Source organism: Camponotus vicinus, unplaced genomic scaffold (genome assembly GCF_025532165.1).
Source record: "Camponotus vicinus isolate PSW18456_S1 unplaced genomic scaffold, iyCamVici1.0 SCAF_6, whole genome shotgun sequence".
Classification (NCBI taxonomy): Eukaryota; Metazoa; Arthropoda; class Insecta; order Hymenoptera; family Formicidae; genus Camponotus; species Camponotus vicinus.
The window spans coordinates 19643329-19715417 of NW_028141978.1; the positions used below are offsets into that span (position 1 = coordinate 19643329).

Here is a 72089-nt window from a genome sequence, read left to right on the forward strand (position 1 = left end):
TTCCGCTTTAATATATCGAATATGTATAATAATAAATCCCTAATTTGATCACAGTAAAATAATAATAATAATAATAATAACATATATATTTAATAATAATAATAATAAATGCGTAGCTTTAATAATAATAATAAATCCACACTACATAATTTCAGCTTTTAACTTGCTTTAATTGTACACATTATATTTCGGCCTTCGTTACGGTCAATTCAATTAACTAACATCTATGTATCAATCAATTTATTAAAATTGCGATCGGTAATCTCCCGTATGATAAAAAGATTGACACAACCATTAAAACTCACCCTGTATATATACAGGGTGTTCGGGCAGATCGGGGCCAAATTTTAAAGAGTGATTCTTCATGATAAAATAAGATAAAAATCAAGAGTAAAAACATTTCGACGGAGGCTTCCTTTTTTAATTATAAACGTTTAAAGATTTGCATAAAAGGCACGGCAATCCGCCTGAGGCACGGCAATCCGCCGATCTCGGACGTGCGTAGGTTACGTCGCTAAAATCGTTACCAAAATATACCGTGACACGTAAGTACAGAAGCTTACCTCGTAGCAGTTGATGTAAAATCTGCGATATTCGACACGGCAATATTTTACTCCACACAAATCTGCTCACATAAATAATTAATAATGTTTCATAGGGTGCAATTGTTCTTCTGCGCGAATGTTCACACAAAAATTCACAAACACGAATATTCACCGAAAACACTCATTGCACTTTTTTGTCTGTATAATAACGTAGAAGAACATTATAATAAATATTCAAAATGCCCACCATTCTGTTGTACGCAGAGTTCGATTCTTCTGTAGAAATTTTGTCTTATTTTTCGGAAATCCATCATTACGTGTTGTATTATATTTTATGTAAATATAATCCTTTGTTGTAATTCTTCCAATGTTAACATCGGCATAGAATATACCGAAATTATTTATTATTTATTTCCAAAATTATTTCTTAAATATTCTCACACTATCATAGTATAATGTGGTGCACAAACCACATAATACATAAACCACATACTTTTGCACATTTGCAGCGATATATTTTCTAAAAATTCAGGTAACTAAAGAGTTAAGTACAAATAAAATTAAAATTTTGAAATAAATGTAAACATAAAGCAATATATTGCAAGAAAAATATATTTATGTAAAGAGAATAATGTATATAAAATGCTGATTGAAATCTAACTCGCATAGCAATTCGTAATTTATTGTTAGGCGTCATGTATCGTCAATAATTCTATTCTATCTTTTGTTTTAAATACATTCTTCTGTCTTTCCTTTGCGATTCAATGGTTTTTTTACAATCGCCAGAAACATTATAGATAGAGTACGGCGCAAAAAGTGTACGGCGACTAATCAGATTGTGTATGTATGTAAAAATATGCTATAATAATTTTGATACTGACTTGTATATACGTTCGTATACATTTTCATTCGTGTATATTATAATTCATTTTATTTTGAAAAATGAATTATACTTTTCAAGAACTTGCGGATATGCATTTATGTTACGGCCGAGCAAACGGTAATGCTACAGAAGCCCGACGTATTTATCAAGAAAAATATCTAAATAGAAATGTGCCAAATAGAAAAACATTCACAAGAATCGATCAGAGATTGCGGGATACTGGAATGTTAAAAGCTAGGAATTTCGGTGAATACAGTCAACGTGATCTGGACTTAGAAGAAAGAGTGTTGCGACACATTGAAAATCCTTGCACAAGTACAAGAAACATTGCACGAATAGAAGGAATTAGTAACAGCACTGTATGGACTATTTTAAAAGAGCAACAATTGCACCCGTATCATTATCAGCGAGTGCAAGAATTGGAAGCAAGAGATTTTGAAAGGAGATTTAATTTTTGCACGTGGATTTTGCCTAAAATTACAGAAGACTCAGATTTTATATCTAAAATATTATTCACTGATGAGGCAACTTTTAATAGATGCGGCATAGTGAATCTTCATAATAGTCACGTCTGGGCCGACGAAAATCCACATGCACTGGTAGAAACAAATTCTCAGCGACAATTTTCTACTAATATTTGGGCAGGAATTCTTGGTGATAAAATTATTGCTCCTGTTATTTTGCCTCGGTTGACAGGACAGGTATATATGGACTTCTTACAATTTCAGTTGCCTGAACTTCTAGAAGATATATCGCTACAAGTGCGCAGAGACATGTGGTTTATGCATGACGGTGCACCACCACATTATACTGGAATTGTGCGAGAATATTTAACGAATAATTTTGGAAATAAATGGATTGGTCGAGGAGGACCTATCCCTTGGCCTGCTCGCTCTCCTGATTTGAATCCCCTCGATTTCTTTTTTTGGGGTCATTTAAAAACTTTGGTATATTCTACGCCGGTGTTAACATTGGAAGAATTACAACAAAGGATTATATTTACATCAAATATAATACAACACGTAATGATGGATTTCCGAAAAATAAGACAAAATTTCTACAGAAGAATCGAACTCTGCGTACAACAGAATGGTGGGCATTTTGGACATTTATTATAATGTTCTTCTACGTTATTATACAGACAACAAAAGTGCAATGAGTATTTTCGGTGAATATTCGTGTTTGTGAGTTTTTGTGTGGACATTCGCGCGGAAGAACAATTGCCCTATCGCGGAAGAACAATACCCTATGAAATATTATTAATTATTTATGTGAGCAGATTTGTATGGAGTAAAATATTGCCGTGTCGAATATCGCAGATTTTACATCAGCTGCTACGAGGTAAGCTTCTGTACTTATGTGTCACGGTATATTTTGGTAACGATTTTAGCGACGTAACCTACGCACGTCCGAGATTGGCGGATTGCCATGCCTCAGGCGGATTGCCGTGCCTTTTATGCAAATCTTTAAACGTTTATAATTAAAAAAGGAAGCCTCCGTCGAAATGGTTTTACTCTTGATTTTTATCTTATTTTATCATGAAGAATCACTCTTTAAAATTTGGCCCCGATCTGCTCGAACACCCTGTATATATATATATATATATATCAAATTATACATGTAATTTTGAAATTAATCATAAGCTTTACCAAGTAAATTCGGAACTAAAAAAATTAAGACTAAAACGACTTACAAAAACTTGGCGTGCTCGAGTCAAATTATAATACACATAATTTTACAAATTTACAAATATACATAATTTTACAAAGTTTGCGAATTATATACATGTAATTAATTTCAATTATAGATTAATACGACCCGAGCACGCCAAGTTTTTGTCAGTCGTTTTGGTCTTAATTTTTTTAATTCCGAATTTACTTGGTAAAGCTTATGATTAATTTCAAAATTAAATATTTCATAATAATAAAAATGTGTAAATTGTCATACAATTCGGGTAAAATTTTTGTATATAACTTTTCTTAAATCCTTTAATTCCAGGTCTACTTAGTAAAACTTATGATCTTAAAACAAATCAATTAGTTTTTCTCTTTTAAATTCAAAATTGGCGATTAATACAGTCGATGTTATTGCAGTAAGTGTTAAATAGTTTCATGACTTACTATTTATAATTTAATATAAAACCCGCAATATATTAGTTATATTTCATTTTTTGTACAAATATTTATTTGGATCACACATAATAATGTATTTTTATATATAATACAAGGTATTGAACTTATTTTGAAAATCATTTTCATTTTGTCGAGAATCTATAATATATATATGCAAGATAGAATTTGTGATAAATTTATTTCAAATTACAAATCCTATCAATTGCCTCAATGTACTTGGCTAGTTAATTATTGATTTCATATTTAGTTTTGGTTTTCCTTTTAGGAAAATTATATATATTTTTTGAGGGAAAATTTTTATAAATTATTTTTATTGATATTTTTTTATTAAACGTTTTGTTGCATACAAGGTGGAATACTTTTTATGTACTTGGCGTACTTTTTTTACCTTTGTAAGGTTTTTTTAGAGGGATATATAATTCTTGCTATTTTTCAATGAACCAAGTTATTTGTAAAAGTGCATATTTTATATGAACTATTTTGCATACAAATTAATTTAAGAGCATACCCATATGGAAAATAATTGGTATTAGATATCTACTAAATATCCTTCATGGACACTAAGGATATCCATGAATATACGAAAAACAGTCGTTAGAGATGCTATAGATATCCAAATGTCCGCAATTCGAAGTTTCATAGATATCTACAGGATATGTAAATCAATATCCTGTAGATATTCGTACAACATTCAATGGATATTTATATAGATACATTTATTATTATTATAGATACATTTACTATTATATTATGTATTGATATTTATTTTTTGCATGGATATTTATTCTATCTTCTATGATACATATATGGCGGAATTCACCATAAAAAAAATTAACCGTCTGCGGTTAATTTTTGGAGTTCTGGGGCTTCTCTCACAAAAGAAGAGATATGGCTATAACAGTTTTCGAGCTAATTGCACTCTTTGACCGATAAGCCATGACTCGCGGGACCAGTGCCGCGGCCTTATATACTGTCTTAGATGGATCCCACTTTCGGGTTAGGCTTTTCCTTTTCGCCACCTAGCGGCAAGGCGTGAAACTTGTGGAAATATATGAATATCCATTGGATATCTTTGGTAGCTACTTGGTGGATATACAATCAGATAATAGTTTAATAAATATTTAATAATAATAAATAGATATTTAATATTAATAATAATATTTAATAATAATAAATAAATATTTAATATTAATAATAATATTTAATAATAATAAATAAATACTTAATATTAATAATACTATTTAATAATAATAAATAAATATTTAATATTAATAATAATATTTAAGAATATTTAATAATAATATTTAGTATTAATAATAAATAATATTTAACATTAATAGTAAAAGTATTAAACATTTATTTCTATTCTAATTAATTTTAAAACAAATATACGATGTATAAATATCATATGATAATAATATTATACGCTAAATTGTCGCGTCTTCAATCAAACACATGTTCACGTTCGATAGCGCTGTTAGTACCTTAACCTACCATAACCTACCATAACCAAAAACTGTTTGCTGTCGCCGGGTAAATATCGTCGCGTTGTCGCGTCGTTGCGTCGTGTAATAACGTATGTGCGCGTGTGTTTCTTTAATCGAGTGGTTTAATTGCCAACAGTGATTATTCGACAGTGATTGATAGTGATTAGTGATAGAGTCATTAGTAAATTTCTCGTCTTATCGAGTGAGTAAATGAATGTGATTATGTTGAAGTTTATAAAAGAATACAGTTTATAAAAAAAAAAGAACTTTCGATTAATTATTTAGTGTGGATCTCTGTCCTTTAGAACGTGATATCTACGTTCAATTTGAGTGAAAGTACGATCTATCGGAAAATTCATTTCTCAAGGAATTACAGCAATACATCGAACAAGGTAATAATAACTATTCTTTGGTGTTGTGTGAAAACAGATTTCGGGATGTCAAATAAACAGTGTTAGAGAAAATTCGCGAAAGAGAGGGGTTTTTAGCGGGTAGGGAGTACCGAGTTGATAATTCGACTTGGTACTCGAGTCCCACATAACTCACCGGACCGCCCGGTGAGTATGCATAAAATGCATTTTCCCCTCTCTCGTAAAGAAAAAAACCAATTTAAAAAAATAATAATTAAAGCGAAAACGTATAATAATAAAAAGTAAATAATAATTTAAGTAAGAATAATAATGACTTAAAGTGAGTAAGCAAATGAGAGAGAGAGAGAGAGAGAGGCAGAGAGAGAGAGAATGAGAATGTATGTATTCGCATGTGTGTGTATGTCTGTAGCGATCAGGTGATCGCAGCAGGCGCCCCGCGTAAGCACCCGCGTCTGACGGTGAATCGCGCCACCCTTGCCTGCCTCTTGTATCCGACCCGTCATAAGTTAATTACTTCTTTTAATAATTCAAAAACTAAGCGTCGAACGAAATTTTGCCAAAGGAAAAATCGTCTTAGAATTGACTCAAGAATGTATCATTTTAAGGACAATTAGGTTATTTTGAATCACCCTGTATATATATATATATATATATATATATATATATATATAAGATATAAGAAATAAGAAGATATAAGATATAAGAAATAAGAAGATATAAGATATAAGAAAGATATATATATATATATATAAGAAAAGGGGTGTACGTGTGGTCTAGGACACCCTGTATATATATATATATATATATATATATATACAGGGTGTCCTAGACCACACGTACACCCCTTTTCTTTCAAAAACTAAGCATTTTAGAGAAAAATGTTTCAGACAAAAGTTGTTTGGTTTCGAGGGGGCCATAAGATGGTACCATTGGTTTGACCTTGAAGAGTCATTTGAAGATCACGTGAAGGTCACTTCAATTTTTATATATATTATATATACAGGGTGTCGCAGACCACCCGTATCAGCCGAATATCTCAAAAACTGAGCGCGGCAGACAATAATATTTCACACAAAATTTGTAAGGTTTCAAGTAACGCATTACATGGCGATATCAGTATGACCTTGAAGAGTGTTATCAAGGTCACGTAAAGGTCACTTTGAATTCTGTAAACGGAAACCCCAATTTTTTATTGCATATTCTTGTAGCTTATCTCGAGAGCTTTCCAAAGCACTATAATAAAGTATTTCTTCATTGAATACTTTTCGAGTTATGAGGCTTGAAATAATTTCTTAATTTTATATAAACCATAAAATATCTAGTAAAATATTCATTTTACGATTATCTTACTTTAATACTTTTATGTACAAAATAATGAGAGTAATCAATTGGTGTAAAGAAAAAACATAGTTGTTTTTAAGAAAAAATATGTAATTTGCAATTAACAATTCCATATTTTTTCTTAAAAACAACTGTATGTTTTCTTTACACCAATTGATTCCTCTCATTATTTTGTACATAAAAGTATTAAGGTAAGATAATCGAAAAATGAATATTTTACAAGATATTTTATGATTTACGTAAAATTAAGAAATTATTTCAAGCCTCATAACTTAAAAAGTACTTAACGAAAAGGTACTTAATTATAGTGTTTTGGAAAGCTCTCAAGATAAGCTACAAGAATGTGCAAAAATATATAGGGTGTTCCATTTAAGAAAATTGAAGTAACCTTCATGTGACCTTCAAATGACTCTTCAAGGTCAAACCAATGGTACCATCTTATGGCCCTCTCGAAACCAAACAACTTTTGTCTGAAACATTTTTTTCTAAAATGCTTAGTTTTTGAAAGAAAAGGTGTACGGGTGGTCTAGGACACCCTGTATATACAGGGTGACCCATTTTAATTAACGCACGCAATTATTTCGGAAACAAAGCATTTTAGAGAAAAATGTTTCAGACAAAAGTTTTATGGTTTCGAGGGGGCCATAAGATGGTATCATTGGTTTGACACTGAAGAGTCATTTTAAGGTCACGTGAAGGTCACTTCAATTTTTTTAAATGGAACACCCTATATATTTTTGCACACTCTTGTAGCTTATCGCGAGAGCTTTCCAAAACACTATAATTAAGTACCTTTTTGTTAAGTACTTTTTGAGTTATGAGGCTTGAAATAATTTCTTAATTTTACATAAACCGTAAAATATCTTGTAAAATATTCATTTTTCGATTATCTTACTTTAATACTTTTACGTACAAAATAATGAGAGGAATCAATTGGTGTAAAGAAAACACATAGTTGTTTTTAAGAAAAAATATGGAATTGTTAATTGCAAATTACATATTTTTTCTTCAAAACAACTATGTGTTTTCTTTAGACCAATTGATTCCTCTCATTATTTTGTACGTAAAAGTATTAAGGTAAGATAATCGAAAAATGAATATTTTACAAGATATTTTACGGTTTATGTAAAATTAAGAAATTATTTCAAGCCTCATAACTTAAAAAGTACTTAACGAAAAGGTACTTAATTATAGTGTTTTGGAAAGCTCTCGAGATAACCTACAAGAATGTACAAAAATATATAGGGTGTTCCGTTTAAAAAAATTGAAGTGACCTTCACGTGACCTTCAAATGACTCTTCAAGGTCAAACCAATGGTACCATCTTATGGTCCCCTCGAAACTATAAAACTTTTGTCTGAAACATTTTTCTCTAAAATGCTTTGTTTCCGAAATAATTGCGTGCGTTAATTAAAATGGCTCACCCTGTATATACAGGGTGACCCATTTTAACTTAGGCAGCCAAATAACTCGAAAAATAAGCAAGATAGAGAAAAATGTTTTAGACAAAAGTTGTATGGTTTCGAGGGGGCCATAAGATGGTATCATTGGTTTGACCTTGAAGAGTCATTTGAAGGTCACGTGAAGGTCACTTCAATTTTTTTAAATGGAACATCCTATATATTTTTGTACATTCTTGTAGCTCATCTCGAGAGCTTTCCAAAACACTATAATTAAGTACATTTTCGTTAAGTACTTTTTGAGTTATGAGGCTTGAAATAATTTCTTAATTTTACATAAACCGTAAAATATCTTGTAAAATATTCATTTTTCGATTACCTTACCTTAATAGTTTTATGTACAAAATAATGAGAGGAATCAATTGGTGTAAAGAAAACACATAGTTGTTTCGAAGAAAAAATATGTAATTTGCAATTAACAATTCCATATTTTTTCTTAAAAACAACTATGTGTTTTCTTTACACCAATTGATGCCTCTCATTATTTTGTACATAAAAGTATTAAGGTAAGATAATCGAAAAATGAATATTTTACAAGATATTTTACGGTTTATGTAAAATTAAGAAATTATTTCAAGCATCATAACTCAAAAAGTACTTAACGGAAAGGTACTTAATTATAGTGTTTTGGAAAGCTCTCGAAATAAGCTACAAGAATGTACAAAAATATATAGGGTATTCCATTTAAAAAAATTGAAGTGACCTTCACGTGACCTTCAAATGACTCTTCAAGGTCAAACCAATGATACCCTCTTATGGCCCCCTCGAAACCATACAACTTTTGTCTAAAACATTTTTCTCTATCTTGCTTATTTTTCGAGTTATTTGGCTGCCTAAGTTAAAATGGGTCACCCTGTATACACAGGGTAATTCAAAACAACCTGATGTCTTTGAAATATGATATTCTTGAACGAATTTTAAGACTATTTTTCCTCTTGAAAAATTTTGTCCAAAGCATAATTTTTAAGTTATAATAGAAAATAGTTAGCTACTCACGAGTCCGATACAACGGGCAGGCAGGGACGGTGCAACGCGTCACGAGACAAATGCTCTCTCGTTTCCCCAGACAGTCAATTTTATTGCACAATATTTGATCCTTTGAAGTGTATTAAATTATTATTGCAGTTTCTACACAATATTTAACAATATTATTACCGTCTAGGAGGGTTATAACGTAACGCTTAAGAATATAATATTCAAACGCGAAATTACATAAAGTAACAAATAAACTGGAAATGGACGAATGAAAAACAAAATAATAATCGCAATTTGATTAAATATTCTTATCTTTAAGAAAACTGACGAATTTTATTTCTTTCTGGGGATCGTTTATCTTATAAATAACAGTTTCTAAATTTCACTTGACTTTACACAATAAAAATATTACTATTTTAATAATCTTTATTATTACTTGCAAATATTTACTTCCGCACAAATTAGGACATAAAATTACACGATAAATAGCGATTAGAAATCCCCAGTTCTCTCTTTCTCTCTCTCTCTCTCTCTCTCAATTATTTTATTCTTTATTTATTATTTTGCGTTTAAGAATGTTCAACGAAAAATAATTTTGTCGCTCTGAAAAGGGCGAATTTGCTTTGCATCGTTTTTATAAAAGATGTTCGAAGTGGCCTCCGTCCATCTCAACGCAGGCTCTCAGTCGTCTTAACATACTAATTTGGACATTCTCTAACATATTTTCGATCCCCAGAAAGAAATAAAATTCGTCAGTTTTCTTAAAGATAAGAATATTTAATCAAATTGCGATTACTATTTCATTTTTCATTCGTCCATTTCCAATTTATTTGTTACTTTATGTAATTTCGCGTTTGAATATTTTGTTCTTAAGCGTTACGTTATAACCCTCCTAGACGGTAATAATATTGTTAAATATTGTGTAAAAACTGCAATAATAATTTAATACACTTCAAAGGATCAAATATTGTGCAATAAAATTGACTGTCTGGGGAAACGGGAGAGCATTTGTCTCGTGACGCGTTGCGCCGTCCCTGCCTGCTTGTTGTATCGGATTCGTGAGTAGCCAACTATTTTCTATTATAACTCAAAAATTAAGCTTTGGACAAAATTTTTCAAGAGGAAAAATAGTCTTAGAATTCGTTCAAGAATATCATATTTCAAAGATATCAGGTTGTTTTGAATCACCCTGTATATTATATGAGTTATTATATGCAACAATAATAAGAGCATGAACGCTGACCAGTAAATATAAAGTAACACAATTATACATATAACATAAATGTTATAATTTCTCACTCAACAGTGTGTAACTATTACTTGGTGTTTACTGAGTGCTCAATGAGATGAGAAATAATAATATTGATGTTTTTTATTGTTACTTCATAATTTATTTATAATATTAAACTGCCGTACGAACCGCTATAGAACCGCCACAGAACTGTCACACGAACCACTATAGAATCGCTATACTTTGTAATAAAAATTCACGTAATAAAAAACACGTGCGTAACATCTTAAAAACTATCAAAAGTGCGGTTAACCGCGCATGTGCTGCTATATACGGTAGTATCAATTAATGATAATAAATAATGCCTGCCGGTAATAATGAAACAATAATGCTGGTAATAACATAGAACGCTACTAATCTTATCTATCGTCAAATGAGTGCACTGTACAAATACTGTAAATAGCAAATATTGCTATTTATTGTGTGAGTATATACATGTACGTACGTGTGGCGCAATATTCTTATATATTTATACATGGGTGTATATATGAGTATATATGTTGATGACAATAATGATGATGACGTTTTTTATATATGAAAAATTTTCACATTTTGACTTTATGTCATGATTTCTCCGTTTATAAGACACGCAGAACAAAAATAAAGATACTTTCATTATATGTATAATTCGATCCCAAGCTATCGATTAAGCCTAGTAAAAATTCGATTCGTTCAGCCGTTATTGAGGACTGATAATCTAAGGTCTCTCAACTGGCCGACTCACGTATACAGGGTGTAACTAATAAGCAAATAGCGTTATTCCTGATTAAAAATCGAGTCGAAAAGTCTTGAATCATTTTTTTCTATAATGCTTAATAAAGCGGTAATTATTGAGTAAAGTTGCGCCAATAAGCACCGACCTTTAGCCGGGCGCACATCAGTGAGCCGCGCGTCTGATTTATGTACTTTGTGTTAATTTTAATCAAAAGGTTATAGTTCTATCGCTAAATAAAAAACCGCTGAGAGATGCATATAATAAATTGTAATACTGCCCGCGAGATGTGAACGAAATTAAGTAATGTTTAACGCGATAATGAACAAGAGAGATACGTAAGGGGATCCTAAAGTCATCCGTTTTACCGACAAAACATGAATATTGATTATAAATGTAAATCTTTTTTTTTGGCTATTTAGATTGACAAATCCTTTTCCACAATTAAAATACTTGCAATAACGAACTGCGGGCGCTTAATTTCATGTTAAAATATCAAAGAAAAATTAAATAATTATTATTTTGTTACCGACTTTTTGTGTCAGATCTTAAGAATATTTATTTATTGTAAAAGTTCTGTAATTTGTCCGTTCAAAAGATATAGCGCCCTCAGTCGCGATAACATGAAAGAATAATATTGAACTGTTAGAAATGAACTCAGGAGCCTATATAAAAAGATTTGGATAAATTAATTTAGTATACATATGTGCATGAAGAATCGATGATGTCGATGATGTCGATGAGTAAAACAGAGTAATAGATTAGTTGCCGTATGGAAATGATAGACGGAGCTGCAATTTAACAGACAATATATTCTAGGTACCGAGAGCAGGCCGATTTTTGGACATGCGAGTACGTGCCTTCTGAAATTTTGAGCGGAAATCAGTACTTTATAGCTGTGTGAGGTGCTTCTACCACCTGAGATTTATCTACGTGATTCTTTTCGGTGTTTTTTTTTTTAGATTTCACCGCTCTCGGCTAGAGTGTGAGGAAATATTTAGTATTATAAGCGCGGGAATAATAGATAACCTTAATTCTCCTTCTCAAGGCGGGAGAGATAACTCTCTCCCGCCTTCAAACTTTATATTGACTCAATGTGTGAGTGAAAAAATGGAAAGTGAATTATCTGATATGCAAAATATAACGCATGATCAAGTGATGGAAATAATTTTGGATAAATCAAATCTTAAAAGGCAGTATTCAAGTACGTCAGAGGATTCCACTGCGTCTCCAATGTGGGACCAAATAAAGGATAAATCGGTGACATCAACTAAAAGTGACTCTAAAAAATCTAAGTCGAAGAAAAAAGTAATAGTAGATTCGTCACAGGAAGAGTGCCTTCAAAAAACATCCAGTCTGCAATTTTAAAATGATAATATGATAAACAAGAGAGGAAATACTCAAAATAAAGATCTCGACTCGGGAGACAACACAACACTCAATAATTTCTGGTATGACCGCTATAATAAAGGTCCGTTTACTGTTTTCGTCAGAAAAATAGTCGATAACAAATCTAGATCCACTTCTATAATTGAAGCCTCTAGGCAGTGATGCCAGAATGCCCACGCGAGCAACGAGCAACCGGTAGCGGAGGGGATGACGCGCGCAAACGTAAACTGCGTATCGTGAGAGCCGGAGCCTCGACTAGCTTCGGATAGTAGAGAAGGACAGAGATATTGTTTTCTGTCTCCTTCTCACTTTCCACAGTCGGCGACGAGGCAATGCTTCTTGTTCTCGTTGCCTCTGGCCTCTCGCTTTATTTAATACGCGTAACAGCGTTAAATGTTTCACAGCCTTTTTGTATTATTATATTATATATTATGTATGCGTTATGTATTAAATATACGTATCTTAAAATCGCTAATATATAATACATAATGCATACATAATATACAATATATATATAATACATAATAATTAATGAATGTGCCGATTGCGTCGTGCACGTTGCGATATATCGAAGTCGTTCCGCAAACGTAACAATATATTTGCAATAATAACGACAGCAAACATATACTGACCACTTATAGGTTTGCGTCGTGACAATAATATAAAAATAATATAAATAAACGGTGACTTTCCTCACCACCCATGGGGTATCACCAAAGGCGCGTTAGATTTTTTATTTTAGAGTGTGGACCTTCACCCGGAGTTCTACTGTACAACACTAAATAATATTATATTGTACTATATATAATATATCTACATATAATTATCTATATTACATTTATGCAGAAGTTATGCTTTTTAAAAAGATATTTTTTACACATTAATATTTTTTAAGTCTGGTGTCAATTAGCGACAAGAAATTTTTTAATATTACATAATATAACATAATATCTGAAAGAGAGAGGGAAAAAGAGGATAAAGGAGGATAAATAATTATTTAACACATTAAATTTAATTAAAGTAATAGTTCTTTATTACAGTGGGGCCACTGCGACCCCTCATAATTCGGCCTCGAAAATTGCCGCGATGTTAGCCTCCTCGATCACCTTGATCAGCCATTTGTCGCCGGGCATACCAGCGGGCACGTGATCGCCCGCCCGGTCTTCTTCTCTGTGTATCTGAAAAATAAACATTTACATAATTAATAATGCATTATAATATTCGTGCAAAATAAATAAATATCATTTAAATAATAAATAATATATACTATTTGAATGTTGCGACATTGGTGTTGTCATCGGCGCCGGCGTTGACGTCGGTGTCATCGTCGGTGACGGCGTCGACGTCGATGTCGACGGCGGCTGCTGCTGCTGCTCCGGCTGCTGCTGCTGCAGTTGCTGCTGCTGTAGCAAATACTGCAACTATTGTTGCAGGAGCTTCTGCTCCTGCACCACTTGTTGCAGTATTTGCTGCATATTTTCAATTTCATTTTCTCCTGTAAAAATAGAAAGTACATAAAATTAAAAAAGAAGATAAAAGTATAAATTAAAAATTCTTAATATTTTACTAATGAATAGAAATAATAATAATTTGATTTATTACTTACGAGACATGCTGGCGTGTCTAGTCTTATACGATATCGAAATACGTTTGTTGATGTACTCGTATTACAGCGAAATGAAGCACTATCGGCATTTATTCCAGTGATGCCAGATGACCGGCAACATAGTGGAGGGGGTAAGCACACAAGTGAAAATCGCGTGTACAGATACACGATACGTTCTGGCATTACCTTGTACCAAGGCTACCAGATTGCACACGCTGCGTCCAGCGGCGGCACGATTTGTATCCCCACCACTTTCGCGCACTAAGGCATAAGCTCTCATCCATGTACGCTCGACGTTCGGTCATCTTCGGTTTACAGAGGAAGACGGATAGATTAGCTTTTGTCCCCTTCTCTCCTGAGAGGTCTATTGTATCTTATCTATCTCTCTGAATACAATAGCTATGTGATCCTCGAAATCTCGAGCTGGCGAGTTGGTGATGCAAGTTGCATCGTTGCAAGTATCGCAGCGATACTTATCACACATAATATTTTCCTATTGATTTTTTTTTATAAAAGTTTATATGTTGTTTAAAAAAGAGAATATAACATATACAAAAACAAATTTTACATATTTTTATCTAAATTTTTATCTAACATATTTTCATCTCAATTTTTATCTAAATTTCTCCACTCTTGGCCAATATGTACGCTTTTTTATTAAAAAAAAATTTCTTTAAAAAAATAATTGTAATAAAATAATATTTAAATTTATTTTAATAGAATTGTATTTTGTTATTATTATTTTGTATTAATGTATGACGTACATCTTGTTGCTCAACGGAAACCGCGAGAAGGTGGTGGTCTCTTCCGTTAAAAAGGAAATGTAAAAAATTTAACAAATGAACAATAATAAAAATAAAATTAAAATAAAATAATAAAATAATGATAAATAATAAATAAAAATAAAAAATAAAATTATAATAAAATAATAAAATATAATCAATTTTCTAATTGATAAAAGGTCAAAAGATTATTTCACATTTCCTTACATACATACATATATATATATGTGTGTGTGTGTGTGTGTGTGTGTGTGTGTGTGTGTGTGTGTGTGTGTGTGTGTGTGTGTGTGTATATATCTTTACACACTTATTTCTTAAGTGTATATAAAAATTTTTACACACTTAAAAATCTTTACACACTTATTTTTTAAGTGTATATAAAAATTTATTTTAAAATTATTTATCGCAGGAAGGGCCTGCTACGTCAGCATCCGCATGGACTTTTAAATTGTTTTTATTGGCGGCATATAATTTATCCGCCGACATAAGAGATAAATGCTCTTCATTAATGAGCATATTTAAAGCTGTTTCTCCTCTAGTTTTTAATGCAGACTTAAACACACAAATAGCATTAACGGAAACCGTTGAAAAGCTATTACGTGTTTTCGTTTTTAAATTGTTCAAAAGAGAAAACATTCTCTCAGGATCGGCATTAGAATTCGGAAGCGTTCGAATAGTATTTATAATATTCGTTAAATTGGAATATTTAGGAACATTATTCGTGTGCCGACGTTGTAAAATTGCTTTCCACATATTGTCAAAATTTAATTTAGAAAAATTTTGTTTTTCTTCCACTGTAAGGTCTGATGCTAATGCAATCCATTCTTTTTTTAAAGCATCTTCATCAAAACCGCCGAGAGTTTTAGCTACGAGAGAAACATCATCAAATGATGTTTGTCTATTATTATCGAATAAACTTACAGATGGTTGAAAAACTTGTAACTTTAATAAAAATTCATTATTTATAGGTAACCTTTTACAAATTTCTTCTGCAGCACTCACATAAAATGTTAAACAGTTCTCTCGAACAATTTTAACTATGTTTATGTGATCTTTCAACGTTAATTCGTTCAGATATTCCTCACAATCTGATCCCAAAATAATTTCATTAATAGGTTTTTGATTTTCTTTTAATGAGAATATAATATTTGAAGAAAATGGTTTTAAATATTCTTCTTTTATAAAATTTCGACAGATTTGGGAAAGAAAGTTTTTAGATTTTGGCTGCAATAAATGGACTCTCGTTTCTGACGCTTGAAAGAATGCATTAAATGCGTTAAAAAAATTTAAAACATTTTAAAAAAAGAAAATAAGCTTTTATCTCTATGTTGTTCATCATAGATAATAAATATTTTCCAGAATTTGTTTTTTCACTCGCAACCATTTCAGTAAGAAAATATTTAATTGTATCCCAAGATTCAAGAAGTCGTTCGATGCATAAATAATGAGAAAGCCAGCGTGTGTCACATAATTTTAATATTTTGTGATTTGTTTCTTGGAAACATTCACAAAATTCGCGAAAAATAGCTGTTCGTTTTGGACTGCTATTTAAATATTTTGCAATTTTTTTTTAAAATTCATCGCAATATGCAGGCATTTTGGAACAAGCAGCATGCGCTGCTAATGCGGAGGAATGGCACGCGCATGAAAATGTTAAAACATGTGGGCATATTTCTTTCAATTTTCTTTAAACGATAAATGTTTCCCTGTCATGACGGAAGCATTGTCGCATAATAGGGCAACAATATTTAAAAATGGTATCTGTAATTTCCACATTTCACTTTTAAATGCATTGAACAACTTTTCTGCGCTTGAATCCTTGGCATCAATATTTATTAATTTAACTAATTGCGAGCGAACATCTAATGTCTCCGGATCAACGTATGGGACAAAAAAAGTCATTCATTTATTATTAGTGAGATCAGATATTTCATCAAAAATTTTGTGTTTTGAATAATATTGACAACACGATTAGTCTCAACCGGGCATACAACGTTTGTAATAATATTTGTACATTTTGTTCGGCCCATACTCATACTATTCAACACATTAGGATCTTTTCCTATATGTTGGAAAAAATTAAGAATTTCTTTTGCCGTTTGATAAGGAATATTTTTCTCGGCAATTAATGCGGCATATCTGATTTCCGCTGATTTCTTACGCTCATCAAAAGATAAAAGTGATTCATTAATTTGTATATTTGAATCCTCATTCGAAACTCTTGTTTCAATATAACTTTTTTCTTTATTTATATGAACATTAGATTCTGCGTGACGATAGATTTGCCATAAACCGCCAGCGATAGATTTATCACAAATCGAACAAAAAAATAAGCTTGCATCATGTGGCACTTCACGTAACCAACATTTAAATTGCTGAATTTCTAACCATTTTTGTTGAAATTTTGATTTACGCAATTTTTTTATTGGCGAATCAACATTATTATTATTATCAGTTAGCGTATTTACCTTAATATTATTTTTGTGACACGCAGAATCCGCATGTCTTGATAGTGTTGAATTGCACGAATAATTATAATTATTGCATATACTACAATAATAAAGACTATCGTCGGATGGTACTTTGCGTATCCAAGATTTATATCGATCATCACTAAGCCAAGCTTCTAAAAAATTTCGCTTACGTTTTTTGGTTAATTGATCACACATTTTGATTATCTATTCTTAACTTAATTTATTTTCTCGTCGGCACAATATCACCAATCTTTTGTCGATTGCTTTGAACTATCTTTTGACTGGGTCACGAACGTATTCGCAAGACAAGCACAGTCAACAGTCAACAATCAACAACTAGTCGATAACAGTCGACATGAGTCGAGAAAAAAACAATGTCAAACACATATAATATTTTAAATATACAGGGTTTGTCAAAAGTGTGGAAACCCCTAAATATCTCACAAACGGTGCATTTTAGAAAAAAATGTTTCAGGCAAAAGTTGTTTGGTATCAAAGGGGCCATAAGACGGTACCATTGGTTTGACCTTGAAGAGTTATTTGAAGGTCACGTGAAGGTCTCTTCAATTTTTTTAAATGGAACACCCTATATATTTTTGCACACTCTTGTAGCTTATCTCGAGAGCTTTCCAAAACACTATAATTAAGTACCTTTTCGTTAAGTACTTTTTGAGTTATGAGGCTTGAAATAATTTCTTAATTTTACATAAACCGTAAAATATCTTATAAAATATTCATTTTTCGATTATCTTACCTTAATACTTTTACGTACAAAATAATGAGAGGAATCAATTGGTGTAAAGAAAACACATAGTTGTTTTTAAGAAAAAATATGGAATTGTTAAATGCAAATCAAAGAGTACTTAACGAAAAGGTACACAATTATAGTGTTTTGGAAAGCTCTCGAGATAAGCTACAAGAGTGTGCAAAAATATATAGGGTGTTCCATTTAAAAAAATTGAAGTGACCTTCACGTGACCTTCAAATGATTCTTCAAGGTCAAACCAATGGTACCGTCTTATGGCCGCTTTGAAACCAAGCAACTTTTGCCTGAAACATTTTTTTCTAAAATGCACCGTTTGTGAGATATTTAGTGGTTTCCACACTTTTGACAAACCCTGTATATTTGGATATACAGAGTGTCCCAGATCACCCGTACATCCCTTTTAAAATGAAAATAAATGGCTTTTATCACAAATCGCGAACAATTTTTAAGTAAATCGGGTACGCTCTATCAAATGGTGATATTTTCAACTTCTGATTCCGACCGGAAATACGCCATCCGCATCGGAAGTCGAATTTTTTTAGAGGTACATGGTACTTTTTATTACAGATTCGAATTGTACATGAAAAAATAAGAAACTTTTGAATCAAACGTTTTTTCTGAAACGTATTTTTTTTTTAATATGTTTTAAATTTTTTTAACGCATTTAATGCATTCTTTCAAGCGTCAGAAACGAGAATCCATTTATTGCAGCCAAAATCTAAAAACTTTCTTTTCCAAATCTGTGGAAATTTTATAAAAGAAGAATATTTAAAACCATTTTCTTCAAATATTATATTCTCATTAAAAGAAAATCAAAAACCTATTAATGAAATTATTTTGGGATCAGAATGTCAGGAATATCTGAACGAATTAACGTTGAAAGATCACATAAACATAGTTAAAATTGTTCGAGAGAACTGTTTAACATTTTATGTGACTGCTGCAGAAGAAATTTGTAAAAGGTTACCTATAAATAATGAATTTTTATTAAAGTTACAAGTTTTTCAACCATCTGTAAGTTTATTCGATAATAATAGACAAACATCATTTGATGATGTTTCTTTCGTAGCTAAAACTCTCGGCGGTTTTGATGAAGATGCTTTAAAAAAAGAATGGATTGCATTAGCATCAGACAGTGGAAGAAAAACAAAATTTTTCTAAATTAAATTTTGACAATATGTGGAAAGCAATTTTACAACGTCGGCACACGAATAATGTTTCTAAATATTCCAATTTAACGAATATTATAAATACTATTCGGACGCTTCCGAATTCTAATGCCGATCCTGAGAGAATGTTTTCTCTTTTGAACAATTTAAAAACAAAAACACGTAATAGCTTTACAACGGTTTCCGTTAATGCTATTTGTGTGTTTAAGTCCGCATTAAAAACTAGAGGAGAAACAACTTTAAATATGCTCATTAATGAAGAGCATTTATCTCTTATGTCGGCGGATAAATTATATGCCGCCAATAAAAACAATTTAAAAGTCCATGCGGATGCTGACGTAGCAGGCCCTTCCTGCGATAAATAATTTTAAAATAAATTTTTATATATATCACTTAAAAAATAAGTGTGTAAAGATATATATATATATATATATATATATATATATATATATGCATGTATGTATGTAAGGAAATGTGAAATAATATTTTGACCTTTTATCAATTAGAAAATTGATTATATTTTATTATTTTATTATAATTTTATTTTTTATTTTTATTTATTATTTATCATTATTTTATTATTTTATTTTAATTTTATTTTTATTATTATTCATTTATTAAATTTTTTACATTTCCTTTTTAACGGAAGAGACCATCACCTTCTCGCGGTTTCCGTTGAGCAACAAGATGTACGTCATACATTAATACAAAATAATAATAAAAAATACAATTCTATTAAAATAAATTTAAATATTTTATTACAATTATTTTTTTAAAGAAATTTTTTTTAATAAAAAAGCGTACATATTGGCCGAGTGGAAAAATTTAGATAAAAATTGAGATAAAAATATGTTAGATAAAAATTTAGATAAAAATATGTAAAATTTGTTTTTGTATATGTTATATTCTCTTTTTTAAACAACATATAAACTTTTATAAAAAAGAAATCAATAGGGAAATATTATGTGTGATAATAAGTATCGCTGCGATACTTGCAACGATGCAACTTGCATCGCCAACTCGCCAGCTCGAGATTTCGAGGATCACATAGCTATTGTATTCAGAGAGATAGGTAAGATACACTAGACCTCTCAGGAGAGAAGGGGATAGAAGCTAATCTATCCGTCTTCCTCTGTAAACCGAAGATGACCGAATGTCGAGCGTACACGGATGAGAGCTTATGCCTTAGTGTGCGAAAGTGGTGGGGATACAAATCGTGCCGCCGCTGGACGCAGCGTGTGCAATCTGGTAGCCTTGCCTTGTACTTGCTAATATTATAATATATATATTTTGTGCTAGTAATCTATTTCACCTTGTGACTTGTGCTGGGTGTTCAAGAAAGAAAGAAGGTGAGAAAGAAGAAGAGAGAGAGAGAAAGAGAAGCTGAAACAATCTTGATTGTAAGTTCCAATTGTTCTTAAATTCTTATATATTTTTATCTTCTTCATTTTCTTTTATTCATTTTTCTTGAATTCTTTGTTTCTATCTATTTTTTGTTCTATAAAAATGTATGATGAATTAAGAAAAAAACTTAAATGAAGTTTTCAGGAAGCTTGGCTTAGTAACGATGTAGTTAAATGGATACGTAAAGTATCTTCTAATGATAGCTTGTATCATTGCACCATATGTAATAAAAATATTTCTTGTAACACACATGTTTTGAGACATGCGGATTCTGCGTCCTACAAAAAAAATATTCATGAAAACACTTTGTCTTTAAATGATAATAATAAAAATTCACATAAAAATATATACAAAAAAACCTACATTTCAACCACAATGGATGGAAATCGAATTATTTAAACCGTGATTACGTGAAGTGCCGCATAATAAAAGTTCATTTTTTTGCACTTTTTGTGATAAATCTATGGTTGGTGATTTATCACATATTTATCGTCACGCAGAATCCAAACCACATATAAACATGTCTAAAAAAAAATAAAACAGAAACAAAGAATATAGATATAGACATGATAGACGATTCCCTTTTGCCGTTTGATGAACGTAAAAAAGCAGCGGAAATACAATATGCCGCTTTAATTGCAGAAAAAAACATACCTCATCAAACTGCACAAGAAATTTTAAGTTTTTTTCAACACGTAGGACAAGATCCTAATGTGTTAAAAAAAAATGAGCATGGGTCGAACGAAATGTAGAAATATAATTTCCAATGTTTTATATCCTGTTGAAAGTGAAAATGTTGCTAATAAGCTTCAAAATACAAAATTCTCCGTTTTTATTGAAACATCAGATATTTGCAATGAAAAATGGATGGCATTTTTCGTTCGATACATTGATCCCGAGACATTAGATATTCGCTCACAACTAGTCAAATTAATTAATATTGATGCGAAAAATTGTAGCGTTAAAAAGTTATTCCATGCATTTAAGTCTGAAATGTGGAAATTACAAATTCCCTTTTTAAATATTGTTGCCCTGTCATGCGACAATGCACCTGTAATGATAGGGAAACATTTATCATTTTAAACCAAATTAGAAGAGATGTGCCAACATGTATTAATATTTCCATGTCATTCAGCTGCGTTAGCTGCGCACGCTGCATGTGTGAAAATACCATCATTTTGTGATGAATTTAAAAAAAAATAGCTAATTATATTAATAGCAGTCCAAAACGTTTGTCAATTTTTCAAAAATTTTGTGATTGCTTCCAAGAAAGTAATCGAAAAATTTTAAAATTAAGTGAAACGCGCTGGCTATCTCACCACACATGTGTCGAAAGGCTTCTTGAATCGTGGGATACAATTAAAAATTTTCTACAAGAAATGGTTGTGAGCGATAAAACAAAATCTGGAGAATATCTTTTGTCTATGATGTATAATATAGAAATGAAAGCTTATTTTCTTTTTCTGAAATATACTTAAAATTTTTTTAATATATTCAATGCATATTTCCAATCAACAGAAACGAGAATTCATTTATTGCAGTTTAAATCAGTTAATTTTCTCTTCCAAGTCTGTCAAAATTTTGTTAAAAAAGAATATCTACAAAGCATAGCTACAAATATGGATTTTTCGCAGAAACAAATTCAGAAAAATATAATGAAATTTTTGTTGAATCACAATGTGAAGCATATCTTAATAATTTAATAAGAGAGGATCATATAGAAGCAGTTGTAACCATTCGACAGAATTGTTTACAATTTTATATAATTGCTGCACAGGAAATACGTAAAAGATTGCCTATTACACATAATTTTTTGATAAAATTACAAGTTTTTGATCCATCTATATCTTTATTCGATAATAATAGAGAAACATCGTTTCAACATGTTTCTTTTATTGCTAAATATCTTGGTGGTTTCGATGAAGAATCCTTAAGAAAAGAGTGGCTTGCGTTACCAACAGATTTAACTCAAAAAGAGAAAGAAAATCTATCGAAATTAAAATTTGATAATATGTGGAAAAAAATCTTACAGTGCCAGTTGTCAAATAATACTTATAAATATCCCACTTTGAGAAATGTTTTGAGTGCTGTTCGAGCACTTCCTAATTCAAATGCAGATCTGGAGAGAATGTCTTCAATTTTAACTGATTTAAAATCAAAAAAACGCAACAAACTTTCTTCGACTATTGTTAATGCTTCTTGTGTAATAAAATCAGCACTGAAAACTAGAGGCGAAATAGCTATAAGCATGACAATAAGCAAACAACATTTATCTCGAATGTTATCTAATAAATTATATGCAGTTTATCCTAACAAAGAAAAAAGTAGTTTAACTTTATATGCAGCAGATGAAAGTGTCGGTTAATCGTTTACAACGCAATAATAATAAAAGAGAACAAATACTTCATAAATATTAAAAAATTCCTTGTCGCTAATTGACACCAAACTTGCAAAATATTAAAAAACTTTTTGTCGCTACTTGACACCAAACTTGCAAAATATTAAAAAATTTCTTGTCGCTAATTGACACCAGACTTAAAAAATATTAATGTGTAAAAAATATCTTTTTAAAAAACATAACTTCTGCATAAATGTAATATAGATAATTATAGATGTAGATATATTATAGTACAATATAATATTATTTAAAGTGTGGTACAATAGGGCTCCGGGCGAAGGTCCACACTCTAAAATAAAAAACCTAACGCACCTTTGGTGATACCCCATGGGTGGTGAAGAAAGTCACCATTCATTTATATTATTTTATATTATTGTCACGACGCAAACGTATAAGTGATCAGTATACGTTTGCTGTCGTTATTATTGCAAATATATTGTTACGCTTGCGGAACGACTTCGATATATCACAACGTGCACGACGCAATCGGCACATTCATTAATTATTATGTATTATACACTCAGTTCCAAAAAAAGCGGTACACTTGAAATTTGGAAAAAAATCACCAAATTTCAAATGACGATAACTTTGTAAATAATAAAGATAGAAAGGTCTATACAAAATGAAAATAAAGCTTGAAATCTCTACTTTAAAACTAGGTTCTCCGAAATGTTGCGAGATAACATTTTCAAAAATGACGGATGAAGAAACGAGAACATGCAAAATTGAAGAATAATTGTTTGAGTTTGCCATGACACGTGGCGAGAATCAAATGTCGCAGGTCAATGGAGTCAAAAGCATATGATAGTACAGAGATTCCTCTTTAAAATGCTTTTTTGTTCATCTCGATACGATGATTTTTCACCGAGTTATACGCATTTGAGGAAAAAAGCGGCTTTTTACTCCATCGCATGAATGAGGTAATACGCGCACGAGGAGGTCATATCCACTATTAACACACACACACACATACACCACAAGGAGGGTTTGGAGTCTTAAAATACTGTGGAGTTGACGAACCACGGGGTCTTTATCCTTGTGGTATACAAACACACACACACACACACACACACACACACCACAAGGAGGGTTTGGAGTCTTAAAATACTGTGGAGTTGACGAACCACAAGGTTCTTATTCTTCCAATTCAGCGTTATTAAAAATTCAAAATTGAATGTTTCAGCATCTAATACAGCTAGCAAGATTTTTAAAAAAGCATTCTAAAGGTCCGGATGTCTACTTTTTGAAATTTTATATCGCAATTGTGTGCGACAATTTTTTAAAAACGACGGATGACAAAACGAGATCATGCAAAATTGAAAAATAATTGTTTGAGTTTGCTATGACACGTGGCGAGAATCAAATGTCGCAGGTCAATGGGGTCAAAAGCATATGATAGTACAGAGATTCCTCTTTAAAATGCTTTTTTGTTCATCTCGATACGATGATTTTTCGCCGAGTTATACGCATTTGGAGTAAAAAGCCGCTTTTTTCTTCAAATCGAAAGGGCGAAAAAATTATCGGATGACGAAAAGTGTTACTATTCAAAACGATTAGAATTAACAATCGAAAAAGGATGTTTATTTTGGGATTTACGAGCCGTCATTCCGGAAAATATGAGATTGTTAATATTGAACGAATTACACGCCACTCATCTGGGAATTGTAAAGATCAAAATGTTTGCACGCTCGTATGTTTGATGGCCAAGAGTAGATTCGGATATAGAGACATTGGTAAAGGGATGTAAAGTTTGTTTGATTCAACATAAAAAGCCGCCACATACGCCATTAACAACGTGGCCTTGGCCGATGAGAACATGGAGTCGCATTCATTGTGATTTTGCTGGGCCATTTTACGGTAACATGTATTTGATTATTATCGATGCGCACTCAAAATGGCCTGAAGTAATTAATTTTAAGAATAATACAAAGGCTTATAGGCTGATAGAAGAATTTAAAAGCTTGTTCGCACGGTTTGGATTACCATTGCACTGCGTTACGGATGGAGGGCCGCAGTTTAGAAGCGTACAATTCCACGAATTCTTAGAGAAAAACGGTGTAAAAGATACGTACTCGCCTCCATACCATCCGGCTACAAACGGAGCCGCGGAAAACTTCGTACAAACCTTTAAAGATAAAGTCACAAAAATCGTTCAAGGGGGAGAGACACTGGACACAGCTGTAAATATGTTTTTGTATGATTATCGTAATATCGAGCATTGTACCACGCGTAGAAGTCCAGCATATCTGATGTTTAATCGCGAATTACGAACGCGATTTGATCTCTTGAAGCCGAATGTAGCTGAAACGGTTGAGGAAAAGCAACGCGCGCAAATCGTAAGTAGAGCAGCTAGACGCAAAGTTGAAGTAGCAGTAGGTAACGATGTCATGGTCGATGATTATGGCATAAGAGCCAATAAGCGAACCGCAGGTAAAACAGACCGCCATCTACGTACATCGTGCAGACCGTTAAAGGGGAAATTCAAAAGCGTCACGTTGATCAGATAATTAAAGGCCAAGCGAACAAGCCGATATTGCGTCGCTCTCCACACTTTCAATAGAGCTTAAATTAAAAAGGCGGGAGAGTTGTGATGTATCACAGAGCGCGGTACGATAGCGAACTGTAACATCGACACGCTGCGAAGGGGGCGAGGGGAGCAGCGCTGAACGACAACGACGTCAGTCCAGAGTAGGCTAGCAAGACGTACACCGCGTGCTCCCAAATCACGATGTATATACTAGCAGTCAGTAAATATCGTTCAATGATAGACTGAATCGTGCTCCAATCCCAAATATATTATAACTATTAAAATAATTGCAATGGATTAATGGCATTTTTGCTATTAAAATGACACCAAACACGACATAAATAGGATCATTTTCAATTAAATATGTAATTAACATTTAATAATTTATTTGATTAAAAATGATCCGATTTATGCCGTGTTTTGTGTCATTTTAATTGCAAAGATGCCATAAATCCATTGCAATTATTTTCGAATCGAAAAAGTGCGAAATAAAAATTTTAATTTTTATGATATTTAAATCCCTAAATTGTTATAGATAAGGAAAAATCGCCGATGTCATTGAAGCGAAAGCGAGAAGAGTAGCGAAAGCGAGAAGTAAAGAGCAAGCGAGATGACATATCATCAAAGAGTCCCGAAGTCTCGCTCGCTTTCTTATCTTCGTATATATACATGTCATCTTACTATGGAAAATAAAACTTTTATATATCACATTTTTTCTATTTGAAAATAATTGCAATGGATTAATGGGATTTTTGCGATTAAAATGACACCAAACACGACATAATCGGATCATTTTTAATTAAATATGTAATTAAAATTTAATAATTTATTTGATTAAAAATGATCTTATTTATGTCATATTTGGTATCATTTTAATCACAGAAACTTCATTAATCCATTACAATTATTTTCAAATCGAAAAAATGCGAAATTAAAATTTTTATTTTTATAATCCTAAGTTGTGTGTTATAGAAAAGGAAAGATCATCGATGTCGTTGAAGTGAAAACGAGAATGAGTAAAGAGCAAGCGTCTCGCTTTTTCTTCGTATATATACATATCATCTTAAATAGTTGATACTAGGAGAGTTCTAACGCAGGTCCTCCGAGGGGGGTGAGGCGCGAGGGGGTTCTCCGGGGCGAGGGGGTATGACGTCACGCGGGACGGAGGGGATTTCGGAGGCGGCGCGCGTTGAATGTTTTATGGCAATGATAAGCAATATTATATTACATACGCAGTTGATAAACGATATAAACAGTACATATGCCTATGTCCGGTTTATAAACAATATAAACAGCCGCATTGAAGACAACGCGTGCGAGAGAGAGGGAACGATAGCACGAGGAGAACGCGTGCGAGAGAGAGAAAAAAGGTAAAGACTTATAACTAGCGCAAAGGATGGAAATATGTGCGAAGAAATTACGTCATGATTTAGTAAACTTGAAACTCTTTATTCCTGTTTTTATATATTTTTCTTACGTACTATGGACTAAAAACTAAAGCTGCCAGCTCGCAATCGACGAGTTGATGCTTGTTGAAAGCGTCATTCGCGCGTATTACATTCGATACTTCTTTAGCATCCGTTACAGTGGACGCGATATTGGAGAATTGCGTAAACTTGACATCAACTGTTTCGATAATTTTATCCAATCGAATCAAAAGTTACATCTATGCATTGATCGAGATCGAACATACGATGTAACGTCGATTCGATCATCATAATGCATACGTTCGAAGATTCGAGACTTATGAGTTTGACGTCGTTAATCGTACGAACTCTCACTGTTAGCGGTCCAACGCTTATGAAATTGTAGTCATTTCTAGAGTCGTTCCGAAGGAAATTTTGAATATTGCGACGTTGCTCGTAGAGTCTCTTCCACGTTTCGAGAGATAATATCAGTTCCTTTCCTCGATGATCTCCTATGGCAAACTCCACGTAACTCGGCGGACCCACGTTGATACCAATTTCGAGGAATTTGAATTCCGTAGCTGTCAATGCGTATCGTCTACCTAGTATACGAACCGCACGACGCTCCAACGAAATGCTATGGGAAAAATTAAAATTAAATAATACTAATAATAATACAATTTGTAAAAAAATATAAAAATAGAAAGAAGTTAAACGAAACTTACTCGTCACATTTGTTCTCAAACGATGGAGTTTTATCACGACTCGGCACGTAATTATTCACGCGTCTTCCGACGCCGCTGCTGCTGCTTCTATTGACGTAGTACATTTCTCTGGGTTATGAAAAGTGAACCACGAGCGGTTAACCCGACACTGATCGTATAAGAATTAACCGAGTATACGTGACGCTCATCTTCCAAAAGTGTAATGTGGTGGGGGATGAATGCTGCTAACGCTCTGAAATTTAGGAGAATGGGGAGACGGCGCTCGGATAAAAAAATTCTTAGAAACGCAAGGAAAGGATTAGGGAGGGGAAATAAGAGATAACACATATTAATGTTTACATATTTTATTTTTCTTGCAATTCTTTCTGGCGTTGCGACCACCAGTTAAATATTTTGAATACATTTTGTAATGCGCAATTCTTAACATGTTTTCCACATCGCATACTATTGGTAATATCCAATTTATTTAGAGAATCAATATCTTCGTAATCTGCATCCAAGGTTTCAATAATACAGCCGTTTCCCGCATCGTCTAGTATATCGGTCAGCCATTTTCGCTTTTCAAGTCCTTTAACGTACACGACAGACGATTCTTCTTCTTCTTCTTCGTGTATCGTACCAACGACAGCTGTTGTAATTACACGCTGAGCCAAGCCATATGGAACGCTTCCGTCTTCCCATTGTAATCCGTGATGATTTCTAATCACCCATGAGACTTGACGTCGGTCAGATTTTGTAAGCACGCTCCACGGTACGTGACATGCGAAAAAGTAATGCGAGAGAACATATCCCTTTCTCAGGACTGCCGCTTCCTTCACGAAGAATAGTTTGCCGATGGTAAATCCTTGCAGATACACAAACGTTGGTACGGGCATGACGAGATCTCTCTCTCTTTCTCTCTTCGATACATCAGTCGAGAGGATGACAAAACTCTAAAACCATCTCGTAACACTTTGATTTATATCCTGCTCCTCTTCCCCTCTCTTGTGACGATGTTGTCGCGAACACTTAGGTAATTTTGCGTACAACGTTGGTCAACGGATTGTACTGGATCACGCGATCGTGTATGATGAGACAGTACGCAGTGGTATTCGTCGGAACGTTCTCTTTACACTCGAATTCCAATCTCACATCCACGGTTGCGCTCTTGACCGATTCGTTTTGTCGAGAAGAATCGATAATCACGAACGGACCGTTACGTAGAAACATCGAGACGGTGAGACTCGGCTCGAGATACTCGTATCCGTAATAATTCTTGCAGAAGCGTGTGTACGTGTCGTACAGAATGGACCATCTGTTTTTATCGAAATCCAGGTTCATATCGTCGTACGGATAACATTCCGAGTTCAGATAGAGTTTCACGTTGATCAATTTGCAGTCGTCGAATCGACTCGTATCCTCAGACATAACATTCTTCCGGCCTGTTCGCAGATCGAAGACAACGTAGCGTGGTTTCTCCAGCTGAGTCGCGGTCTTAATGGCCCACGAATGCTTGGTTGTACGCTGTAATAGCGGATACTCGTACAGATCCCACGAGCGAAAACCCATGCTGAGATATCGTCCGCTTTCCAGAGCACGCAGCATCAACAGTTTTTCGATCTCGCTCAACAGCACGTGTGGCATTCGCCATTGTATCTTGAATATGTTGATCGCAGGCTCCAGCGTCGAATCTCCAAGCAGACAATTGTAGTCGTTGCGCGATCGTATTAAGATCAATTCGTGACGAGCGTTAATCACCACGCGTTTGTAATCCTCGCAAAATCCCAATAACATGTAGAGCGGTACGCAAAAATTGAAGTGTCCATTCGCATTGGTCGACGCATCCCAGCCGGCGTTCCTCATAATCACGCTTCTATCGGATGATACCGTTACATAGTTTTTGAGCGTAGTAGTTATTCCTACGTTTCTATTGCGATCAATCTCAACGCCATCGAGTTCGTATCGAATCTCATCGAACATGAATGCGACGCAATTATTTCCCAGTGCCACATCAGCTCCTCCGTCAGCTGGTGGTCTGTTGTTTGTTAGTTCTCCCTCGATGTATAGGAAACTCTCATACGGCAACGTATACAGATCCTGTTGTTGTATGGGTATTCTTATCTCGTCACTGTATCCGAACGTTGTATTGGCGAACGGGTTGTACGTGTGAGTCTCGATCTTGACGATACGATCGTCGAAGATCGGTTCGTCACCGATGTTGAGGATGTCGGTCATCGTTCAGCTGTTTCGCACTGCGAATCCCAAAGATTGTAAAAACGCAACGTTCGACGCGCTGAGTTCCTTTTTTTTGGATGATTGGATATTGGCGAACGTCGACGTTGTTGTTGTCACTGGCCTCGTAACGATTGCGTTATCTCTCACGTCTTTCGATCCGTTCAACACGAACATCTCATACGTCGCATACGTATGTTATCGCCGTAGCCGTCGTACGTGTAATCTTACGGTGATCTCTTCTCTTCGAAAATCGAGCAATCGTCCGTTCTGGTCGACAACGCGTAACGTTAAATCCGTAATGCTCCGCGCGATGATCGGCAGGTAAATGATCTGCGCCGGCGTTTCCGATATCTTATATCCCGGTGCCGTTTTATACGGAAGGCCAGTCGGAAGCCAGCATGTACGCGAATACCTCCACCGGCACTTATTTGGTCAGCGAGCGACCTTTTCAAGGATCCTCCATGGCAATCGGCATTGCATCCATCGAGCAAGATACCAACATCGCTCTGGAGTCGCATATCACTGTGTTAAAAAGCAGCATTAGGTGTGAGGTCTGGATAGCTCAGTGGTCTAGAGCAGTTGCCCGGAAAGCGAAAGACTCGGGTTCGATTCCCGATCCAGCCACTTGCGCCTCGCATATTTTTCTAGTCTGCGAATATTGTTTTCTAGCAATTATTCGTTAGGCTGAAAAATGTGTGAATGCTCTCTCCACAGGATATGCGTCAATGCCGTTGCCACGGATGGATTCTGTCGCTCGTTGATCAAATGGGCGTAAAGACACGTCCGACCTCCTCCTACATACATCCCTATCTTTCTCTGGAAAGTACCCGGTGGTACCCTCGGTGAAAATTCATGTATCGTATGAACGAGTTTGCCGTTGTTGTACGCGCCCGCGGTCACGTTACACTCTACGCGGATAATATTCACGTTGATAATGTTAATCGGCATGTTCGATTCGTACCATTTTCGCGGCTCGAGAATACGATTCGAGAATCTTAGCAACGATCCAATGTTGTTGGGCTTGCTAAAATTTATTCTGTATGCGCATTTGATCTCGCTCCTCATCGTATTGTAATTAGCGCGGAGCACTATCGGATGTTCTCCATCTTCATAGTCACCGTCGTCAATGTGTTTCTTATCGCGATGTTTCCGTGAAATCGCATGTTTCAAATATGCATGTGTATCTCGCAACTCGTAGGATCCCTCGGGAATCGTAATTTCCGCGTCGTCTTTGCCAAAGTAAAATTTATTATTCGAGGAATTCACATTCGGTATCGTGTGATAAGTCTCAAAATCCGTTAGACCGAGCTCGTATGCATCGTCGCCCAAATCTACGGCGGGAAAGAAGTTTGCCGCGAGAACGTTACTCTTCCCAGTCAACGTGAATGTCATAGACATGTTGGCAAAACTGTTTAACGAATACTGAATTAAATAGCGCAATATCAGTCTTTAAATTCGCACGCATCGACCGTTCGAAGAAACTGCAAGCATAATTGTCCGCAAATGCTCTGATCGTAAGTTTGAAAGGTGTGTGATTGTACTGTATTGATTGTACGGTATGATTGTACCGAAATATCGCACCAATTCATTCGGTGATCGAAGATTGCCGAAACTGTCGAATATACGACACGATCTCCCCTCTTTGCGTACGCTACCCAATGAGTACCTGGTCCTTCGACGCTATCCAAATTTACGATACCGCTCTCGTTTCGATATATACCACCGATCGGTAAAGAGTCGCGCATGAAAACACCTCTAAAATATGGAATGCGCACACGTTTTGCCAGTTGTAGCAATTGTACGTTGGTAGTTGCGCCCTGCGGCATTTTTAGCGTCTCTTTGACGTTTTTTTTTCTTCTCGTTGAGGCTCCTCGTCCGTATTTGTAAGGAGCGAGATATAATCCATGCGACCTTCAATGGCGTGATTGTGACATAGCATCTCTTGCAACTGACGTTGCGCGGCTTTTCCGTCGTTCACCGCCTTCGCTACACCCGCCGCTCCACCGATCAGGGACCCGAGCGCCAACATTGGTAGAATCGGCAACACGCCGCCGCGTTTCGCTACCGGAAGTATCCGTTTCTTCGCCGTTTTTTCCTTCGTCTTCGTCTTCTTCAGACCCATACTGAGCTTCGTCTTGGCTTTCATCGTTGCCCAGACAGCTGTGGCGGCGGCTCTCTCACGGAGAGTCGAATCTCTCGCACCGATGCGATTTCGCGCTTTCTCGGCGAGTATCCTATCCGCCGCGTGTCTCTCGGTGAGATCGTTGCTCCGAGAGTATGCTATATCGTGTTCACGACACGCCGCGTCCAATGGATTGATACCTCGATCGCCTCTGGCTAATCGCTTCTGCAACCGCGTGCCTGGACCACAAAACTGATAGCCGGGAATATGAAATTCGATCGGAAGCGCGTTTATCGCACGATTTAAGAGACCGCTGCCTCTCACAATTCTCGCTGACATTCGTGGCAATCTTTTATTAACGGTGGCGAACCGTCGATGTGCGTTCACTGCCACGGCTGATTGTAATGTCGCATGCACGAACGATATTGTCGAACCTCCGAATCAGCCTTTATATATTCTGGAAGCTTGTCCCACAATCGTTCCACGTAATCACCAAAATTTTGCAATAAAACAATCTTTGGGATATACTGCAGTTGTTCGGCGGTAAGCCGGAAAATGTCTCTTTCATCGGACAGAAGGAGAAACATTTTTGATTCTGAGCGGTTTCGAGTCGAGACACCTCTATAAATAGGTCTCTCCCCTCGTGATCATTCGCAAAATTGATTCGAAAGAGAAAACATGCGGTTCGTACGACAACCTTTGACGATACGCGTGACGAATTGCGATGACAGATTACGATCAATGGGGGACAACGCGGAGATGCGCAGACACGGTACGATGCTACCGACTACTATACGCGCGATCGTTTGCGGCCCCTCGAATTGCGGTAAAACCAACGTTCTGATAAGTCTACTGGAAAGTCCACATGGTGTACGTTTCGAGAACGTGTACGTGTATTCGAAGTCGCTGCAACAGCCGAAATATCGATATCTGGAGAATTTGTTGACGCCGATCGACGAAATCGGCTACTTTACGTTCTCGAATAACAGTGACGTCATTCCACCGAGCGAGGCACGTCCAAACTCAATTTTCGTCTTCGATGACGTGGCGTGCGACAAGCAAGATACGATAAGAGAGTACTTCTCAATGGGTCGTCACTCGAACGTCGACTGCTTCTAACTCTGTCAGACGTACGCGAGAATACCAAAACATCTTATACGCGACAACGCGAACCTGCTGATCTTGTTTAAACAGGACGGTACCAACTTGAAACACGTGTACAACGATCACGTGAATACTGACATGTCGTACGAGGATTTCAGTGAATTATGTCGTACTTGTTGGCAGCAAAAGTATGGATTCCTAGTGATAGATAAGAACAGCTCGCTTACGAACGGGCGATACAGAAAAGGATTTAACGTGTTCGCGATACCGCAAAACGATTAGTCGCTGCCGACACACTCTGTCGACATGGCTGAAAGCGATAATATTCGCGAGCGTGTAAAGATTGCGAGGGAGATTGCGAAAACGAGCGAATCGATCCGCAAGAAACATCGCGCTTTGAAGACCGGTAAGATCGACGACGATATCGCGGTCAAGACCCATTTTAGGCCTATTATCGAGCCACTACAAAATATCGTCGACAACTCTAGCTTAATCGCGGTGAAAAACGAGCCGGAGAGTAACGCTGACGCTATAATTAAAACGTTACCCATCAAGCGATACAAGGAGGAAGAGGAGGAGGAGGATGCGACACCGAAAAAGAGGAAACGATTGAAGGCGAATCGTTTATCGGCACCACGTACATCCGATCTATCGGATGCTTTACTAGATGAACCGCCGATAACCTCTACACCGTCCGCGACAACGAGAATCGAACAGCCCACGATACCCGAATCATTCGCAATCGAAAATGTTTTCGAAACCACGGGCAACCCGCTCGAAACATCTGTTCGAAACATGTTACAAACGTCGGAAGGTCAAGAAGTGTTACGAGAGCACTTGAGACCACTGGGACAAAAGTACATGAGCGCTCTCCTTAGTGGCGACGAAAGAAAAAACGTGATCGATCATGGTGTCTATTTCGACGAGAATGAAATGCGTCTCGGTAACAAACGATTCGACATTGATAAAGATGACTCTATAATCATTGACAAAGTGAGGTACATTGGTACACCTGGATTATACGAGTTGCTCTTCAAGAGAATTCCCGATGACGTCATATACACTGAGGACGATATGCAAAAATATAAGAGCATATTAATGGCGTCGAGTGCGGATAAACGCAAATATGATAGTAGTTAGCACTAGGAGAGTTCTAACCCAGGGATCTCAGGGGGGGTAAGGGGAGAGGGGATCTCAGGCGTGGGGGAATGACGTCACGCAGGATGGGGGGGGTGACGTCACGTCTCTCTCAGGGGTGAGGGGGGTGGGTGGTGAGGGGGTGAGGGGGAATGACGTCACATCCTCTCAGGGGGTAAGGCGCGGGGGAATGACGTCACGTGGGACGGAGGGGATTTTGGTGGCGCGGGGGCTGCGGGGCGGGGGACGCACGTATAAACAAAAATGGCGGTATTCCTTTGAAGAAGATTTTGGGTCTCTCTCTATCCCTCCCTCTCTCGCTCTCTCTCTCTTTCTCTCTTTATCCCTTTATCTTTCTATCCCTTTCTCTTCCCCTCTCTATCCCTCTATCCCTCTATCCCTCTATCTATCTCTTTATCCCTTTTATCTCTCTTTCTCTCTGTATTATCGCAAGTATACAATATTAGTCATAAACTTATATTTTGAGATATTTCGGGGTCCGACGTTTTCGAGCAATCTGTGAATCATAGCAAGATAACAACACATTTTTGAGATATTTCGGGGTCCGACGTTTTCGAGCAATCTGTGAATCATAGCGAGATAACAACACATTTTCAACTCTAGGTTCAGTTACAAAAAAATTTTTTCTTTTGTGCTCCCAACAATCTCTGAATATCCCTCTCTCTTTCTCTCTTTATCCCTTTTATCTCTCTCTCTCTCTCTCTGTCATCTCTGTATTATCGCAAATATACAATATTACCAGTTAATAAACAATATAAATAGAAGTATTCTTTGAAGGATTGGATGGATGGAAATGCCTGCGAAGAAATTACATCATGATTTAGATTTAAAACTCTTTATTCATGTTTTATACAGGGTGACCCATTTTAACTTAGGCAGCCAAATAACTCGAAAAATAAGCAAGATAGAGAAAAATGTTTTAGACAAAAGTTGTATGGTTTCGAGGGGGCCATAAGATGGTATCATTGGTTTGACCTTGAAGAGTCATTTGAAGGTCACGTGAAGGTCACTTCAATTTTTTTAAATGGAACATCCTATATATTTTTGTACATTCTTGTAGCTCATCTCGAGAGCTTTCCAAAACACTATAATTAAGTACATTTTCGTTAAGTACTTTTTGAGTTATGAGGCTTGAAATAATTTCTTAATTTTACATAAACCGTAAAATATCTTGTAAAATATTCATTTTTCGATTACCTTACCTTAATAGTTTTATGTACAAAATAATGAGAGGAATCAAATGGTGTAAAGAAAACACATAGTTGTTTCGAAGAAAAAATATGTAATTTGCAATTAACAATTCCATATTTTTTCTTAAAAACAACTATGTGTTTTCTTTACACCAATTGATTCCTCTCATTATTTTGTACATAAAAGTATTAAGGTAAGATAATCGAAAAATGAATATTTTACAAGATATTTTACGGTTTATGTAAAATTAAGAAATTATTTCAAGCATCATAACTCAAAAAGTACTTAACGGAAAGGTACTTAATTATAGTGTTTTGGAAAGCTCTCGAAATAAGCTACAAGAATGTACAAAAATATATAGGGTATTCCATTTAAAAAAATTGAAGTGACCTTCACGTGACCTTCAAATGACTCTTCAAGGTCAAACCAATGATACCATCTTATGGCCCCCTCGAAACCATACAACTTTTGTCTAAAACATTTTTCTCTATCTTGCTTATTTTTTGAGTTATTTGGCTGCCTAAGTTAAAATGGGTCACCCTGTATATATTTTTCTTACGTATTATGGACTAAAAACTAAAGCTGCCAGTTCGCAATCGACGAGTTGATGCTTGTTGAAAGCGTCACTCGCGCGTATTACATTGGATATTTCTTTCGGATTTATTACAGTGGATGCGATATTGGAGAATTGCGTAAATTTGACATCAACTGTTTGGATAATTTTATCTAATCGATCAAAAGTTACATCTATGCATTGTGACGTTGCCATCCCGACGCGCGTCCATCCGCCCCGGAAATCTTCACGGGGCGCGAGCCGAGCGGCCGCGCCAGAAGAAGATTGCGAGAGCCGTGTCGAAATCTCCGGAGAGACGAGCCATTATCCTTTTTCGCGCTAGTATTAATTATTTTTTTGTATCATTTTTTGTACGTCGGGCAACCCGCCGGAGGGAAACCAGAAGAGGCCCAAGAGGAATCATTACGACAGCCGATACGACAACGCCGGAGGAACAGAGTCTCGGGTGGAGATCGCCCCCTTTCAAATAAAGGAAGGAAATCAGCTGTCTTGTGGGCCGAAATAACCGGGCCGAATCGGCGCCACCCTCAGAGGAGGGAGGACGGAAAATCTACCTCCGGACGATCATGGATAACCGGATCGCCGAAAGTCAGCATTTTTAAATCATCAGGGCCGTTACGACCCCCGATACGGCGTTGTCGCGGGGCGCAGTAATACCTCGCGTGTCGCGGCGCTATTGGCCGCTAATCCGCGCACCCCTGCGCGCAGAATTGACGCCGCTATCGACCCTGGATCGCGAGATCCAGGGACTCATTCTGGTGCGGGCGCTCTCAGCAGATAGTCGCCAAAAATTGTCGTTATTTTGTGCTTCGTTGTCGAGATCCAGTCGAGAGGACGAGCCGAGGATCATCCCCTGGCCACGGGAGAAAGTATCGGTGAGGTTGCCCATCGCTAATTGTAAGCCACGTACGCGATTCTGTCCGCGGACCGGCCGCTCTGTCGCCGTCGCCATTTTCGTGTCTCGTTGTCGCTCGGGCATTGTACCGAGCTCGCGATTTTCGTGTATTTCGGGCGACCGGAGACAAGCGACCGAGGCATCAAGGACGATCGTAACGTAGGCCGTAGCTGATAAGGAACCGTTCGTCTCTCTCCGGGATTCGGGGTGTCGTAAAACGCGTAGTGACCGGCTCTCGTATATCGACCACGTGCGCGGTAAATCGCGGGGAATGCGTCCGCTATCCGTGCTGTCGAAAAGAGTTGTCGAAACCGCGTAAGACATCCCCGCAATCGATCTCCGGGTAATTTTCGTCTGTAATTAGCGTGTATGTGAGCGTGTGACCGTGTGCGTGTGACGACGTGGCAAATGTCGTGCTGTCCTTGTCGCTCTTGATACTTGTACGAATTGCGTTTATTGCGCGGTATTTGTCGTACGTTGGAGTGTGTCGCGGTGCATAATAGATTAAGAAAGTGTCGAACTTCGAGGGTTTCGCGTAGATAGAAAGCGGTACGCCGAAAAGAGGCGAAGCGGCGTCCGACGGCTATCGAATTCCGAGCGAATCGATCTTGCTCGCAGCAAGCGAGATTTTTCGTCTTCGCAAATCGCTTGATTACTATCGCTCAATTATTAAGCCTCATTTCAAACATAGTGCTGTCGATTAAAAGAGCGAGTAACAAAGGGAATAGATCTGTTAAATGCGTCCTCGAGGAGATTGTCGAAATTTCCGTTACGCTCTCGAAACGCCGTTCGGTTTCGCAAAGTCCGGCCATAAAAACGGGCCTGGAGGACGATAAATATCTCCGCTGTCTTATGATCTCGATTTCGTATTGCTATTGTTATCCCCGCTGTCGATCTGTTGTACGTTATTTCAAATTTTCGCATTTATGTTAAACTCAGTTATATTTCGTTAATTCAGTCTCGCTAATTTATGTCATTATTACTATTTCTTTCTAGAACTGGTTATTTCTTTCCCTTTATATTCTTTTCTATTATATTTCTTTTATTTAAATAAATTTGTTACATTCTCTTTTATATTAAATTCGCGTAATTTATTTGAGTGTTCGTTTCTCGTGTGTGTTAAATTCCGTTGTGTTCGTCAATTTTCGTAATCACCGACAGCTTCGCATAAAATAATTCTAGATCCTTTTCAACGGACCCTGCCCCTCTACCGTTACACTGTAAAAAAAGTATGTAAAATTACAATATAATCAGTGTAACAATTACGCTATTTATAACGGAAATATATAAATTCATGTACTTTTACAAAAATTAGTTTTTTTACTCTTTATTGTGTAAATATTCGTTTATATTTGATGAGAAATTACAAGGTTAAAAGTGTAATTTTTGGATTTTACGTAAATGTACAATTTTTTGTAACATTAATATAAAATTTAAAAATTACACTTTTAACCTTGTAATTTCTTATCAAATATAAACGAATATTTACACAATAAAGAGTAAAATAACTAATTTTTGTAAAAGTACATGAATTTATATATTTTCGTTATAAATAGCGTAATTGTTACACTAATTATGTATGTAATTTTACATACTTTTCTTATAGTATCTATAGCATATGATAATATTACATACTATATGATAATTTCACACATTACAGTTGTATTTTTACTAAAACTTTTAATAAAAGTATTTATTATATAAATAAAATAAATAATTCTAAATTTACAGTCATATGTAACTTCTTCAGCTTATTAATGTTGCAACTTAAATTAAGAACTCTAGGTTAGACAATTCGACACTCTCTCGCTAGCATCTCATTGGTAATTTTCATCGACATATAGAAAAAAATTGAGTTGCTAGCAAGAGAGGCAAACATAGAACTCCCGTTTTTCTTTTTATAGCGAGCGCTGGCTTGCCTATCGCGATGCTCAGTCCATTCTATATGTCGATAATATTGCCGCGTTCAACGATACCGGCGGTACATGCCGTCTTTCGACAATCGAAAATCGCGTGTCGCACATCGCGCTGCCGCGCTATCTGTTAAGAGTCATCACTCATCGACATACTGTGATGGCGTTCTGCGCGTATCGCGTGTGAGTATGTACGACGAGCCTGCACAAACAGGTTCATGAACGTGAAGAAGACGTGTGCTGTCTCTTTGTGCGTAAATACAGGCTAATAATACGTTAATAGTTAACGTTCTTAAGGCAAACCCGCAATATCGACGTTAAATTGAAGAATAAGTTTATAGAAAACTTCTCAAAAGAAAAGTAAGTATTTATAGAGAAAAAATTGTTGTATTAGATGTGATGATCACGTTATAGATCATGCATAATGCGCATGATCTATAACGTGATCATCACATGAATAGACATATACTGCTCATACGCAGACACATACACCACAAATGTACATCATACATGAACACAAATACATACATAATTATATTACGCACTTCAATATTTACATCAACATTAATTCGTATATACACATTCACTGAAATGACTTTATGAAAAGTAGTGTGCATGTTGTTCTTTATCATATTTTTTAAAATTCTATATGCATATATAAATCTTGCACTAAAATATTCACACTGTTATTTTATTACAAATAGAGAAAATAATGAAATAAAAAAATAATATTTATTTTATAGAAATATATGATAATGAAACAATTAAAATTGATTTATATTGATGTGTGAAACCGACAAAATTTTATTATTTTTTTGTAATTCTTATAATAAATTTGTTACAGTTACTTTTTGGATAAAATACGGCAATTTTTTCCCTTTTGCTTTTACATTTCTTTTGCATCTCATCGTTTTTTGAATTTCATCGTTTCTTTCGTGTTGAGGTAAAACTAATATTTTAAGAAAAAATGTTTAAATGTCAAATGTGTAATTCCATGTTTCCTTCTATTCTTTTGTACAATAAACATCAGATTTTACATAAAAACATACCTCATTTACAAATAATATGTTATTTTAAAGGTTGCGGAAAACAGTTTAATAGGTATTTTAACTTCAAAAAACATATTTTTAGATGGCATACTAAAGATTGTTATAAAGAAATAGATGTAATTTATCGTTGTAAAGAAAAGAATTGTAATGCTTGTTTCACAAGTAAAAGAGATTTTAATAGTCACTTATATCGTCATATAAGGCAAAGTAAAATTGGAATATATTGTGGATACCCAGATTGTTTTGATACAACACTTTTTAAAACAGTCAATAATTATACAGTACACATATGTAGACATCACTCAAATATGAATTTGTGTAAACAATATGTTGCTAATGATGCTCAAAAGGAATTAGATCTCGATAATTGTGATAATCGTATTGATACTAGTGATAATTGTGTTGCATTTTTAGAAGAAGAAACTTTAAATCAGTTTTCTAATAATGCAGTAGACTATGTAAGATCTATTTCGCAGTTATATTTAAATTTAATTACAAAATATTTTTTGACAGAACGTACTTTGCAAGCTATAATTGATGGTTTATCATCTATAATTGAACTTTCTCAACAGCACTTTATCACTACTTTAAATGATAGTGATTTACAAAATGATATTAAAACAAGAATTACAGATATGTTTCAAAGTAGTCATATTTTTCTTTCAAATATTTATAGTTCTGTAAATGGTTGTCTTAGAAGTACTTATTCAAGAAATATTTATTTTAAAAAATTTTTTCACATCGTAATGCCCATACAAATAAATTTAGGATTTGATAACAATCACAAACCATGCTATTACCATTACATTCCAATTTTGAACACTTTAGAAGTCTTATTAACTAATTCTAATATCCGACAGTTCTGCTTAAATTCTTATAATAATTCCTGTAATGATAATGTGTTATTTGATATACAAAGTGGTAATATAATAAAAAATAATAGTTTTCTTCAAGGAAATAAAAATACATTACAAATTATATTATATCAAGATGCATTTGAAGTATGTAATCCACTAGGTGCCTCAAAAAAAAAGTTTAAACTCGTCGGTCTATATATGATCCTTGGAAATTTACCTGCTTATCTAAGGTCAAAGGTTGAACATATACAACTTGTTTTTCTATGTTATGAAAAATATATCACATTCTTTGGTTGGGAAAAGATAATAGAACCCTTAATAAATGACTTAAGAAATTTAGAAAAAAACGGAATAGTTATTTCTGTTGCAAATGAACCAATTAATTTCATTGGTACAGTAGTAGCTATGTTAGGTGACAATTTAGGAAGTCATCAAATAGGGGGTTTTACAGAAAATTTTAATTCCTCAGAATATTTTTGCCGTTTTTGTGACCTAACTCAAAGTCAATTACAATTAACATATGTATGTAAAAATATAAACAGAAATCCTGATAATTATAATTTATGTGTAAAACAAGCGGAACAAACAATGAAAATCATAAAAGGCATAAAACAAAATTCACCTTTGAATAAACTCAATCATTTTCATGTATGTAATCCAGGGTTACCGCCCTGTATAGCTCATGATCTTTTAGAAGGTATTATTCCTTATGATCTTATGTATTGTATTAAGTATTTTGTTAAAGAAGGATGGTTTAATTATACGTTTTTAAATTCTCGATTGCAAAAAATTAAATTCTTAAATGAAAATGACTACAACAGCATTCCACTCATAAATGATTCATGCAAAATTAGAGGTACTGCAAGTCAAATTAAAAGATTATTACTGATACTTCCTTTAGCTATCTATGATTCAATCAAGAATATCGAAAATGATGTTTGGTTATTAATCCTGTGTCTTCGAGAAATCTGTTCTTTGACTTTTGCTTCTGCATTATCCTTTGGTCAAGTTGCGCTATTACAGGAAAAAATCAATGAATATTTATTGCTAAGATTGAAATGTTTTCCAAACATAAAATTAAGACCCAAACACCATTATATTTCACATTATCCTTCTCTAACTATATCTTTTGGACCGCTTAAACATTTATGGACTTTAAGATTTGAAAGTAAACATAGATATTTTAAGAACATTATTAAGCACTCGCAAAATTATAAGAACATAACAAAAATGCTATCATATAAACATCAACTTTTACAAAGTCAACTTCCACAAAATACATACAGTTCTTTGATAATTGCGGATAATGCAGAAGAATATATTCCAGAAAACTTTAGTAATAATATTTCTTCTGTTATAATAGATTATTTTTATGGTAAAAGGAATGAAAATTTTAAATATATAGCTTCACAAATTACTTTCAAAGGCATTGCATATAAAACAAATATGTGTATCTGTATAGGAAAAGACTGTTACGATTACTTTATTTTATGTAAAATCAAATATTTTTTAATAAATAATTCTTATACTAACGTATATTTTCTGGGTACCACAATAAAAGTTGTATATAATTCTGATTTTGGAGTATATGAACAGTTTGAAGTTAAAAATGAAGATCATAAAATCGATAAAATCTCTTTGTTTCCCTATTCTGCTTTACTTGCTCCACATCCTATCCTTGAAACTCACTTAAATTCCATTGCCGTTTATATCTTCAAATACGCACCTCTTGATTTATAAGATTATGTGAGTAACACTTCAATAATACTTAGCATTTAATATTATTTTTAGTATTATGTATAACATGTATATATATGTTTTCTGTTTTGCAGATGTCATACTTATTTAAAGTTTGGTCGGCCAATAGAAAACAAAAAATCTCATTAGTTATTAATCAATCTGATAACATGTTATCTGAACTTATTACAAAAAGTAACAACAAACTTGGTATTAATGGTTCTACTCTAGTTATGGAAAAGGATGGTACAAATGTTGACGATAACGATGTTTTAAAGTTTTGTTCTGGAGAAACTTTTATGTTACTACAAGCAGAAGAATTTTGGTCACCTCAAAATGAGACTGAATTACACAGTACGGCATCCTGTGATATCTTAAGTGATTCCATGTCTACTTTCTCTTCCTCATCAAGCATACGACATGTTTCATCGCCAACAACAGTATCAAATATTAAAATACAATCAGATGAAATTTGGACAAATTTTCGTATACCTTGGGATAATTTGGAATCTACAGTGCTTAAAGAATTAGAAGCAGGAAATCGCAGCAAATTTGTAATACATGCTGTTGTAAATCGTATAATTTCTGAAATGAGGAATATAAGAGAATTTATCCCATCTAAAGCATTTAAAATAATAGCTAACAAGATCATCGAAAAATATCCTCAATTCAAGGATACGGATGAAGATGGTAAATGTTTTGGAGATGGAAGTCACACATTATATTTAAAACTTCGTGATAGAAATTGCTATCTTAATAGACCACACATGAAAAGATCTTTGAGTCGAAGTTTAAATATACCGCTGAAAAAGCAACGAAAAGTTTTATCTGCCAAAGCTGGATGTAGCAATTGGCAGCCTGACAATTATGTTGAATCAGAAACGGAAGATACAATAGAAGACAAAACTGTATTTCTACGACAAGTAATCCTTCAAGATGCTGCAGAAAACGATCCTGATACTCAAAAAAAGATTTATTCATATCTTGAAACAACATATCCTGTACAACGATTATTTCTTAATAATGTCCATAAACCACCTACGATTCAAGATATTAAAACTTCATGGCCAATACTTTTACAAAAAAAGTATATATTCTGGCATTATCACAAATTAATGGGACACTCTATAAGTATACTAAAAGAACAAATATTAAAGAAACAGGAAAAAATACTCATGTATGGACGTCTTAAAAAGTATAAGGATATTATTAATTCAACTGAGCTAATACAGCTTAAATTAATAAAAATTATTATGAAACATTTTAAAGAGGACTTCCATACATTATTTAAAATTTATCCTGTAAGTCTTATTATGTATCATTATCTTTCTCAATTACATGATTTTATAAATGTATAAATTACATGATTTTATAACTAATTTATTATATAGGAGGGGACTACCTTGAAAGAAATTGAAGCACCTATTGCTGCACCATGCATTGTTATCATAGGTAAAATTATATATACGTTATTTTATATTCTTACAGATTTAATATCACGTTATTATATTTAATTATCACGTTTTATATGTATATGTGCTTGGTTGTGTGTTACAGATGATACGGAACGTCAGATGTTCTATTTATTTATAGAAGCAATGCAGATTGAAAGAACATATTGTTTTTATGAATCTCTGGAAATGTTGATGTCTGCGTACTATGTCTTCAACATGGAATATCCTACACACTGTGCATGTACTTTGGAATTTATACAGAAGTATTTTTTGAATATTCATCCAACGTCTGGTACGAAATCACGTAAGGCCGCAACTAAATACAAAGTGCTTTCACTTTTCAACAAATTAAGAGACATTGAGGAGAGAAATGTAGACAAGGAAAATATTGAATCAAATTCATAAGTGTATACACATATACATATGTATAATAATAATATTATTAATATTATTAACATTATTAATAGTTCATATGTATCTAATTATTAAAAATAAATAATTATTAAAATGAATAAACTATTGCATATTCTTCATTTATATACATAATCTTATATGAATAATTTATAATTAGAATATAAAAAAGAAATTAAATATTATTTAAAAAATATATTTTTATATATGTATTTCTCTATGTGTTGCATTGTAATATTATTAAAATCTTTAATCTTATTCATATTAAAAATTGTATTATAATAGGATTGTAGCATATTGCAATATTTATATATGATGTTATTAAAATTTTTGATCTTAGAGATATTAAAAGTATTTTGTATTTACAGAATATATCCTAACAATTGTATTATCGCAGTACAGCACTATTCTGCAAACTTAAACAAAAATAAAATGCAGAAATTATTTTTTGAACCACATAATTCTCTATTTTTCTGTTCAACTTTATGGTTCAAGTTTGAAGAAATAGTAGTGCTGAGCTGCGATAATGCAATTTTGTTAGGAGAATACAATGTTGTTCTGTAAATACAAAATACTTTTAATATCTATAAGATCAAAAATTTTAATAACATCATATATATATATATATATATATATATATTGCAATATACTGCAATTCTATTATTATAGTACAAACAGTATAAATTTAAAGTGTATTTTTAATATTGTAAAATGTAATTTTAAAAATATTTATAATATTATTACAAAACAATTTCATAGATTTACAGTCATTATTGTAAATTTCATTTCTTGTTTTGTATCGCTACAAGTATGTAAATTATTATTACAAAACAATTTCATAAATTTACAATCATTATTGTAAATTTCATTTCTTGTTTTGTATCACTACAAATATATAAATTATTATTACATAAAAGTTTCTATACATTTGCATACTATAAATTAAATTTAATATGTGAAATTGTATAAATACATATACAAAATGTATTATTACATAAACATTTCTAGAAATCTACTTCTAACATGTAAATTTACTTGTACAAGATGCTTACTTACCATTTAAGATAATAATTTTATCTATGAAATGTAAATTTACTAATGTATGTAAATATACACCTTTAATAGTTGGTCTCAATATTACCCACTATAATAGTTGTAAATTTACACAAAAATTTTTTACAGTGTAGGTGAGCTAGTCGGCCCGTGGCGAAACAGGCTAACGTTCTTCGCGTTATTCTGACGATTTTGCGAATTGATACGTGGAAGACCGTATCTGGCGCCCAACTTCGAGATCTCGAGACGGCCTTCGCTTCGCCGCGGCTCGCGCGAGAACACCCTCCATCTGAGTTCCTCCGAGCGCGAGTATCTCTATCCACCTTGTGTCTTTCTTTTTACGGCGTTTTCGCTCCCCATTAACATCCTCCTCTCCAACACCCGAGGAGGATCGAAAAATTAAAAATAAAAAGACGTCGCAGCATTGATCGAGATCGAACATACGATGTAACGTCGATTCGACCATCATCAAGCATACGTTTGAAGATTCGAGACTTATGAGTTTGACGTCGTTAATCGTACGAACTCTCACTGTTAGCGGTCCAACGCTTATGAAATTGTAGTCATCTTTAGAGTCGTTCCGAAGGAAATTTTGAATATTGCGACGTTGCTCGTAGAGTCCCTTCCACGTTTCGAGAGATAATATCAGTTCCTTTCCTCGATGATCTCCTATGACAATCTCCACGTAACTCGGTGGACCCACGTTGATACCAATTTCGAGGAATTTGAATTCCGTAGCTGTCAATGCGTATCGTCTACCTAGTATACGAACCGCACGACGCTCCAACGAAATGCTACAGAAAAATTAAAATTAAGTAATAGTAATAATACAATTTGTAAAAATAGAAAAATAGAAAAAAGTTAAACGAAACTTACTCGTCACATATGTTCTCAAACGATGAAGTTTTATTACAACTCGGCACGTAATTATTCACGCGTCTTCCGATGCCGCTGCTGCTGTTTCTTTCGACGTAGTACATTTCTCTGGGAGTTATGAAAAGTGAACCACGAGAGCGGTGTTAACGCGACACTGATCGTATAAGAAATAACCGAATATACATAACGCTCATCTTCCAGAAGTATAATGTGGTGGGGTGATCAATGCTTCTAACGCTCTGAAATTTAGGAGAAGGGGAGACGGCGCTCAGATAAAAATTCTTAGAAACGCAAGGAAAGAATTAGGGAGGGGAAATAAGAGATAAAACATATTAATGTTTACATTTTTTTATTTTTCTTACAATTCTTTCTGGCGTTGCGACCACCAGTTAATAATTTTGAATACATTTTGTAATGCACAATTCTTAACATGTTTTCCACATCGCATATTATTGGTAATATCTAATTTATTTAGAGAATCAATATCTTTATAGTCTGCATCCAAGGTTTCAATAATATAGCCGTTTCCCACATCGCCTAGTATATCGGTCAGCCATTTTCGCTTTTCAAGTCCTTTAACGTACACGACAGATGATTCTTTTTCGTGTATCGTACCAACGACTGCTGTTGTAATTACACGCTGAGCCAAGTAATATGGAACGTTTCCGTCTTCCCATTGTAATCCGTGATGATTTCTAATCACCCATGAGACTTGACGTCGGTCAGATTTTGTAAGCACGCTCCACGGTACGTGACATGCGAAAAAGTAATGCGAGAGAACATATCCCTTCCTCAGGACTGCCGCTTCTTTCACGAAGAATAGTTTGTCGATGATAAATCCTTGCAGATCCACAAACGTTGGTATAGACATGACAAGATCTCTCTCTCTCTCTCTCCCGGATGCATCAGTCGAGAGGAATGACAAACTCTAAAATCATCTCGCAGCACTTTGATTTATATCTTCCTCCCCTCTCTCTTGTGTCGATGTTATCGCTTAGGTGATTTTGCGTACAACGTTGGTCAATGGATTGTACTGGATCACACGATCGTGTATGATGAGACAGTACGCAGTGGTATTCGCTGGCACGTTATCCTTAGATTCGAATTCCAATCTCACATCCACGGTTGCGCTCTTGACCGATTCGTTTTGTCGAGAAGAATCGATAATCACGAACGGACCCTGACGTTGAAACTCATAGACGGAGAGACTCGGCTCGAGATACTCGTATCCGTAATAGTTCTTGCAGAAGGGCGCGTACGTGTCGTACAGAATGGCACATCTGCCTTTATTGAAATCCAGATTCATATCATCGTACGGATAACATTCCGAATTGAGATAGAGTTTCACGTTGATTAATTGGCAGTTGTCGAATTGAGTCGCATTCTTAGTCAAGGAATTCTTCCGGTCTATTTGCATAGCGAAGATAACGTATCGTGGTTTCTACAGTTGAGTCGCGGTCTTAATGGCCCACGAATGCTTGGTTGTAAGCTGCAATAGCGGATACTCGTACAGATCCCACGAGCGAAAACCCATGCTGAGATATCGTCCGCTTTCCAGAGCACGCAGCATCGACAGTTTTTCGATCTCGCTCAACAGCACGTGAGGCATTCGCCATTGTATTTTGAATATGTCTATTACAGGCTCCAGCGTTTTAGAATTCATAAACAGACAATTATTATCGTTGCGCGATCGTATTAAGATCAATTCGTGACGAGCGTTAATCACCACTCGTTTATAATCCTCGCAAAATCCCAATAACATGTGGAGCGGTACGCAAAAATTGAAATGTCCATTCTCATAGGTCAACGGATCCCAGCCGGCGTTTTTCATAATCACGTTTCTAGCGGATGATGCCGTTACAAAGTTTTTGAGCGTGTAGTTATTCCTACGTTTCTATTGCGATCAATCTCAACACCATCGAGTTCGTATCGAATCTCATCGAACATGAATGCGTCGCAATTATTTGCCAGTACCGCATCACTTTCTCCTTCAACTGTTGCTCTGTTTTTCGTTAGTTGTCCCTCGATGTATAGGAAACTCTCGTACGGCAGGGTATACAGATTCTGTTGTTGTATGGGTATTCTTATCTCGTCACTGTGTCCGAACGTTGTATTGGCGAACGGGTTGTACGTGTGAGTCTCGATCTTGATAATACGATTGTCAAAGATCAGTTCATCACCGATGTTGAGAATGTCGGTCATCGTTCAGCTGTTTCGCACCGCAAAGATTGTAAAAACGCATCCCAAAGATTGTAAAAACGCAACGTTCGATGCGCTGAATTTCTTTTTCTTGGGTGATTTGATATTAGTGAACGTCGACGTTGTTGTTGTTGTTGGTGGTGTTGCTGGTCTCGCAAAGATTGCGTTATCTCTCACGTCTTTCGATCCGTTCAATACGAGCATCTCATACGTCGCATACGTACGTGCAATCTTACGGTGATCTCTTCTCCTCGAAAATCGAGCAATCGTCCGTTCTGGTCGACAACGCGTAACGTTAAATCCGTAATGCTCCGCGCGATGATCGGCAGGTAAATGATCTGTGCAGGCGTTTCCGATATCTTATATCCCGGTGGTACCCTCGGTGAAAATTCATGTATCATATAAACGAGTACGCCGTTGTTGTACGCACCCGCGGTCACGTTACACTCTATACGGATAATATTCACGTTGAGAATGTTAATCGGCATGTTTGATTCGTACCATTTTCGCGGCTCGAGAATACGATTCGAGAATCCTAGCAGCGATCCAATGTTGTCAGGTTTGGTAAAGTTTATTCTGTAGGCACATTTGATCTCGCTCCTCATTGTATTCTAATTAGCGCGGAGCACTATCGGATATTCGCCATCTTCATAGTCACCGCCGTCAATGTGTTTCTCATTGCGATGTTTCCGTGAAATTGCATGTTTCAAAATTCATGTATATTTTGCAACTCATACGATCCCTCGGGAATCGTAATTTCCTCGTCGTCTTTGCCAAAGTAAAATTTATTATTCGGGGAATTCACATTCGGTATCGTGTGATAAGTCTCAAAATCCGTTAGACCGAGCTCGTATTCGCCGTCGCTCTCGTCATCTACGTCATCTACGATGGGAAAGAAGTTTGCCGTGAGAACGCTACTCTTCCCAGTCAATGTGAACGTCATAGACATGTCGACGAAACTGTTTAACGAATACTGAGTTAAATAGCGCAATATCTGTCCTTAAATTCACATGCATCGACCGTTCGAAGAAACTGCAAGCACAATTGTCCGCAGATACTCTGATCGTAAGTTTGAACAGGTGTGTAATTGTACTGTATCTTCGTTACGTTTCGTCCGAGATATCGCACCAATTCATTCGGTGGTCGAAGATTGCCGAAACTGTCGAAATATATAGTGCGATTTCCCCTCTTTGCATACGCTACCCAATGAGTACCTGGTCCTTCGACGCTATCCAAATTTACGATGCCGCTCTCGTTTTGATATATACCACCGATCGGTAACGAGTTGCGCATGAAAACACCTCTAAAATATGGAATGTGCATACGTTTTGCCAGTTGTAGCAATTGTATGTTGGTAGTTGCGCCCTGCGGCATTTTTAGCGTCTCTTTGACGTTTTTTTTTTTTCTCGTTGAGGCTCCTCGTCCGTATTTGTAAGGAGCGAGATATAATCCGTGACCTTCCATGGCGCGATTGTGACGTAGCATCTCTTGCAACTGACGTTGCGCAGCTTTTCCGTCGTTCACCACTTTCGCTACACCAGCCGCTCCACCGATCAGGGATCCGAGCGCACCCAACATTGGTAGAATCGGCAATACACCGCCGCATTTCGCTACCGGAAGTATCCGTTTCTTCACCGTTTTTTTCTTCGTCTTCGTCTTCAGACTCATACCGAGCTTCGTCTTGGCTTTCATCGTTGCCCAGACAGTTGTGGCGGCGGCTCTCTCACCGAGAGTCGAATCTTTCGCAACGATGCGATTCCGCGCTTTCTCAGCGAATATCCTATCCGCCGCGTGTCTCTCGGTGAGATCGTTGCTCCGAGAGTATGCTATATCGTGTTCGCGACACGCCGCGTCCAATGGATTTATACCTCGATCGCCTCTGACTAATCGCTTTTGCAATCGCGTGCCTGGTCCGCAAAACTGATAACCGGGAATATGGAATTCGATCGGAAGTGCGTTTATCGCGTGATTTAATAGGCCTCTACCTATTTTCGTTGACATTCGCCGCAATTCATTATCAACGGCGCCGGACCGTCGATGTGCGTTTCCTGCCACGGCTGATTGTAATGTTCGTAACAGCGACGATATGTCTGAACCTCCGGATCCGCTTTTATTTTGTTCCGGAAGTTTGTCCCACACGTAGTGGACGTAATCACCGCACGTTCTCAATAGAACTGCTTTCGGCACAAATTGTAGCTGTTCGACGCTCAAATTGCGAATATCGGAAGGATTTGTTAGCAGGGTGAACATTTTTTCTCTACTGAGCGACTCGTGATTTCGCGCACCTATAAATAGGCAGGCGTTCGATCCAATCAGCAGTGTTGAAAAAAATGAGATTCGTACGACAGCCTTTGACGATATGCGTGACAAATTGCGATAGATTACGATCAATGGAGGACAACGCGGAGATGCGCAGGCACGGTATGATGCTACCGACTACTATACGCGCGATCGTTTGCGGCCCCTCGAATTGTGGTAAAACCAACGTTCTGATAAGTCTACTGGAAAGCCCGCACGGTGTACGTTTCGAGAACGTGTACGTGTACTCGAAGTCGCTGCAACAGCCGAAATATCGATATCTGGAGAATTTGTTGACGCCGATCGACGAAATCGGCTACTTTACGTTCTCGAATAACAGTGACGTCATTCCACCGAGCGAGGCACGTCCAAACTCAATTTTCGTCTTCGATGACGTGGCGTGCGACAAGCAAGATACGATAAGAGAGTACTTCTCAATGGGTCGTCACTCGAACGTCGACTGCTTCTAACTCTGTCAGACGTACGCGAGAATACCAAAACATCTTATACGCGACAACGCGAACCTGCTGATCTTGTTTAAACAGGACGGTACCAACTTGAAACACGTGTACAACGATCACGTGAATACCGACATGTCGTACGAGGATTTCAGTGAATTATGTCGTACTTGTTGGCAGCAAAAGTATGGATTCCTAGTGATAGATAAGAACAGCTCGCTTACGAACGGGCGATACAGAAAAGGATTTAACGTGTTCGCGATACTGCAAAACGATTAGTCGCTGCCGACACACTCTGTCGACATGGCTGAAAGCGATAATATTCGCGAGCGTGTAAAGATTGCGAGGGAGATTGCGAAAACGAGCGAATCGATCCGCAAGAAACATCGCGCTTTGAAGACCGGTAAGATCGACGACGATATCGCGGTCAAGACCCATTTTAGGCCTATTATCGAGCCACTACAAAATATCGTCGACAACTCTAGCTTAATCGCGGTGAAAAACGAGCCGGAGAGTAACGCTGACGCTATAATTAAAACGTTACCCATCAAGCGGTACAAGGAGGAGGAAGAGGAGGATACGACACCGAAAAAGAGACAACGATTGAAGGTGAATCGTTTATCGACACCGCATACATCGGATGAACCGCTAATAACCTCCACACCGTCCGCTACAACGAGAATCGCTACAACGAGAATCGTACAACCCACGATACCCGAATCACTCGCAATCGAAAATGTTTTCGAAACCACGGGCAACCCGCTCGAATCACCATCTGTTCGAAACATGTTACAAACGTTGGAAGGTCAAAAAATGTTACGAGAGCACTTCGGGCCACTGGTACAAAAGTACATGAGCGCCATTGGCGACGAAAAAAACCAGATCGATCACGTGTACGGTGTCTATTTCGACGAGAATGAAATGTGGCTCGGTAACAAACGATTCGACATCGGCGCAGATAACTATAATCATAGACAAAGTGAGGTACATTGGTACACCTGGATTATACGAGTTGATCTTCAAGAGAATTCCCGATGATGACATATACACTGAGGACGATATGCAAAAATATAAGAGCATATTAATGGCGACGAGTGCGCATAAACGTCAAAATGATGCGCAAGGTCAATTAAAGAGCAACAGGGGACACAAGTATAAACACATAATTGCACCGTTGATGTCGATCGAATCGAAAAAGAAAAAATGCGGTACGGGAGTATTCATGCCTCGCGCGATGACGCTAACTGATAATAAGATCGATTACGTGCACTGGGACGATCCCAACGAGCTAGTGGATCGTCTACGATTGCTCGACGCTTCGCGCCGAGCTGGCCACAACGCTCACGACAACGAGATCCTGTCGATCATCGATGAACTTCGCGAAGTTGGTCTTTTTATAAATTAAACGGTGTCTCGACAAAACTGATCAGTCGATCGACGTCACTCGCATCGAGAAAAAAATGCCCATCAACAAATTTGGATTATTCGAACGGAGAAATGAAGCAATTAGAACAAGCGATCATTGGGATAAATCGGTGACAAATTACTTGCGTCAAAACACTCTGTGTCGCATCGCTACGTACTATGACGCGAGGTCGCGCAAGATTCGTCGTGTAGCGCAACCTGAGGCTGATACCGATGCAGTCAACAAACTGTACGTGGAACAATGCGTTAAAACGTTGAAGAATCAGCAGAAAGAATCAGACGAGAAGCTGACTGCGTTCGAGAGGGACGTGCGAGCTTTGCAGACTGCGATAAACGAGCTTCGGCGTGCGATTAACACTAATTCAGAAACGGCTATCAACCTGTAATGAGCGGCTATAGTGAACGGTTTAGGAGCGGCTATTGTACAATTATTAAACATCTGCAAAGGTTTATCGAACGGGTTTGGGAACAGCTATCAACCTGTAATGAACGGCTATCGAACGACTATCGAACAGCTATAAACGGCTATCGAACGGTTATCGAACAGCTACGAACGGCTACGAACGGCTATCGAACGACTATCGAACGGCTATCGAACAGCTATGAACGGTTATCGAACGACTATCGAACAGCTATTAACGGCTATCGAACGGGCCAGGAACGTCTAGCAACGAATGATAAAACGCAAGGTGATACTCGAGGCACACATCGTTTGATCGACGAATCGAAACAACGATGGATCGGCGATCGGGAATAACCGAGGAAGCGAAGAAACAACATAGTTTAGAGAAACGGCAGTTGGTGAACGAATTGCACGCGCCGGCGAGAAAAAATTTTCCCCGAAGACACGTCATAGTGCGGGGATACGATGACCTGTGGCAAGCTGACATCGTCGAGATGCGTCCGTACTCTCGTTTCAACAGAGGTTACCACTACATACTCACAGTCATCGATGCGTTGAGCAAGCACGCGTGGGCCATACCACTCAAGAGTAAAGGTGGAAGAGCGAGACAGCTGACGCTATCGCCGAGATAATTCGAGATAGCAAAAGATGTCCGAAAAACTTACAGACTGATATGGGGAAGGAATTTTATAACGCTGACGTGCAACGGCTCATGCGGAAACATGACATCAATCACTATTCTACATATTCGGAATTGAAGGCATCGATCGTTGAGCGATTCAATCGCACGCTGAAAAACGACATGTGGAAGATGTTTACGCTGAACGGATCTTACAAGTGAATCAGCGCGTTACCGCGACTCGTATCGGATTACAACGCGCGCAAGCATCGAACGATCGGTATGCGACCCGTCGACGTTACTCCCGCGATCGCTGAAAAACTCTTGGCTACTGTATACAACCATGTAAATATCGCGGGTCCGGCGAAATTCAAAGTAGGTGACTCGGTACGCGTTAGCAAGTACAAGACAGTTTTCGAGAAAGGTTACACGCCAAATTGGACAACCAAAGTGTTTAAAATTGCAAAAGTACAGCATACTAATCCCGTAAGCTATCTACTGGAGGATTATCGCAAAAAATCTATCGCTGGAGTTCTACGAGTACGAGTTGCATCGCGCGAATTATCCGGACGTGTATCTCGTGGAGAAAGTACTGCGTAGGAGGGGTAACGAGGTTTACGTGAAATGGTTGGGATTTGACAATTCGCACAATTCTTGGATACATAAAGACAATGTGATTTAATTCATACAGTGTTTATTTTTAATTTTCTAGAAAAATATATGTGTATAACATATATATAATATTTGAAAAATGAAAATATACATAAAAATCCTTATCAATATTCCTTGCGATAGTACATGTATTTTTAATATAAGATGTATGAGATATGCATTACATAAAAATATATGAAATATAAAAAATACCAAAAAATCTATATTAATATTTCCTTTAGTAGTATATTGTATCACACACACACACACACACACACACACACACACACACATTTTACATTTTACATTTAATATTTGAAAAATGAAAATATACATAAAAAACATATGAAATATAAATGTGTAAGATATGTATTACATAAAACTATATGAAATATAAAAATACAGAAATATATACATAGTTATGTACAAAATATATACAATTAATAATAAACAAAATATACATTTATTTACAAAGGTGTTCGAAAATCATAAAATTCATCCCGAATTAAATTTCTTAGAATATTTCAAAATGTTCTACAACTCGAGAATTCAAAATTAACGGGCGTCGAGAAACTTCTCGAGATCTCTATTCACCAGAAAAACTCGATCGTTCGAGTTATCTCTAACTTTTTTTGGTCATAAGAAACGCGTGTCATAAACATTGACAATAATAATATCAACCGTCGACAAAATCAGCGTAACGTACGGGCATGCGCGCCCATACGTCACGATCAGCTGATTGCCAATCAGCTGTTCTAAAAAGACTGCGCGCATGGCAACCGCGAAAAAGCCGACGTCAGACCTCATCGGCGGCCAATTACGCGCGGCGCCATGAGGTCACCGCTAAACAATTAAATTTATTGGGCCACGTCGCAACGGGCCCAAAATTCCGCTCGCCTTATAACGGGCACCGCACGCGAGCAAGCCGAAGTCTCGCACTTTTCGTCAAACCGCTTTGTTAAACCGCTTAGTTAAACCGCATAGTAAACCGCATTATACGATCGCTTACTCTCTTGGACTTTCCGCAATCTCTTAGATAAAACCGCTGATTAACCGCATTATACGACCGCTTACGACTTTGGACAACGCATTTTTCTCGCTCTTGTGTCTCTACACCGCTCGCGATACCGCTCGCGAAACCGCGCTCACTTTGTTACACCGCTGTTTTGCTAATCGAAATCACTGCACTAAACACTTGTCTTTTAATTTTGACTCCAATAAACGTCAGTCTTTTGTGTGAACGAGGCGCACTTTTTTCGCTTTACGACCTTCCGGTCCTATCAACGCACTGTCGGATTCGCTCGCGAACAAAAGGTATGCTATAATGTCCCCATGGTAACGTGTCAGTCGATTCAGGTACGATATACCGTTTGTCATCGTACGGACTCAGGGCAATTTTCGTCTCGCGGACGGTATACACTTTGTGCAATTTCGATCTTATGCAAGATTGCTATCGTGTCATTTCTATTTCGTCATTCAGACACCGCGTGTAATCGTCGAATGTTATCGTTCTCGCAACAACGTTACTTTTGACACCTTTGACCTTCTTCGTATCCTTTTTCCCGTCCACTCTCACCGCGTACATTTTTGCTCTAAGTCCGACGAATTCGGTCATTATCGCGCCGTTATTTTCATCTTTCATTAAACCTGGTACTTTTTTATTCACGAGCGGTATACCGTACGCGTTATCAATTGGATAATCGCTCGTATCGAAACTAGCAATATCACGTTTCATATTTTCATAGACATCTTCGCACTCAATGTGGTATATAAGACTGTTTGTGTCGGTGTACATTACCCGGCATTTATCACGATATAGCGGTGACATGTACTCATGATGAAATTCGTACAAGCACGTTTTAGAAATGTCGAGTATGCACATGCCGACATAGATTGGTTTATAAAATTTCACTTCAAATTTGCGTAATTCTATGGCAACCAGATTCTCCGAAAAAATACTTCGACTATGGAAATTTTGTTTCGCTATCATTGCTTCTGCGCCGTATCGTCCGTCCCACTTTGTTAATAATTTTACGTCGACACGATTACGCACATTTTCCATCGTCTTGCCAAATACCACGTTATTCATCAGTTTATACAAATTTTTTTCAAAATCATTTTTCGCGAGTGTTCTAAACTGTGTATTTAATTCGATATAACTGCGAAGCCACGGAGATTGTGTAAATTGTAATACGCGATGTATTTTTGTAACGCGAAGGTCGTGTCGCGTACATTGCTGTAGGTTACGGTAGTGTATCACGTAACGCTTCTTATCGTATAGCGTTGCGAGGAGTTTGTCTTGCCGCTTGCCGGGCGGCTTGTCGCGTGTCGGGCAAAACGGTAGGTCAGTGTGCGTATCGTGAAGATGTTGCGGGTACTCGAGATCGACTTCGAGGATATAACCCGTAGGCGAATCTAATGCGATCGATGCTACGTCAAAATTCGACACGTCGTCGACCCATCGAAAATCGGCATAGGGCAACGGTTGACACATTGCCCATCCGTCTAAATTATTTACATTGTAATACATCAAGTACGACGATGGTTTCGATGGATCGTACGATTGTTGCATGTACTTGTTATTAGTATCGCGCGCGTATCTGTTGGGACACTGACTCAGACCACCGCGTATACCGCGTTCGATAAACATGACCATGTCGATGTCGGTAAGCAATTCGAACGTAATCTTTGTATGCTTTAACATGGCATCCCACGTGTATCCGGGAAGAGTATAATAATACGCGGGGTCGAGTCCGTAACTTTTGATGTAACTATCGCGAAAGTTTTCAAAAATATCGGCTAATAACAAGACGTCGATTTTCAGGTACAAATCGCTATACTCGCCTAGCGTTCGAATGGAGAATCGCGTCCAGATGTTCTCGGCGTGCGCGTAATCGCTCTCGGATATAGTTTCACCGGTCAAAGAACTGTAAAACGATTCGCGCGGTGGTAAACACGTATCTTGCAACCTATCTACAGAGTCGACATATTCGTACGGAAAGACGCCTTTCCGTGTTAATAAACTGAAATTTTTTGCAGATAAATTTTGAAATTCCGATTTTAAAATTTTCAGTTTATCTTTCTCTAAAAAAGATGCCAATTTGTCGAGACTTGTCGCGAGAAATTTGTACGAATCGATGAAGCGTAATTTTATATAATTTTTCCAATTGTCTTGTGCGACTTTAACAGTTTTTATAAACGATATATATTTTTCCTTGGTTATCGGAAGTAATTCGATTTCCCCTTCGAACGCTGTGGCTATATCCTCGATAATGAAATGCGCGTCGTAACCTGATAAATTATGAAAGACTATCGGAATATATAATGATTCTTTGTAATTTAGATTACAATTTGAGTGCGCGGGACCCCTATATCGCCCGGTCAAATGACAATGATCGCGTACGCGTGTATCGTCTTCTTGCGTAAACGGTTTTTCGCATATATGACAATGCGTTGCGCTGTGAAATTTTTCCCACTCATCCGATGTTAAATTTACCATGGGGACATGTGTAGTTATTAAAATAGTCTTAACGCGAATTGCTAAATTTCTAAGTTCTTCGGTGAACCACGAAATGCAATCAGCGCTACGGCGAGAATTATAAACGGATAACGAGTTGTCGTACGAACAATGCATATAATACGCTATACTAAATACTCGATGTTGCTGGTACAAATTTTGCTGTTCTTTCTCCTCCGTCTTGGCCAAAACGCATTCCAAGTCGGCATAAATCACAAATGGAAGCCGCTCTTTCCTCGTGTAGTTGTTGAACTCGAGCCACTTGTCCTTATTGCTCGGCAATCGGATAGCGCAGTCATTTATTTTTCCGCAGTTTACCGTATGTGACTGCAACTTGTCGTTCGAACTAAAGTAGTGTAAACATCTGTAAAAAAAAAATATTTAAATTTTAGATTTATGCAATACATTATATCTTATAATTACATAAATTATTTTAATTATACGTACCGATCACAGATATATCTTTGACCGTTGTGTTTGCTCAACTGTGAACTGACAAGTCGCGATAGATTCTTGATCCACGTGAAATGTCCGACGTTGTTGCCGTCTTGCACGTACAGCAAGTTCACATGTTTGTCTTTCTTATGTTCCGAAAGATATATCGGGACGATGCAGTTCTCGATGCTGTAGACGTTGATGGAGATATTGTTTATATGTTCAAACTTTTTTAGTTGGTTCAACGTCATCGGAAACTCAATATTATGTACATTTAACACCGTCGTATAGTGGGGATATGAAGATTCCCGATTCGTGTCTCTTTCAGCGGGGTATAGAGCGGCCACCACTGCCCACGCGAAACACGCATTGTCTCTGGATTGTACATTAATTACCGCTTTCTTCGTCGTAATTTCTCGCAGCAATTTAATATAACATCCCGCGCGCATAGAATTATATTTATTTACATTAACAGTCAAATTCTGTATTCGCGACAATGCCCAGCCACTATCGCGTTCCTGAAATTCTTCCAGCAATGCTAGGGTGGGCTCGATAACGCGGCGCTCGTACCACTCGTGTAAATCCGAAAGAGTTCACAGTTTCTCGTATTAATACTTTTATTCGCGCGTTTATCACCCGACACAAATTCACCGTTGAATATTGTATTCACTTTTACACTGTTGTCTTTTTATAACGTCTTGCACTTGCTCGAGCACGATGTCTTTGGCATCCTCGAGAAATTGACGAGGTTCGATATACATAGTTTGCGTTAATCACAGCACCGGTCAGAATACGGCTATCGAACGCGGTATCGATCTCTCGCCAAACGAGTCTTTCCGCGTTATTGTCGCCGCTGTAATCACCACCACTGGGTATAAACCGTCTCTGCAATCGAGTCTTTGCACCTTCGAGTCGCGCGATTTTAGCCACCAGAGATTTTCTACTTCCGATCGAGAGTCGCGGACGCTTGACACGGCTGCGTTCTTCGAGCTGTTTGATAAATTCCTCGCAACGCTGCAGCCATGCAAAATACTCGCCCAAGGTGGCAATTTGGCGGGACTGCTCCATCAGGTCGCGTTCAGTCTGCTCGATGTTTTCCATTTTTCTTGTCTTTTTCACACGTTTAAAACACTACGTCACAGTTTTCTATGGAGCACTTGCACGTGTCGATGGGGGTTCAAATCACGTACTATGATTTGATGCGCTTCAATCCTCCTTATACATATTTCATCCTTTCTTATCTTTGTGAACGGAAGAAGCAAGGGCGCAAAGCAGCCGAACATCGGCGCTGATATGCGTTGCATTCCTTCCGAAAAAAATCGTTGAAGATGATTCTGGGGGGCGCCATTTGTTTATATTGTTTATAAATTCGCGCGACGAGTAATTCAATGAGAGAGAGAGATAAGGATACGATTTTTGTTTGCGAAAACATGTCCCGACGCGTTAGTCAGCCTCAAAATCCAATCCTCTTCAAAGGAATACCGCTGTTTATATTGTTTATAAATTTGCGCGATGCGTAATTCAATGAGAGAGAGATAAGGATACGTCGAACGGAAAAAATCTAGAATTACATATATTGGTGGTGAGGGGTGAGGGGGGGTACCGAGAAAGCTGTTACTTATATTGGGGGTGAGGGAGGGTGGGGGGGTGTACCGGGGAAAGCTATTTTGTTTGCGAAAACATGTCCCGACGCGTTAGGGTATGTAATACAATATTGCTATTGCTTGATAAAATACCGCTGTTTATATTGTTTATCAACCGGACATAGGCATATGTACTGTTTATATCGTTTATCACACAACCGCGTATGTAATATAATATTGCTTATCATTGCGATAAAACATCCAACGCGCGCCGAAACAAGCGTCCCCCGCCCCTCAGCCCCCGCGCCACCGAAATCCCCTTCGTCCCGCGTGACGTCATTCCCCCGCGCCCCGGAGAACCCCCTCGCGCCTCATCCCCCCTGAGAGGACCTGCGTTAGAACTCTCCTAGTATCTACTGTCGTAACCCGACGAAATAATAATTTAATTAAACTAAAAGAAAGAGATTAGGAAATAAGATATTAAGATATTAAGAAATAAAAATAAAACGTGACGAAAAGAAAAGCAAGTCACGGCCAAAGCTGAATAAGCATAACAAAACGGAGCACGAACCGCGCTCCGGCCCAGGGACACCTCATCCTTCCTGTACCCAACGATATATAAACCGATCACCACGACGGGGTGGCAGAAAGAAATCTGAAGTCATCAACAATATAAGCCGCCGCGTTGATTAAAGTAGGCTCGCTACGCTTAACCCTAGCGTATAAGACAAACACAAGAGTAGTGTAAGGCCAGTGTAAGAAGAACGACCGAAATATATTCCTTTACTATCAAGTACGGAGTGTCTACATTTGTTGCCTGGGTCCTAATCCTTTGGGCGAATAACCCTGAAGTCCCGTCCCCCACGGCGCGGGCACAACATAAATTGGTGGCAGCGGTGGGATTCGCCTGCATCAAGTGAGACAAAGGAAATAAAAAACGTCGTTTAACGAGGTAACGACCGGACTGCAACCCAAGGAGGAGACAACCTACCTCAACCGCGGAGGACAACGCGAGAACTGCGACCAAAGGAGAATGCTGCTCATCGCACTAATGTAAGTCGAACGAAGCAATTATTATAACGCGTGAATGTCGGAAGGACAAAACAAACGATCAAACAATAGAACGAACGCATCGTGGCTACATAGCGATTCTGCGGAAAGAGCGATAACACGTAGTCTATTAAGCTCGCAAAGAATAGCAGAGACCGCGCTTCAAGATATCAGTAGTAATGTGCGTAAAAATTTAGAAGCATACTACTCAAGCGACAGCTCGTCCGAAAACGAATACGGAGCGAACGTAATAATTGAACGCGAATATTCATTCGGCGAAATAGATCCGAGTTTAATCGCGAACACCGACGACGCGGAGTCAGCGGTTAGCTCGCCCAGTAGAATAACACATAGGCGCGAATTTTCATTAACATCATACGATTCGAGTATTTTCAACCCCGAAATAATATATCGCGAACGTGGAGACATGACACACGCACCACAGGGTACATCGCGAGACATCACTTCCGTAGAAGTAAATAGAGAAATCAATCGGTTACGAGAAGAATTGGATAACAATACCACGAATGCTCGATCGCAACAAGAAATAAATAATCCACCCGACGAATTCAGAGATATGATGCAAGCAATGATGCAGGAGATTAGAAACCTGCACGTCGAAATAAATGATGTCAGAGAGAGGCAAGGAAGACAGAGTACTGGACGCCTCACGCCATTAGAAGATAGACACGAACCGACATACGACCTTTCGTTCGACGATGTACGACATCATCGGGGACGCGGACATCTATCGTTGAAAGAAGCACGCGGTTTAATACCAGAATTCGACGGATCAGCAAACAAACTACAGGAATTCGTGAGTGCAACCACGTACGCGGTTGAAAATATTAACCCGTTAGATGAAGTCACATTATTAGGCACAGTATTATGCACGAAACTAAAAGGCAGAGCGATGCTAGATTTTCAAACGCGAAAGATTCAAAATTTTGCACAATTGAAACAAGAATTAGAAGCCTGTTACGCCAGTAAAAGGAATACGACACATCTACAAATAGATTTCAATACGTTAAAACAGAAAACCGGCGAAAACGCGAGAACATACGGACTTCGAATAGACAAGTTAGCGATGGAACTATACGAATCAATGCTAGACGGACAACAGTATACGACCGATCAAAAACGCGTAATACTCAATATTATCCAACAACAAGCCTTAGAGAATTTCCAGATCGGATTAAACGATGATATAAAAACAGTAGTGCGATCCCGAGGTTATACGACACTGCAAGAAGCAATATCGGCTGCGAGCGCAGAAGAGAAGGTCAAGGGACCGGCGATAGTCAGCACACGACCAAAGAGCGCTGCGACGCCGACATATTACCGTGACACTAGAAATGTCATACAATGCCAAAAATGCGGAAAATTAGGGCATCATGGGCGAGAATGCCGTACGAGCCGTTATGCTACACGGTTTTCATTACCGAAACCAGAGCGACACTCGCGCGTAAATACCGTTGACAAATACTGCAACCATTGCAAGAAAACTGGTCACAATCGCGAAGAATGTTGGCTGCTACCCGGACGACCTAACAGAGATCGACCTAACCGCCAAAAGCCGAATCAAACGGCACGAGACAACAAAAATCGATATAATCACGACAGAAAGCAAAAGAAGACCTACTACGCTCAAGAGAGTGACGAAGAAAACAAGGTAGAGGAAAAACAGAGGCCCGCCAGCGAGTATCACGTATCGCACCTAAGACGAACACCTCACACACACACAGGCCTGGATTTAGTTGCATTACCCATGCAGGAGGCAAAAGGAGGAAAAACAAACCTATTATGCGATACAGGAGCGGCCATTTCACTTATTAAAGTAGGAAAGTTAAAAGGAGAGACAATGATAACCGAGGATAAAATAGTCCTCACAGGTGTGACCGGACACAAGATCCACCCAATTGGGCGGATAAACGCCACCATAAACCTACGAGATGGGAAAATAAAACACAGACTGTATGTCGTGAAAGACGATTTCCCTTCGGAATATTGGGAATAAACTTCCTTAAAGAACAAAAGGCGATATGTAATTACGCCACAAAACAGCTAAGAATCGGACGGAATATACTAAGACTATATCCTTATCGGAAGATCACGTTACAACCACGGAGCGAGACGATAATGCAAGTAGCAACTACAATCAACATGATGGGGATAACCAGAGCAGAAGAAATAATACCAGGAGTATTTATAGGAAACTGCCTAGTAGAGCCCGAAAATTTTTTATGCCCCGCGAGCGTAATAAACACGAATGAAAACGAGGTCGAAATACTAATGCCTCAAATATCACTAGAGGAAATTAAAACCGAAGAAACAGCAGAAGTAAATAAAACTTGCACAAAAGCGGAGGGGAAAATCCCCCGGCGCACTGAGAAAATATTGCAGGATCTCCGCACTGGACATCTAAACAAAGAAGAGGAAAGGTCAGTAAAGGAAATCTGCGGAGAATATAGTGACGTATTCCACACAGAGGGAGAGCCGCTCACATGTACAAACACAGTGACACATCGAATTGCAACGCAAGCGGATAGCGCAGCGGTCAACATACGACCGTACCGGCTACCAGAGAAACAAAAAACCGAAGTGAATAAACAAGTGCAAGAGATGCTAAGAAATGGAATAATTCGAAAAAGCGTAAGCCAATGGAACGCACCCTTATTGGTTGTCCCGAAAAAACCAGATGCGTCTGGAAAACAAAAATTAAGAGTGGTAGTAGACTTTCGAAAATTGAACGACCTAACGGTAGGCGATTCATTCCCTCTACCGAATATCACCGACATACTAGACCAACTAGGAAATGCAAAATACTTCACAACCCTCGATTTGGCATCAGGGTACCATCAAATTGAAATGGAAGAGAGCGACAAATGCAAGACAGCGTTTTCCACGCCATACGGGCATTACGAATTTAATAGAATGCCGTTTGGATTAAAAAACGCGCCCGCCACATTCCAACGTTTAATGAACGCGGTGCTAAGCGGACTACAAGGAATAAAATGTCTAGTATATTTAGATGATATCGTAATTTTTGGAGTCAGCCTAGCGGAACATAACAAAAGATTGAGAGAAGTATTGAGAAGATTGCGGGAAAATCGACTAAAATTGCAACCTGACAAATGCGAATTTCTGAGGAAAGAAGTACCTTGGACATAAAATAACGGAAAACGGAATATCACCGGATCCAGCTAAATTAGAAGCTGTAAAACATTTTCCTATACCAAAGAAGGTTAAGGACATACAAGCATTTATAGGACTAGCCGGATATTATCGAAAATTTATCGAAGGATTTTCCAAGATAGCGAAACCGCTCACGAAACTAACGAAGAAAGGAAAAAATTTCGAGTGGACGCAAGAACAACAAAACGCTTTCGAGACATTAAAAGAAAAGCTGACGACAGCGCCGGTATTAAAGTATCCAGAGTTTACGGAAGAATTTATAGTAACAACGGATGCCTCCGACTATGCAATCGGAGCCATATTATCACAAGGCCAGATAGGGCAAGACCGGCCAATAGCATATGCAAGCCGTGTACTGTCAAAGGCCGAATTAAACTATAACACAACCGAGAAAGAATTACTCGCTATAGTATGGGCCGTTAAGCATTTCCGACCGTATTTATATGGAACAAAGTTCACCATTGTCACGGATCACAAATCGCTTGTATGGCTATTCAATGTCACCGACCCCGGATCCCGATTAATCAGATGGAGGCTTAAACTAGAAGAATACGATTATGTAATAATACACAAGCCCGGGACAGCAAACAGAAATGCTGACGCGTTAAGTCGGCATGTGGCGGACATCAACGCGGTCGAAGAGAAAGAGACAGACGACGTTACGACAAAGAAAGAATATACAGAGGACGAAAAGCAAAGAATACTATATGAATATCACGATGCACCCTTAGGAGGACATCAGGGAATTGAACGCACGATAAACCGGATTCGAAGGACCCACAATTGGAAAGGGCTGACGAAGGACGTCGAAAACTATATAACGAGATGCGAACTCTGTCAGAAAAATAAACTATCAAGAAAAAACAAAGCGCCATTAATATTAACAGATACCGCCGACAAACCATTTGAGAAATGCGCATTAGATATAGTAGGACCATTAACAATTACAAATAAGGGAAACAAATATATATTAACCTTCCAAGACAATCTGACGAAATTTAGCAAGGCGATACCGATAGCGAACCAAGAAGCCGCGACAATCGCGAGGGAATTCACAACTAAAATCATATTCGAGCACGGTATATCAGAAAAAATTCTAACCGACCAAGGAACAAATTTCCTAAGCGAGATATTCAAGAATACTTGCAAACTATTGAAAATCGAGAAAATACAGACGACAGCGTATCATCCGGAAAGCAACGGAGCACTGGAACGATCACACCGGACACTAGCTGAATACCTACGACATTATATAAATGCAGATCAGACCGACTGGGACGAGTGGATTCCATACGCAATGTTTACATATAATACAACCCCATACACAGCAACAGGATTCACCCCATTCGAACTGATTTACGGGCATACTGCGATTCTACCGACAACGCTATCACAACCTCCAAGACCCACATATACGTACGAAGACTACGCGAACGAACTCAAAGAAAAATTGCGCGCGACGCAACAAGTTGCGAAAGAGCATATACGCAACGAAAAGATGAAGGCTAAAGGAAACTACGACAGGAAGACACGTGAAACGAAATTCGAAGTAGGAGAAAAAGTCCTATTACACGACGAAACAGTTCGCCGAGGACGATCGAAAAAACTAGATTCTCTATGGATAGGGCCTTACGTAATCACCGGGAAAAATTCCGACGTGAACTACACGATCAAAATGGGAAGAAGAACAATACGCGTACACGTGAACCGATTAAAAGCCTTTATCGAACATTAAACACACAAAAAGGAAAACGTTAACAAACCTAAGAATTAGATAAAAGACAGCGAGAGCATAAAACTCTTTAGGAAAACGCAACGACGTAATATGATACTCATGTATTGCAGGAGTCTCACTGCCCTGAGCGGAGGCAGGACAGAAGAACCTGACACCTATAAGACCTGGCAAATAAAAAAATTCCGGCACGAACCAGGCATATATTTTGAAAAAATAGGAAAAATTAATCAAGTCGAGTCCACATGGAAAATGGTGATCAGAACAGACATCACAACAATGGACCACCGACAAGAACAAGTAACGGGATATATGGCACAAACAAGAGTATTATGCTACGACAAGCCATTAGAACAAAAAATGAAAGAAACATGCAGCATATTACTACAAGTAACAGAGAAGGAATATAAAAAAGCAGAAACCTTATTGACACGATTAAGGAAAACTTACCAATTAACGAAGAAAACACGAAGAGGACTAATAAACGGTCTCGGAACAATAGCAAAACGCTATTCGGCACAATGGACGCCGACGATGAAAAGATCATCACTGAACAATTAAAATTAATAAAGGGAAAACAACAAACGCTGCAGCACGCATTAAAAAATCAAGTAAGAGTATTAAACGCAACTATCGCACATGTGGACGAATCAGAAAAAATTATACAAGAAAACGAAGAAAGATTTCTAAATATAACGGAAAAAATGCGACAAAGTTGGCTACGAACAACAGCAAGTTTTGGAGATAGAGAAGAGATGGACGAACACTTCATCGTATTAAATGCAATCATTAGAGATCTAATAATCGATACTACAGACATTATTGACCATCTAACCAGCACAAAAAGTGGAATAATAAACATAAGATTAATACCGATCGAAACAATTATTGATAACCTTAAGGAAATCGCGACACAAGTACCACAAGGAACGCACTTCCCCTTTCAAATAACACAGGAAAATTGGGGAACAATCGAAAAATTTATAGCGATTAGCGCATACTACGATAACGAAGGCATAATTACGGTAATAAAACTCCCACTAATTATGTACCCCACATATGATATAATAAAGGCAACACCCCTACCCACCCACAAACAAAACAACACCTTTATATGTATAGAGGTAAACCAACCCATAATAGCGGTAGACATGGACAGCCGAACATATTTTACAATCACGGAAAACGAATTAGAAAAATGTATGCGAAATAACAACGAATATGTATGCGAACAAAACTATCCGATACATCATGTAGATGACCAAGCGTTGTGTGAAATACAGACAAAACTATCCGATACATCATGTAGATGACCAAGCGTTGTGTGAAATACAGACATATGTACAACTAGAAAAACACACAGACAACTGTAACATAAAATACGTACACACGAACACAACGATATGGACAACGTTAAGTAACGCGAACACATGGATATATTCCACGCGAGCGAAACAGCTGGTAGAGATAACGTGCGAGAACGAGACGACACGGAAAGTCGAGATTGATAGAACGGGACAGTTAACGATTAGAGGGAAATGTAAAATCGTAACACCCGACGTAATAATAAGAACGAAAAAATCTACACTAGTAACATACATCAAAACACACATACCAGATTATAATTTAACACTAACGCCCAAAAAACAAACAGACAGACTACTAAATAGAATCGAGACAATTAAGTTACGAAAAATAATAAAAAACCCATCAGAATTAATGGAACTCAGCAAAACATTGACCGACATAGACGAACAAATAAACGAAGACAACATACAGATTCGAGAACATATACTATACCCGGCGATCTCAAGTATCACAGGGACGGTAATAATAGTCAGCCTTGTAGCGATAACTTATGCGATAAAAAAGAACCAAGCGAAAAAGAAAGCACCAGTCAACGCAATATTAAACCCAATAAGCATACCGCGAATATCAAGGGAACATATCTACGACAGACCCTACCAACCAGACTCACCGACAAACAACACAGCAATATTATACTAAACAAAATAGATATAATTGAAAACAGGTAAAGAAAATTTACCGCCAGTAAATTTTCTTTCCCCAAGGAGGGAAGGATGTCGTAACCCGACGAAATAATAATTTAATTAAACTAAAAGAAAGAGATTAGGAAATAAGATATTAAGATATTAAGAAATAAAAATAAAACGTGACGAAAAGAAAAGCAAGTCACGGCCAAAGCTGAATAAGCATAACAAAACGGAGCACGAACCGCGCTCCGGCCCAGGGACACCTCATCCTTCCTGTACCCAACGATATATAAACCGATCACCACGACGGGGTGGCAGAAAGAAATCTGAAGTCATCAACAATATAAGCCGCCGCGTTGATTAAAGTAGGCTCGCTACGCTTAACCCTAGCGTATAAGACAAACACAAGAGTAGTGTAAGGCCAGTGTAAGAAGAACGACCGAAATATATTCCTTTACTATCAAGTACGGAGTGTCTACATTTGTTGCCTGGGTCCTAATCCTTTGGGCGAATAACCCTGAAGTCCCGTCCCCCACGGCGCGGGCACAACACTACTACTATCTTATTATGGAAAATAAAACTTATATATATTGTAACTTGCATTTTATAACAAAAGAAAAACGCGCATGTTACGAACATAATGGCTCGAAATATCCTCAAACTGAATAAAAAAATTTACATTTTCTATCAAATTATGTGATTGTAAATACATGTAAATATTTTACAGACAAAAATAATGAGGAAAAAATAATCTTTATCGTAATTCGAACTTGTGTGATCAATAATAATTGTATTATTATTAAGTCTTCTTGTTTATACAACATATATAATATTACACCTAAGGTGTCTTTTAATTTGCAAATATAAATTTAATAATGGAACAATTCTCGAAATATTAAATAATAAAACTATAAAACAAATATATGCCTCTAGCATATTAATAAAACTAAAAAAAGAATTAGGTAAAAAGAGCCAAGCGCAGTGCAAAGAGTGCAAATATGTATATATGTATAATTATATGTACTGTGACGTTGCCGTCCCGACGCGCGTCCATCCGCCCCGAATATCTTGACGGGGCGCGAGCTGAGCGGCCGCGCCAGAAAAAGATAACGAGAGCCGTATCGTGATCTCCGGAGAGACGAGCTATCATTGTAATTTCGTCTTTTTCTAATTGTAATTTTTTTTATTTATTATTTTGTACGTCGGGTAACCTGCCGGAAAACAACCGGAAGAAAAAGAAGAGGAATCTTTTTGCGACCACCGGCACGACGCTTATAGCCTTCGAGTCGAGAGCGGAGATAGCGCCCGAGGATCAGGACCGCGCAGAGTCATGGGTGGAATTCGTCCCCTGCAATTAAAGGAGGAAAAGCCTCAACGAAACAGCTGTCTCGGGCCGGAATCACAGGGCCCGGTCGACGCTACCCTCCGAGGACGGAGGACAAAAGATCGGCCTCGAGAAGACCACCGCTGACAGGGTCGCCGACATGAAGATTTTCGAATTATCGGGGCCATTACGGCCTCCGATACGGCGTTGTTGCGGGGCGCATTAATATCTCGCGTGTCGCGGCGCTATTGGCCGCGAATCCGCGCACCCCTGCGCGCAGGAGTGAGGCCGCTATCGACCCTGGATCGCGAGATCCAGGGAGACATTCTGGTGCGGGCGCTCATGTCGAGTAATCGTCGTTTGTAAAGTCTAGTCTCGTGGATATTCTCGTGAGGAGTGTCGCAGCCGAGATTGACGAGAGGACGAGCCGAGGATCACATCCCCTGCCCACGGGAGTAAATATCGGTGAGGTTGCCCATCGCTAATTTGTGAGCCACGTACGCGATTCCGTCCGCGGACCGGCCGCTCTGTCGCCGTCGCCATTTTCGTGTCTCGTTGTCGCTCGGTCTTTGTACCGAGCTTTCAATTTTCGTGTATTTTGGGCGACCGGAGACAAGTGACCGAGGCATCCAGGACGATCGTAACGTCGGCCGTAGTCGATAAGGAACTGTTCGTCTCTCTTCGGGATTCGGGGTGTTGTAAAACGCGTAGCGACCGGCTCTCGTATATCGACCACGTGCGCGGTAAATCGCGGGGGACTGCATTCGCTTTCCGTGCGGTCGAAAAGAATTGTCGACGCCGCGTAAGACATCCCCGCAATCGGTCTTCGTGCGACTTTCGTTGCTAATTAGCGTGTACGTGAGTGCGTGACTGTGTGCGTATCGTGGCGTTGTGAATGTCGTGCTGTCCTTGTCGCGCTCGTTACGTGTATGATTTGCTCTTATTTCGGGATATTTGTCGTGCGTGTGAATGTGCTGCGGTGTGAGATAAATTACGATAAATTCAGAAGTCGCCGAAATTCGAGAACTGCGCGTGAGTAAAAAGGCGTTACGCCAAAAGAAACGTAAGCGGCGTCCGACGGCTATCGAATATCGATTGCATCGACCGTGTTCGTCGCAAGCGAGATTTCCCGTCTTCGCAAATTGTTGAATTATTCGCGCTCAATTATTAAGCCTCTTTTAGAACATATTGTCGTTGACTAAAAGAGCGATTGAAAGAATAAGGTAAACAGATCTGTAAAATTGAGTCGTTGAGGAGATCGTCGAAATTTCCAATACGTTTTCGAAACACCGTTCGGCCTCGCAAAGTCCGGCCATAAAAACGAGCCAGGAGAACTACAAATATCAGCGCTTTCTTAGGGTCTCGATTTCGTGTTGTTATTCTTATCACCTCTATCGAGAAATTATCTGTTATATATTTCGTGATTTCAAATTTTCGAAGTTATGTTAACCGCAGTTATATTTCGTTAATTCAGATTTGTTAATTTATGTTATTATTATTTCTTTCTTGAATTCGTTATTTCTTTTACTTTATATTCTTTATATTCTTTTTTTATATTTCTTTTCTTGAATAAATTTGTTATTTCTCTTTATTCTAAATTCGCGTAATTTATTTAGATGTCGGCTGTGATTGTTGAATTGTCTCGCCTGCCCGATCTTCCCAATTTCGAGGAGCCTCGTAATCAAGGATTATAGCAAACTTTCCCCTAACCCTGCCCCTCTACCGTTAGGCGAGCTAGTCGACCCGTGGCGAAAAAGGCCCGTGTTTGTCGTGAATTTCGCATTTCGCGAATTGATACGTGAAAGACCGTATCTGGCGCCCACTTCGAGATATCGAAACGGCCTCCGCTTCGCCGCGGCTCGCGCGAGAACACTCTCCATCCCCGTTCCTCTGAGCGCGAGTATTCTCTATCTGCCTCGCGTTTTTGACGACGTTTCCGTTCCCCAAATTTCTCTCTACCATCCGAGAAACATCTTGGCAAATTGAAAAATACGTCGCAGTACAATCAAAAAATTGATCGAAACATCCATATTAGAATAAATTTTTTTTTTTCAAGATGTACATTGCACTCTTAGTATTGCGCTTGGCTCTTTTTACTTAACTTTTTTTTAGTTTTATTAATATGCTAAAGAGGTATATATTTGTTTTATAGTTTTATTATTTAGTATTTCGAAAATTCCATTATTAAATTTATATTTTCAAATTGAAAGACACTTTGTATATAATATTATATATGTTATATACACAAAAAGAATCAATAATATAATTATTATTGATCATACAATTCCGAATTGCGATAAAGATTATTTCTTTTTGATTATTTTTTCTGTAAAATCTTTAAATGTATTTACAATCAAATAATTTGATATGAATATGTAACTTTTTTTATTCGGTTTGAGAATATTTCGAGTTCATTATGTTCATAACATGCGCGTTTTTTTTTATTTTCATTCCATGTTCATGCGATATCACTATGTATGTAGCGGAGTAAGTCGACTTACACACACATACATGCAATGAACATGCGCTGAGCTATTGCGCGTACGATACTCGCTGTCACGCGGTCATTAAGTACTCGTGACAAAAGCAGCGCGAGAAAAGTCGACTATTACGTGTTAAAACGTGTTGAATAGAGTGAAAATAAAATATTGATAAGAGTGAAAATAAAATATATATTGGAAATAATTTATTTTAATTATTTATTAGTGTATTTTTCCACAATGGGATATACGTATAATGAAAAACGTTTGCCTCTG

At 37.2% G+C, this 72089-nt stretch overlaps 3 protein-coding genes across 4 annotated transcripts; 2 read left to right on the forward strand and 1 right to left on the reverse strand.

Annotated features, from left to right (window-relative positions):
- The first annotated feature begins 39152 nt into the window (after positions 1-39152).
- LOC145973399 (uncharacterized) lies at positions 39153-44533 on the forward strand. Of its 2 annotated transcripts, none has more exons than XM_083102735.1 (4): positions 39153-39373; positions 42752-43957; positions 44048-44108; positions 44214-44533. In XM_083102735.1, exons 2-4 carry the CDS (start codon positions 42752-42754, stop codon positions 44513-44515), a joined length of 1569 nt encoding a protein of 522 aa, XP_082958861.1. In that variant the 5' UTR covers positions 39153-39373; the 3' UTR covers positions 44516-44533. The 2 variants fall into 2 exon arrangements, with proteins under 2 accessions (XP_082958861.1, XP_082958860.1); XM_083102734.1 differs by lacking the exon at positions 39153-39373 and adding an exon at positions 42540-42665.
- Positions 44534-52221: 7688 nt separating this feature from the next.
- LOC145973823 (uncharacterized) lies at positions 52222-58904 on the reverse strand. Its single transcript, XM_083103399.1, has 3 exons — positions 58468-58904; positions 58000-58384; positions 52222-52422 (listed from the first exon to the last, which is right to left on the reverse strand). The coding sequence occupies exons 1-3, from the start codon at positions 58902-58904 to the stop codon at positions 52222-52224; spliced, it is 1023 nt and encodes a 340-aa protein (XP_082959525.1).
- A 2140-nt stretch (positions 58905-61044) lies between these two features.
- Positions 61045-63105, forward strand: LOC145973824 (uncharacterized). Its single transcript, XM_083103400.1, has one exon. The coding sequence runs from the start codon at positions 61126-61128 to the stop codon at positions 63103-63105; it is 1980 nt and encodes a 659-aa protein (XP_082959526.1). The 5' UTR covers positions 61045-61125.
- Positions 63106-72089: the final 8984 nt, after the last annotated feature.

Excerpts from the sequence above, each read along its gene's own strand:
- LOC145973399 (XM_083102735.1), top strand. The coding sequence starts at position 42,752 with ATGTCATACTTATTTAAAGTTTGGTCGGCCAATAGAAAACAAAAAATC. Across the intron at positions 43,958-44,047 it reads CATTATTTAAAATTTATCCT|GAGGGGACTACCTTGAAAGA; the intron begins GTAAGTCTTATT and ends TTTATTATATAG. Across the intron at positions 44,109-44,213 it reads ACCATGCATTGTTATCATAG|ATGATACGGAACGTCAGATG; the intron begins GTAAAATTATAT and ends TGTGTGTTACAG.
- LOC145973823 (XM_083103399.1), bottom strand. The coding sequence starts at position 58,904 with ATGCGCGCGGGATGTTATATTAAATTGCTGCGAGAAATTACGACGAAG. Across the intron at positions 58,385-58,467 it reads CAAAGATATATCTGTGATCG|ATGTTTACACTACTTTAGTT; the intron begins GTACGTATAATT and ends TTTTTTTTACAG. Across the intron at positions 52,423-57,999 it reads TAACTACACATGTCCCCATG|ATCAACTCGTATAATCCAGG; the intron begins GTAAATTTAACA and ends ATTCTCTTGAAG.
- LOC145973824 (XM_083103400.1), top strand. The coding sequence starts at position 61,126 with ATGTCGGAAGGACAAAACAAACGATCAAACAATAGAACGAACGCATCG.